Source organism: Marmota monax, unplaced genomic scaffold, assembly GCF_021218885.2.
Source record: "Marmota monax isolate L192 unplaced genomic scaffold, Marmota_monax_Labrador192_F-V1.1 WCK01_AAM20220418_F8-fsc00002, whole genome shotgun sequence".
In the NCBI taxonomy this organism is placed as follows: domain Eukaryota; kingdom Metazoa; phylum Chordata; class Mammalia; order Rodentia; family Sciuridae; genus Marmota; species Marmota monax.
This window is the reverse complement of record NW_026693571.1, coordinates 4,441,153-4,513,241: the sequence shown is the minus strand read 5'-3', so window position 1 is coordinate 4,513,241 and position 72,089 is coordinate 4,441,153. Positions and strand designations below refer to the sequence as shown.

The 72,089-nt window shown below is 35.0% G+C and overlaps 2 pseudogenes; both read left to right on the top strand.

Moving 5' to 3' along the window:
- Nucleotides 1-33,337: 33,337 nt before the first annotated feature.
- LOC124102680 (high mobility group protein B1-like) lies at nucleotides 33,338-33,958 on the top strand (annotated as a pseudogene).
- A 6,417-nt stretch (nucleotides 33,959-40,375) lies between these two features.
- Nucleotides 40,376-69,294, top strand: LOC124102679 (calcium-binding protein 39-like; annotated as a pseudogene).
- The last annotated feature ends 2,795 nt before the right edge of the window (nucleotides 69,295-72,089 follow it).

The window sequence follows — 72,089 nt, the reverse complement described above, 5'->3', positions numbered from 1 at the left end:
AACACCAAATTGTCATAATCATTATAACATTTTTCTTTTTTAAAAATTGAGGTGAAATTCACGAAACTTAAAACTATTATTAAGTTTATAATTTGGTGGTATTTAATACATTCCCAACATTATAAAACTATGATCTCTTTCTACCTTCAGAACATTTTTAGTGCCAAAAAGAAATCTCATTAAGCATTCAGCTCACATTCTCCTCTTGTCTAAGAAATTGGCAAGCACCAGTTCTTTCTGACTTTATAGATTTATCTGTTCTGGATATTTATACAAATAGAATCGAATAATACGAACTTTTTGTGTCTGGCTTATTTTCCTGAGCATATTGTTTTCAAGATACATCCACATTCATCTATACTTGATTTTATAATTAAATAATATTCCATTGTGTGTGTATACATATATATTTCATGTTTTCTTTATCTATTTATCATGAGTTATTTTCATCTTTTGGCTGCTGTGAAAGACTGTGGTATGTTCTTCAAAGAATGTTCTTTAAATAATGTAATGTTTTTAATAGTTACTTTATATCTAATAATCTCTTACCCACTGCACCATTCCCAATATTGATCAAATGTATTTCATGGGAATCTCATAAGGGTACTGCATAAAAAAAGGTTGTTCTAGAATTAGTCAGCAGTAATTATTGTACAATTGTTTACATCCCACCAAAAATTTGTTTCTTAATTTTATTAAAATCACTTAAAATATATTTGTATATGTAACTCAAAGGATAAACTGAAAAAAAGACATGTTTAGAATACTCACTGTACATGATTATATTTAAAAAACAATTGATTTGTCTAGTGTCTTTCATTAATTAGAAAAACTTTAATTTCCTTTTACTTTAATGCTATTCTATGAATTTTGATTTTGTTCTCCTCTAGTAACTTCTGGAAGTTTATCCTCTTCAGAGTATTCCTTGTAATCAGGTAAAATTTTTGAAAATTGTCTCTTTACTTGGAACTGAGAATTCTGAACTATCTCCTAGAAAATCCAAATTTTTGTGTGGAGAAAGAAGAATCAGGGAGTTAGGTAATAATCCAAATCCAATTATAAAAAGTCTATGCTCCTCTCTTCTAAAAATATATGCAGTTACCAAAACTAGTATTTCATTTTTCACTCTGACCTCAATCAAGTGCATCATACTTTATCATTCACTAATTACCATTATTTGTCATCATGGGACATTTCATTGTAGCAGTTATGTCCGAGTCAGTTTCTCTAATAGGGAATTTAGTTGGACATGATCTTACAGCAAAACTAAATTCTACTCTTAAGTGAATTATATTTTTCTGGGATGTTGAAGTAGTTGAAGAAAAAAAAAAAAACTCCCCCTTCTTCCTCTTTGGAAGACAATGCCTGTGCATGTGTTTCTTCACCAATGCTGTGTCATGAGTTTTTCAAGCTCTACCTCACCAGGGGCAAAAGCATTTTATACATGCAGGAGAGATGCTTTATACAGCTAAATGAGTTTTCTGAGATTTCTGACACTGACCATTTTATATAAAACTGGATGCTGACCCTATGTAGGAACATTAATAGCAGTGGTTTCAAAGCAATCATTGCTAGAAAGTTCTTTTTTTAAAGAGAGTAATATTATTTTCTTTTACTGGACTTTGTTACAAAGATCTTTTCCTTTGTTGTTATTATTTTTCCAGGCTTGTGTATATTTGGATTCTGGCCAAAGACTGAAGATGAGTTCTAAGATAGCCTCTGGGAAAATGGTATTTACTTTCCACTTAGTGTCTGCTCTATTGTGACTACTATCACTAAAATATAAAGAATCTATTATTAACTCTCCAGTCAGTGCATTTGAAGGGCAGCATTATTTATGTTACTTAATTCTTCTCATGTCTGAAATAGTCTTATGTTTTCTTTGGTTAACATAAACCAACTCAGTGTTCTGTGGTCTGGGCACAGGCATGGTAGGCATGTTAAGCATGGTGGATGAATGACATCATACACACCTATACAGAGAAACAGAGGGGTCTGGTACATGATGTAGGATTCTAGAAAGGGAAGAATCACTATGGATGAATTCCTTCCACCCTCACATTACAGTTGTGCAGAGAGTTTTCCAAGATCATAAGTATGTCCAATGACAATACTGGCAGAAACATCATGTCTACAAACCCCTAAGAATAGTGTTTCCTGAAACAGTATCTTTGGCATTACATTATATAGAATTATGTAGTGGAAGACAGGGTGAATGATATTAATTTTGATAGTTGTATCCACCAAGAAATAGAGAAACAGTGGTGTCTGTTTTATTATTAAAAATAGTGTGAATTGTAATTCTTAATTTTCTCATAATCAAGGTCCTTTTAATTTATTAAAGAATTGAAGGAAGAAAAGGGAGAAATCTACATTAACTTTTATAAAATTAATGGTGATAGTTTAGCAGAAAACTATCATGTACTTCATTTAAGCATCACTCTATTAACTAATATGTTTTAAAACAAGAGGGATAGAATACACCATCTGGATTTAAAACTGTAGGAGAAAGAGGCTTGGTTGGAAGCTTGTACATTAAATAAAAATATTTATACCAGAAGAACTTGATTTTTGCATGCATGGCTGCAAAAATCAATTAATTTCTTGACTGATGACAAAATCAAGTGTTTGAATTGAAAGCTAACATGTGCCATTTGAAAAAAATGTCTTCAAATGCAACACACATATAAAACTACCTAAAATATAAAACTGAGGGAACTGGGTAAGTTATGAAACAAACATCTATTTTTGAGAATCTTCATGACTTCTTTCTCCGACCTCAGTGCTCTTCCACCCTTGTGCATTTCTTTAGATCTCTTTTTGAGCAATCATTTAATGAGGTGTTACTATGTACCAGGTATTGTAGTAAATAATCCCCATAGATTCTTGCATTTGAAACTCAAAACAACCCTGTGAGGAAAGTTCAAGTAATGGAATGAAACATCCCCCAGCCAGTAGGTAAGCAAAGTCACAGACTGAATGCAGGCCATCCTAAGTCTAAGATGGAATGATCACCAATGATTTCATTAATGTGGTGAAGAGTTAGGAACTTTACCCACCCACAGATAAACAGGATGAAGTATCTTGAGGAAGGATTTCTCCTCTGAGAAGAAGATAATCTTGGAACTTCCAACTGGACTCAACTCCTTAGAGGTAGGGATAGACATTTGTTGGACTTATAAGAGTCCATTAAGTTTACCACCATTTTTAGAAGAATAATCTAGACAGGAGATCAATTCCAAGAAAATTTCAGGAGAGTATCAGAAAAGTGGGTACTGAAAGAATTGTCACACAGTGAAAAGATATAATCACGACCCCCCACCATGTTTTGGTGAGCCACTTGTAAAAAGACTGAGGAATTATTTTAAAATATATATATATAATCTGACTGTAAACATGACAGACTGCAGAATAGCTAGAAACATTGAGGGATTCCTTAATTGCAATCAACCTCAATATGGCGTTTTGGAAGAAATATTAGTTCAGGAAACAAAGAGCAAGACCAATAGAGAATAGTGTGGTTGGTTCCCTCACCAGAGGTGCAATGGTAACATTTCAAGCTCTATAAAGTGCTGTCATTTAAGGACTAAATACCACTGAAGAAGAGTTGTTATGGCAACTGAAAATAACAAGGGAGGGGTAGGGGAGAGGAGGGGTGGGGCCAAGGAAGAAGGGATGAAATAAATCGAACACCTAGTAAGTGCCGGGAACTCTGCAATGGATTTTATATTTACCATCTCCATTTACCTTTTCAGCTCCATTTACCTTACTAAAACTGCACTGCCACTATCTAAAGACTTCCAGTCTGTACTGTAGAACAGGATCCTATTCCACCAGCATCCCTATTTTCCTGAAACAGGCACATTCTCACTGATGGGATTTGTAAGGAGGATATTTACAGAAAGATAGAGGAACATCATCAAACAGTGGTGTGGTGACGTGGCCTTAGGAATAGCTAGGAGCTTCTGCCATGACTAGGCCTAAAGAGGCAAGCAATAGTTATAAGAATGAGAGGGATGTGGAAGAGGAGCAGGGTCTCTTAGTGTAGAGGGCTAATTTGGGTCAGAGGTGGCTGAGGGCATAGAATCTTGAAACTTCTCCTCCTCTTGTATTACAAATCCCCTATCCAGTCCTTTCTATCCACAGCAGAAACTTCTAATTCCACAAACTTTTTTCTGAATCATAAGGTCTAAGTGTCTGCAGACTTTGTGTAACAGCCTGGACCTGCTGCAAAGCTTCTTCTTGCTATGGAACCCTTTCCAAACTGACAGCTTAAACCGGGTATATCTTGGTCTAAATTTCAAAAAGCCCTCCTAAGCACTATGCCTCTTTTCTTTGCAGCACAATAAAAGGTATGGAAAACCTCTCTTACTTTCAAAGCAATAGTCTGACATTTCCAAGGTCACTGAATTCTTAGAGACTTCACTAAGGTGGAAAACTTCTGGAACATCCTGAGGTTTAGGTTTTCATCCTCTGGTAAGCATGCATCTTAATTTCATATCTAAGGTTCTTAGTTCTGGATCACCAGAGGCATTTAGTATAATATTATCAGCATTATGATCAAGTCAGTATATATAACATATAGACTATAAAGAACTTAAACATGAGAATGGCAGGAAAATTGCCTTGTCCACAGACAAAACAGTCAATATACACTTTTGTCTCTGAAGCTTACTTCTGATTATCTTTTTCAGATATTATTAATTGGCCAAATCAACAACTATATACTAACTACTGAGGACTGAAGTGATTTTTTTAAAAAAAATTTGGAATTACAGGTTAAGTATGAGATAATTTTGTAAGACCTAAAAGATCTGAGCACTATCCAAAAAGCTATTTAGAGGGTGTGTTAGTCAGCTTTCCATTACTATAATAGATACCTGAAATAATTAAGTTATAGAGAGAAAAGGTTTATTTGGGCTCACAGTTTTGTAGACTTCTCTCTATGGTCAATTGACCCGTTTGCTTCTGGGTCTGTGATGAGGCAGTATATCATGGTGGGGAGTGCAGGGCAGACAAGGCAGTTCTCAGCATGACTAGAAAGTGAAAGAGGAAGAAAAGCTCTGGGGTCCCATTTTCCCATTTGGAGGCACACCCACTTGGGGCTGAAGATCTCCCACTAGGTCTCTCACTTCTTAAATATTCCCCAGCCTCCCAATAATGTCAAGCTGGGGACTAAGCTTTAACACCTGGACCTTTGGGGGACATTTAAGATCCAAACCATGGAAGATGCATAAGTGATATAAACCATCTTCCCCTGAATTTAAAAAAGCTTTCTGTTGTGGAGCTATTTTTTTCAATTCACCCAGGCATGTATTGTCACTTTCAGATTGTTGTATTTTCAGAGTTGGGGAAAGAGCATTTCTAAAATAGAGAGAAGAGCTGTATGGAGTTATTTTTCAATCAGGAGAGTGTTTAAGCAGCAAATATGATTTGAGGTTCCCAAATATTTTAAGACACAAAAAGCAGTCAGTCTGAGATTTTATATTTCAAATAGAAGCCCCTCACCAGTCAAATGTTATATGCTGCCCACTGAATTTCAAAGAATGCAGAGGAAGTGTTGTTTCAAATAAGTGACTGTCCTGGCAAGAATTCCTATGCTTTTTTGAATTTTCATAGAATAGAAGTGAAAAAACTAAATGAAAATATAAAGGAAGCATTTTAAAACTTAAAAGTTTCTTCCTATATTTAGACTGAATAGAAAAAAAAAAGAATTAAAATCACTCTGGTAAACATCTGGTTGAATTTTGCTAGCTAGCTCTTTATGTTTTAAGCATTCCAGCTTTCCTCATGTGGATGAATAACATTTAAGTGGTATATTTGTTACTGTTCATAACACTGATCTTTAGAAAAAGAACATAGCATTGTTTGAGGAGCCTAGTGATGTGGGAAATTGTTGTTTGTCATTCAGTTAGCTTGCTCATTTTGGTGAACATTGCCTATCCTAGCAGAAATGATGTGGTTTACAGAGTGAATTGTCAGTGACTCAACCATACCCAGGGTTGGACGTGTCTATTGGAAACATAGAGCTCTTGTCTAGCAAGAGACCCCTTCAGGAAGGGAATCTGGGCAAGGCCTGGCAGAACTGTAAGTAAAACACAGTAATACCAGAGTGGGTTCCCACAGGAATTAAAGGCTCACTTATGCCTTCAGGGGAAACAGCAAGTTTTAAGGTCAAATGAATTTTAAGGCTGTTTAATGGAGAAGAATCTTCTTGTTTGATTTTATTATATAAGTATTTTGTTCTAACAGATGTAGGATTGAATAATTCAATTACTATTAGTAGCAGTTTTTGCATATTTTTGTTCCATTTCATAAAATAAATTATGAAGATAACAAAGATCATTTCTGAATTACCACTAGTTTTTTTTGTGTGTGTTTTAGTAAAAAATCAGCTGGAATATTGTTCTTCAATGATAGAGGGTTTTAAAAATCTTTTCATCATGGCAAATTTTAATTGTAAGGGAAAGCAGAGAAAATAAAATAATGAATCCCATTATCCATCATCAAGCTTTTACAATCTTTATCATAGGAAAAATGCTTTTCTATCATAATTTCACAAAATATGAGCTATGAGGTCTCCAAAAGATCAGCCTGATAGAATACCAATATTTTACAGACCATTTATATAGATATTAAGGGTTTTGTAAGTTCTTAACAATTTGGATACATGTGGAAACCAATGCATCTGGGTCCTTGGAGTCTTTACTGAGAGTTTTTTCAAGGGCAGGAACTCTCAGGTTCCAATCAAAGGGGCTGGCCTGAAGCTGAGACATGCAGGTAACAATCTAGTTTTATCTAAATATATTAGATTCATTTCTCCACTGACTTCCTTCACACAGTAAACTGAAATAATATGCTAACTTCTATCTTTCTGTTATAAATTAGAAATCCTTATTTATATATTTCTTTTTTTTCTGTATCTTTTTCCTATTATATTACTCAGTAGATAACAATCTCTTTGGCCTGGCTTATATCTCCAAATTGTCTGATATTATGAAAATTGGATCATTTCTAGTCATGTTCCAGTTTCACAAATGAAAACCATAACATTTTTGTGCAATATCACTCAATAAAACAAAATTACTCAAAATATGGTCAAATATTTCATTGATTTCCTTCTACTTTAGCACGTGTGGATTTTATCAAATCTCAAATCCTATTATAAGCCCTTGACATATATAAAAATGTTGAATTACAGATTTTATTTGGTCAATTGGTAGAAAATATGTTAATAATAAAATAGTTTGTTGTTTTAGAAACTTTAATCAGCTTATAAATAACATTTCATTTAAAACACAGTTTTTTTTTTTTTTTCAGTTTAGGAATAAATCAAACCAGGCAACAGAATTTCTTGAGCATCAAAGTACCTGAAGTAAGACTTAAGCACTTAAAAAAAGTTGTTTTTTTCTTTCTATACTTGAATAACTCAAAAACATGTGAAGTAATAAACAACCATTAATATATGTTTTGACATAGTTCCTCCCAACCCCAAGTAGCTCCCCTACAATAGCTCACTCTCATTGAAGAATAGAGAATGGTTTACAAGATGTTACATTTTATTTGGGGAAGAACTCTTCTTGGATCAGAGAAAATGGTTTCTGTTCATGCAGTTAGCTGTATACTGCTTGTTGGGGTCTGATGGAGAGGTAGGGAAGCCATGGAGACAGACAAGTGGTTGGAGACAGGAAAGTACATGTGTTCCTGCCCGTCCAGCTACCCCACGGCCTGGAGGTCCGGAGGAGTACAGCTGGCCACACCACTCTGTGCCCATGTGGAAAACCACACTGTACCCACCATGCTGGGGTTCCTTATTCACCAAAGCTCCACAGCTCAACATCAGGGTACAAATGAGCTTGAGGCTACCACAGCCACAAAACCGGGATATTGCTGCTTGTGTCAGGGGACAACAATAAGGACCTGGTAAGATGTCACCAAGGTCCCTGGCTACACCAGAGGTTTCTCTACTAGGGGTGCTAACAGTTCTCCTGTTGCTGAGGTAACAAGGAGAAACTTGCATGAGGTTGCCTATCTCTTATTTCTCCTACTAACAGTCAACTTCTTATGATTTCCCTCTCACTAGACATATAATCTAATACCTTCATATTCTCATATCCTACCTCATAAACATCTCAGCCAAGCCCCAGTACCTACTTCTACTATTGACTGTCTAGTAGAAGATAACCAAACTCATCATTTCTGATTACAGTGACAAAACTGTAATTGTAAAAACAGAAGCTAACTGATATATGGTTGCACACTGGGCACATTGAGTGCTATAATATCGATCGCTCACTTAAAAGTGAGATATTCATAACCCATAGGGACACTATAAGATAATAGGGCAGAAGCTGTAATACCTCAGATCTATGCTCCAGAGGAAGACACATAGACATCATGAAAAAACAAGGGAGGAAAGTGCCCCCAAGCAAACCAAGATAGTACAACAATAGAATCCATAGATAGTGCAGTGGGTAAAATATCAGAGAAGTTAAGAATATACATAACTAAAATGATTTGGGAATTAAAGAATGACATAAGTGACCAGATACAGGCAAAAATTGATCACTCCAACAGAAAGATAAGAGAACAAATACAGGTGACCATTAATCGCACCAACAAAGAGATAAGAAAGCAAATACATGTTGCAAGAGATTACTTCAAGAAGAAGATAGAGATGCTGAAAAACAAACAAACAAACAAACAAGCAAAAATCCTTGAAATGAAAGAAACAAAAATCCATTTAAAAAACTCAATAGATGACATCAACAACAGACTTGGAAGACAGGACCTCAGATAATGAAGCAAAATATATAATCTTGAAAATAAAGTTGACATCACAGTGAAGATGGTAAGAAACAATGAACACAATATCCAAGAATTACGGGATACCATCAAAAGATCAAATTTAAGATTTATTGGGATAGAGGAAGGCTCAGAGATTCAAACCAAAGGAATGCACAATGTCTTCAATGAAATAATATCAGAAAATTTCCCAAGAATGAATAATGAATTGGAAAATCAAATGCAAGAGGCCTATAGAACACCAAATGTACAAAACTACAACAGATCTACACCTAGACACATTATAATGAAAATGCCTAGCATACAGAATAAGGATAGTATTTTAAAGGCTAAAGAGAGAAAAATCAGGTTACCTTTAAGGGAAGACCAATTTGGAACTCAGCAGATTTTTCAACCCAGACTCTCAAAACCAGGAGATCCTGGAACAAGCTGTAAAAGATAATGGATGCCAGCGAATAATCTTATATTCAGCAAAATTAATCTTCAATTTTGATGATGAAATAAAAACATTCCATGATAAACAAAAACTAAAAGAATTTACAGCAAGAAAGCCTGCATTTCAGAATATTCTTGGCAAAATGTTCTACGAGGAGGAAATGAAAAGCAACAATGAAAATCTGCAAAGGGAAGAACTACAATAAAGGAAAAGCCAATCAAAGGAGAAACCAAGTCAAGCTAAATACCAAAAATAAACAAAAGTGACTGGCAATACAATTTATGTCTCTATAATAACCCTAAATGTTAATGGCCTAAACTCACCAATCAAAAGACATAGGCTGGTAGATTGGATTAAAAAAAAAAAAAAGACCCAACAATATGTTGGCTTCAAGTGTCTCATCTCATAGGAAAAGATGCCACAGACTGAAAGTGAAAGGTTGGGATAAAACATTCCATTCACATGGTCTACATAAACAAACAGGGGTTTCCATCAAATAAAGTAGACTTCAAGCCAAAGTTAATTGAAAGAGATAAAAATGGACATTTCATACTGCTTAAGGGAAACATACATCAACAAGACACAACAGTTATAAATATATATGCCCCAAACAATGGACCATCTATGTTCATCAAACAAATTCTTGTCAAGTTCAAGAGTCAAATAGTCCACAACACAAGAATTGTGGGTGACTTTAACATGCCTCTTTCACCACTGGATAGATCTTCCAAACAAAAGCTAAAAGACATCATTACCCTAAGTACATGTATGAAGACAGGAATGGTGTGAATGCACTTTGTGTACAATCAGTGACTTGAAAAACATGCTCTATATTGTAATATGAAATGAATTGAATTCTGCCATCATGTATACCAAATTAGAATAAATAAATAATTTAATAAAAAAAAAGAAAGTGCATATGGTGTGGCCAAATAGACTTCACTAGATTCACATTTGTGCCTTTTACTGATCTCAGCATGATAGTAACATTTTACAAAGCAGGCTACACAATTTCCTGTGCACCTAATTTCCTATTCAACAGGCCTTATAATCAAGACACTTGTTCTTTAAAAAATTTCAACTGAGGGCTGGGGTCATGGCTCAGTTGTAGAGCACTGGCCTTGCACTTGTGAGGCACTGGGTTTCATCCTCATTGCCACATAAAAATAAATAAGTAAAATAAAGATATTGTGTCCATCTAAAACTAAAAAAATGTTTTAAAAAAGTTTAACTGATACATAAAGCATAAAAGTTTTACATATTTCTGAGGTACCATATGGGGACATTTATCCTAAGGCCTATTTGGAACTAACTTTCATAAATGTTTATGTTAATATTTTGACTTTTGTTCTAACCCTAGGGGAATTGACCAATCTTCTCATTGTCACACTTAAAAAACACTTGTCTTTGTCTTTGCTTGAATGCATCCACTTTTCTTGCTCAAATTCATATCAAGAGCACATTAAATTTTTTTCCTTTTGACTACTGAATGTTTTCACATCTTAGTAAATATTGGCAGTGAGGACAGAAGGCAAATTATATCACTTTTTCTGTTGATCTTACAGTTTTGTTCCCAAGGCAGGATGCTTATTCATGCAGGTAGAGTACTCCAAAGGAAGGGTGGTTCCTTCTGTGGAAAACTGATAATCTGAGCTTTTCTTGGACTAAACTCTGATGATTAAATGAAGGTAAACATATGTGGTACTTATAGTATGATGATTTTAAGCCCTTTGGGTATGTGCTCTATTCTTTATTTTGGAAGTTAGATTTCTGACTTAACTCTCTGTAGGTGACCAGGTATTTTGAGTTAGAATTTTAAAAACTAAAAATAGAAAAGGTATTCAGAGTACAATAAAAATAAATAACCCATATGCCACTTTTAAACATCGTCCCTTACCTTTGTTTATTTTCCAAGTTACACATATTCACCAGTAATTTCTACATTTGCATTGATCTATTTATGACATTGAGAATTGGGACACTGAAATATTATCATATTAGATTGTATATCATTTAAAAATATCGTGATTATTTTAAAACTCAGCTTCCATGATGTGAAATGAAAGTACTATCCTTTGACTTAAAAGCATTTCTAAATATGTCCTCTTCTTTGAGAACAACTAACAAATTTGGTATCTATATCATTGCTGTTTAGATCTGCCTCTTTCTCTGACATGCTTCCTCTGTATTTCTGTAAATATGTATAAATAAATATACATATGAAATATGTTAAATATAAGAATTACAAATACATAAAAAAGAAAACATGAATTCTATTTTATAGGTTTCAAATCAATGTCAGTTAAGCATTTGAAATGCATCCTAACATGAATGTGAATTCAATGAAATCAATGGTTAAAAGGACCTCACAGCTTAGCAGAGTCAGTTCTGCTTTTCCTTGTCTAATAAGTGAACAGTACTGTTTCTATGGAAACTGCATTTGGAGAAAATAACTATTATTTTAAGCCTTAAACTATCCACAGTGTTATAAAGTCAGTAGCATAATGTACTCAATGGTAGAGAAGTACTTTAACATTTAGAATATATTAACAATTCTGAGCAAATCAAATATTCTATAGTTTAAAACTAAATTTCAAGGGATTTTTTTCTAATAAAATCAGTGTGATACTCAGTGTCCCTTCAGACAAACAGTATATATTACTTTGAAGAAAAGTATTTGAACATATAGGTACAATATTTGATACTATCATGGACAAAAATATACCTTTGACCAACATTGGCTGTATGGTAACACCATAAATGAACCAAAACAAAAGAAAAACGCATCACCACAAAAATTAAAGTAATAACAGATGAAAGAATTTTATTTAGGGTAATTTCTCTCTCTCTATATATATATACACACACACAAAGAGATTATATGTGACATCATTTTTTAAAGCTTTTTAAATTTGTTCTTTTTAGTTATACATGACAGTAGAATATATTTTGACATATCATATACATAGTTGGAATATATCTTCCCATTCTTGTGGTTGTACATGATGTGGAGTTAACACTTGTCGTGTATTCATATATGAACATAGGAAAGCTATGATCGATCCATTTTACTGTCTTTCCCATTCCCATCCCTTCTCCCTTGCACCCATTTCCCCCACCCTCCAATCCAGTGAACCTTCACTCCTCCCTGGACCTCCACCTATTATGAGTCAGCATCCACATATCAAAGAAAACATTCAGCCTTTATTCTTTTGTGATTGGCTTATTACAATTAGCATGATAGTCTCTAGTTCCATCAATTTACTTGCAAATGCCATAATTTCATTCTTTTTATGGCTGAGTAATTTAACTTGTATACATGTACCACATTTTCTTTCATCTATTGAAGGGCACCTAGGCTGGTTCCATAGCTTAGTTATTGTGAATTGAGCTGCTATGAATCATCACTACAGTATGATGATTTTAAGTCCTTTGGGTATATGCTGAGGAGTAGGATAACTGGGTCAAATTATGGTTTCATTCCAAGTTTTCTGAGGAATCTCCATACTGCTTTCTAGAGTGGTTGTACCAATTTGCAGTCCCACCAGCAAGGTATGAATATGCAAATGGTGCTGGTAAAATGGGAAATTCATATGTAAAAAAGTGAAATTAAACTCCTATCTCTCACCCTTCATAAAAACTCAACTCTAAGTCAATCAAGGACTTAGGCACTAGACCAGAAACCTGTACCTATTAGAAGAAAAAGTAGGCCCAGATTTCCATCATGTTGGTTTAGGAACTGATTTCCTCAACAAGACTCTGAAAGCTCAAGAAGTAAAATCAAGAATCAATAAATGTGATTGTATCAAAAAGGCTTCTTCACAGCAAAGGAAACAATCAAGAACATGAAGACACAGTCTACAGAATTGGAGAAAGTCTTTGCCAACTGTACCCCAGATGAAGCATTAATCTTCAGAATTAGAAGGAACTGAAAAAACTTAACATCAGGGCCGGTGTTTTGGCTCAGTGGTAGAGTGCTTGTCTCTCATGTGTGAGGCACTGAGTTCGATCCTTAGCACCACATTAAAAAAATAAATAAAATAAAGGTATTGTGTCCATCCACAACTAGAAAAATTTAACAATAATAAAAAACACCAGAAAAACCCCACAATCAAATAACCCAATCAATAAATGGGGTAAGGAACTGAACAGCCACTTCACAGAAGAAGAAATGTGAATTGTCAACAAGTATGTGAAAAAAAATGTTCAATGTCACTAGCAATTAGAGAAATGTGAATTAAAACTACACTGAGATTTCCTCTCACTCATGTCAGAATGACAATTATCAAGAATAGAAGTTACAATAAATGTTGACAACATTGTTTTTAATGCAATTAAAGTAAATAAACTTAGTCTTTTATTTAGCTAGATATTAACTATGATCTTCTGAAATAATGATATATGTCAAAAATTCTCAGTTTCATCATATTTTATGGCACTCAAGTGAAGTTAGCCAATCCTAAAAAACCAATGTTTTCCTCTGATATAAGGTGACTGACCCATAATGGGATAGGGATGGGGAGCATGGGAGGAATAGATGAACTCTAGATAGGGCAGAGGAGTGGGAGGGAAAGGGAGTGGGCAGGGGGTTAGAAATGATGGTGGAATGTGATGGACATCATTATCCAAAGTACATGTATAAAGACATGAATTGATGTGAACATATTTATATACAAACAGAGATATGAAAAATTGTGCTCTATATGTGTAATTTAAAGAATTGTAATGCATTCCACTGTCATGTATTTAAAAAATATAAAATCAATTAAAAAAAAGAAAAAAAGTAGAATAACTTTATAGTCAGTGCAGGTGCATCTTTACAGTTCTGCCCTAAGCTTTTTATAGATCATATTATTCTCTTATGTAGTACAGTGATTAACAGATATTCCTTGTCTTACAATGGGGGGTCACATCCTGATAAACCCATCATGAATTGACATATTATAAGTCACAAATGCATTTAACACATCTCCCCTGCCAAACATCATAACAACAAAATACATGAAGAGCGTCAATTTTTTTTTTTAATTTTAATATTTATTTTTTAGTTATCAGCGGATACAACATCTTTGTTTGTATGTGGTGCTGAGGATCGAACCCGGGCCGCACGCATGCCAGGCATGGCGTGCTACCGCTTGAGCCACATCCCCAGCCCGAGTGTCAATCCCCCAAGTACAGTTTCTACAGAATGTGCATCACTTTTTCATCATTTCATGGTGAAACACTGAGGAGAGTGGCTCCAGAAGGCAGTCATGGCAGTCTCTTTTTTTGGAAGGTAATACTTGCTCCTTAAGACACTTTTCAGATTTTAAAAAAGTTAAAAGCAGTCGGGATGGCTGACAAGACAAGGAGAGGTTTGTCAGTCAAAAATTGAAGCAGGGGGCCAGGGTTGTGTCTCAGTGGTAGAGCACTTGCCTAGTATGCATGAAGCACAGTGTTCGATCTCTGGCACCACAGGAAAGTAAAAACAAATAAAATAAAGGTATGTGTCCATCTACAACTAAAGAAGAAGGAGAAGGAGAAGGAGAAGGAGAAGAAGAAGAAGCCGCCTTCCTTCCTTGGGTCTTCCAGCAGCTGTGAGTTTTTAAGAAGTCACTTTCATATTATTGGTTCAAAGCCCTTAAGATATGAACCATCAGGCATCCCCTTCATCTTGCTTGTCTACTTTGTACCATCCCTATTCAATTTTCTTCTTTATTAATAATATATTGAAAAGAGGACTATGTAAAATTCCATGAAGTATTATCCCACTTGCAATAAGACTGACATCATGGAGTTAGTGGGATCAATGGAGATTTTCAGTTAAAAGGCTTTACACAAACCTCTATGCTAACCTGAGACCCAGTGTGAAAGCTGATAAGTCACGTGGTGCCACAGTCTTTTGGCTTAAAATACATGCATTCTTGCTGAAATAATTGTTAATGAACCATGAGTTAGCAAGTTGTTATACAAAAAAACAAGTTAACAAAACAAAACAAAAAATATTATATGAATCACTTACCTTCATATAAGTAAATATTGTAAAATATTTATGGGAACTCTAGTTTCTCTTGATTTCTGTGTTACAAACTTTATTTTCTAGATCTGTGCCAAATTATGATTTTAAGTGGGATAGTTAGATCATGTCTGCTGCTAACTTATTTTTGATGCTGACTTCATTTAAATAAAGAGGTATTATATAATATCACCTATAAGATTTAAAAATATATTTGTGTTAGAAAATACTGAAAAGTACAAAAAAAGAAGAGATTAGTTTTTCAGGGTGCCTCAATTCAGAGGCAAGGCATTCATTTTTGAGCTGAGATTATACTATGTGTTTTGCTGCATCCTGCTTTTTCCAGTTAACCTTATAACATGAGGATTTTTCACAAATATTTTAAGTGTGTTTAAAAATTAGATCATATTTAACATACATATGTTATCTTAACTCATCCAGTTAGCAAAAGATTATAAAATATTCAGGTTTATTTTGATTTGTAGAATATACATATCAACACTATAAAAATACATTAGAAAGCAAGAAGACACATGAGGCAGGATCTGCATTTTTGCTCTCTTCTTTAACCTTAACACATAGAGCAAAGACTCAATGCATATCTGTTAAATAAAGAAAGAAGGAATTCATATACTTGAATATTTCTTCTTAACCTGATTGAATAAGATTTCTGCCTCTCACCAAAATGAAGTAAGACATTACAGATTCATAGTAGACTAGTATCTAGTATGACATTTCTAATAGATCAGAAGAGTGCAGAATTTCTGCAAAATGAAAAGTGGCTAGTTACCAATTAATGTTGAGACTCATCAGGGCAAAGAACCCACAACAGAAAGCCAAGGGCAGCAAAGCATGGGACTTTCCCCATCAGGCTTTTAGAATAATTTCAAGATCAGAGACTACCCAGTCTGGAGAAAAGTAACTAAATGAGGTAAAATAGAATAGTCCTTTTCATGATGGCTGATACCTGCTGTTTTAATCAGCTTTTGCATCACTATGAGCAAAATGCCTAACACAAGAACAACTTAGTAGAAGAAAGTTTATTCAGGGTTCATGGTTTCAGAGGTCTCAGTCCATAGATGGCTGACTCCATTGCTCTGGGCTGAAGGTGAGGCAGCATATCATGGACCAAGAGCCCTGTGGAAGAAAGCTGCTTACCTCATGGCAATAAAAAGTAGAGGAGGGAGCCACAGGGAAGATAAACCCTCCTAGGAAACACCCTCAGTGACCTACCTCCTCCAGCCATGCCCCACCTGCCTATTTTACTAACTAGTCAGTTCATTCAAACTAGGATGACTGATTAGGTTCCAGCTCTCATAATCTAATAATTTCAACTCTGAATATTCCTGAATAACAGGAGCTTTGGGGAGATACTTCATATGCAGAACATAACACCTGTGTTAGCACAGGGGTGAGAACAGTGCTCCAAGAGGATAGTTTCGGCAGGAGGATTTACAGTGCGTCTGTAGCACTAGAGAAGCAGTTAAAATTGACTGGGGAATTTTAAAAATAATAAAATTCTAGGGGATGGTGGTGTAGCCTAGTGATGTAACTCTTACCTAGCATGCATGAGGCCCTGAGTTTGATCCTTAGCACTACCAATAATTGATTGATCAAATAAATATAGTTCAGATCTGAAACCCCAAAATTCTTATTTAATGTTTTGGGACAGAGGAAGCACTGGGATTTATACATTTAAGAATCATTGCTCTAGGGCTGGGGATATAGCTCAGTTGGTAGAGTGCTTACATGTATAAGACACTGGGTTCAATCCCAAGCACCACAAAAAAAGAATTATTGCTCTAAATATTTACTGTTTGGTATAAAGAGGATGGTAGAGCCCTTCCACCTCAGAAATGACATATACACTGAAATATTTAAAATGCAATCACTGAAGGGCTCTCATAATCAGAACTGTATTATTTCTAAGTTAGCCCACAGGGATTATGAGTATAAGAAACAAATCCCAGCTACAAGAAGTATTCAAGTGCCTTATTTATTTGTTTTACAAAGATGAACAGAAAAAACAGGAATTGTTAAATTATCAAAGAACAAATCCTCGTGAACAGAATTAATAAAGGAAACAAGACATTAAGTAAACCAAATTCATCTCTCCATAGCAGCATACCAGCATAACAGAGAAGCCAAAACAGTTGCTTTTAAAAAACAATAACCAAAAAATTTTATGAAAGTTATTGTGAACGTTAAAAATAATTATTAGATATATTATATAACTGGAGAATAAACACAGAGAAAGACTGAACTGAGGACAAGGGAGAGCAAGTCAGGGCAAGCCCCTCATCCACCTTCCCACTTGATAAAGGAGAGAAGTCTGGGGAAAGCCCTTAGAAATGTGGAAGACAGATTCAGGAAGTCCAGCACTTATCTGAGAGAGACTCCCAAAAGAAAGCAAAAATAAACTGAAAGAAATTTTTCAAAACCATATGGACAGTAGTATCCCAGATGTGAAGAATGATGAATGTTTTTAAGTGGAAAGTGCCCGCCAGGTGCCAAGTAAGTTTAATGCACATAAAGATATCCTGGTAAAGTTCCAGACATAGCTTTCCCATGTACATATATGAATACACCACAGTGAATCTCCACATCATGTACATCTGCAAGACTGGGATTCTAATTAGAATAAGATATATTCCAGGCTTGTATAAATATATCTAAATAGATTCTACTGTCATGTATAAATAAAAAGAATGAATAATTTTTTTTTAAAATCCCCAGAATTCCAAATATAAAGAGAAAATCCTAAAATTATGGAAAGGAAGATAGGTAGCCTACACAAATTATATTAATATTATACAGAAATCATATAAAGAGGTCTGAAAGTTCTGAAGGGCAATTATTTTAAGCCTGAAACTGTGTATTTTTCTACAAATTAGAATATGACTGCAAAATAAAGATATTTTCATACTAAGGTTGCAAAACCTTGCAGGAAAGGAGGAATTTTGTTATATTAAAAAATAATAGCATATATAAAGAAAATATAAAAGACATTATTTGTTATGCCTTTATCATAATTTCAAATTTTAAAGGAGATCTGAACATATATGTTTTGGACTTTGGCTGCCTCCCCAGATTTATATGTGCTTTTGGCTTTTAAAGAGTTGTTTGCATATATTACCTATTGATAACTCTACTGCTCTTCTATTTTTTATGGGTTATTTTCTATATAAAATTTAATTTTCAGCCATGTGTTTTCAAGAGAAATGAAGTCCATAATCATGACTCAAAACTCAGAAATTTTAGACTCTTTAATCAAAATGCCTGCATTTAACTTAAGTATATCTGTGATTGCTTTCTAGTCAGAGCTCAGCTGGCTACCTATTCCTTGTATTTTTAAGTCACTGCTCTTAAACTGCCTAATTTAAATTATTTGTTCTCAGAAGATGATAATTCTCTCAATACACATTAAGTATTTCTTGTGATTTTGATAAAACTCTTCTACTCACCATGGAATTTCACAGTGTGAAAGACCTAAAGATTATCACTACAAATATTTCTATAAGACTGAACATGCTTAGTGCTATCAGCATTTTGGAGTGAGAAGACTGGGAAGAGTCTCAGTGATGGTTAATGCTGGCTGTCACAAAAACTTTTCTCAGCACTAAACTTTCTTTCACTTAAGTTATCTAAAGAAATACCATATTATGATAAGACTTCTCCCCTCTATTGTTGTTTGAGATGGAAGAAGACTTTTGAATTTTGCAGATAACTAGAATGAAAGGTCAACCGTTGTTTGATTTTTATTCCATTCAGTTGACAATGAAACAAAGCCTTACGTAAACATTGATTTATTAGTTTATTATGGAAATTTTTAATAAAAGATATGAGAGCTCCCTCCTCAATAATAGGTATTTTCTCAGAAGGTCTTTAAGATGTTTAAGTTTCTCTATACACATTAGCTATTATACAAATATAGAATGTTTATAAAAGTTACTGGGTAAAGTACTTTACCTAGAGCTTTACAACATTGTAGCAGAAACAGGGCAAGCTGCCTGTGTCCCCAGTGTGTTCCATTGTCTCTTTTAAACTGAGAGTTTTCTTGTATTACATGTCTGATTAGGAAGATGTCTTGATGGAACTGTTATGCAGGAGCTTCTCCACTATGAAATTTCTAATACTATGTAAATTCCAGTTCATACACAATTACTTCATGAACTACCACCCAGTTCAGATCTCATTTTAAAATCCTCTCTCTTTGTTGCCCTACAACAATCGAAGTATTTCCAAACCCTGTTATTTACTATCTGTCTTCTATAAGAGACCACAAGTTTGTGGAAGCAAATATTTTTGTCTGTCTCTTGTGTCTAGGAAAATGTCTTGCCCAGAGGTATTACTCAGACACTAATTGTTAATGTCATTATTTTCCTTTTTTCAAACCCTATATACACCCAAACATAACATTTTCTATACTTTTTTTTTTTGGTGGTGGTGCTGGGGTTTGAACCCAGGGCCTTGTGCCTACGAGGTAAGCACCCTACCAACTGAGCTATATCCCCAACCCCTAATTTCCTATATATATATATAGGAAATATATATATATAATTTTTTTTTTATTTTTTATTTTTTTTTACCAGGGCTGCTAGGCTGGCCATTCAGCCTTGAGCCTTCGGCCTCCTCCTGTTTCTCCAGCTTACCAAGCACAATACTGTTCCAGGGCCTTTACAGTCACTGTTCCCTTAGTAGGAGCACCCTGACTCAGAGAGCACATTACTTCCTTTCCCACCTTTTTGTGGTCTCTGCTTTGATATTCTCACTCCTATGAGTGAGAATAACTATTTAAACTGGCAGCCCCCTTAGTGGCTCCCATCTGATTCTGAAAAAGGTAGTTTTCTATTTAAAAACCCAGCTTAATTGATGTAGGGATACTTCGGGGATCACAGAGTTCATGTGATCAAAGAAGTTGGGAGGTCAAACTGTATAAGACCCAGGAAACAATTTTGAGAATTCTTTTACTATGAATGAGATGGGGTCTATTGAGAGAGAGAAAAGGGACCAGGGAAATCAGTTTATAAGGGCATTGATTACTCCAAGTGAGAGAGAGAAAGGCAGAGAAAATGGTGCCTGGGAATTATTGTAACAGAGGGAGATATAAATAAAAATTGCCTGAGAAATAGATGTTAGAGAAAGAAAGGAATAGAGGATGACCTTAAGGATAATGATCTGACAAGTTAGGTGGAATTTTCATTAACTAGGTTGAGTAAAATTTCGGATGAATGTTTTTGAATAAGAAGATCAGGTTTTCAACTCAAGATATGAAGTTTGACAAACCCACTTAACATCCCAGTAGAACATGATTTTAAAAAACAAAACAAAACAAAGTAAAAAAGAAACAAGTAGAGGGATCAGGTAGGCAGTTGCCTGTAAAATTCTGGCAATTAAGGGAGAAATAGTCTTTGGATATGAATGTAGAAGTTATTGATACAGTTTGTCCTCCATATCCATGTGTTCTGTATCTTTGAATTCAAATAACCAAGGATTGAAAATATTTTTAAATTATATTGTACTGACCATGTACAAACTTGGTTTTTATCATTAAACAATACGGTATAACAACTACTTACATAGTATTTACTTTGGATTTAGTATTATAATTGATCTAAAGATGATTGAAGTATATAGAAGAATGTGTGTGGTTATGCAAATACTATCATATTTTATGAGTATTGCAGATTTTGGCATCAGTAGAGCACTCTGGAACCACCTGGCAGATTCAGAGGGACAGCTGTAGGTATGTGGTATGTAAATCTATGAAGCTGGGTGAGGTCACTGAGGGCAAATAGAGAAGAGATCAAAGAGTGAGCCCTGGGATACTGTGATATGTGGTGGTTGTGGAGAAGAGAAAAACAGCAAAGGAGATTGAGAAAGAGCAATCAGTGTGAAAGGAAGAGACCAAGAGAGTGAGCTGTCTCAGAAGACAGAAGGGGCATTTCTAGGAAGGAAGGACCAGTACTGTCAGTGCTTCTGATGACTTCAACAAGGTGAGGATTGTGAAATGACTTTTAGAATAGAAACATGCAGGTCATTCTCAACCTTTAACTTTCATCAGTTTGGGTTACAGTGCCAAAATTCTGGGTTCAAAAGAGCACATGAAAGACGGGTATTCCAAGAGAAGCACATGGTATGTGCAAAGAGGACAAATGTGTGAGAAGAGTTTAGGAGACAGATAGTTCCCTTTAAAAGAAGTAATACCAATTCCTGGTCCCACTGAAGACTCCTCTCCTATGAACTGCCTCAGGGTGTGTGTGTCTGTGTGGTATCCTGCAAAAGTTCATGTGTGAGATTATGTAAGAAAGTTCAGAATGAAAAGATTGGGAAGCTAAACCTAATCAGTACATTAATCTACTTTAGGGATTAACTGGGCACTAACTGTGGGAAGGCAGGGTATGGCTGGAGAAGATAGGTGGGGGTGGGGTGGGGGGGGTGATAGGGGTGGGAAAGTGGGGGGAGGGGGGAGGGGGAGGGGGGAGGGGGGTGGAGGGGTGGGGGAGGGGGGAGGGGGGTGGAGGGGTGGGGGAGGGGGGTGGGGGGAGGGGTGGGGGAGGTTGGGGGGGCATTCCTTGGGGATATATGTTTTATCCCTGGTGAGAGAAGCTCTCTCTGCCTCTCAGTTGCTGCTTGGGCTGCTTTCAGTTGCTGTCACAAGCTGCTTTCCTCCTTCATATCCTTTGGTCATGGTGTTCTGCCTCACCTCAGGCCCAGAGCAGCAGAGACCTCTGAAATCATGAGCACCAAATAAACTTTTCCTCCTCTAAAATTGTTCTTTGTCAGGATTTTTGGTCCCAGTGGCAAAAAAGATAATTAAAATTGTGTGTGTGTGTGTGTGTGTGTGTGTGTGTAAATGGACCCTGATATATCCAAACAATACTGTAAAGAAACTCAGGAAGCATTATAATCAGCAATGAATTTAGAAGAGGTCCCTTTAAGGCAATAGGTATTGAATTAAAAGTGAAAAAGACAAATTCAGCTTACCTGAACGTTTAAAATTGTTTCTTTTAGATTTTTACCCAAATGAGTAGAGTTGCTAAAACATACTCATGAGAAATTTGGATAGTGAAACAACAATTACAAGCAAATATTTTAAACATGGAAATAAAAAGAAAAACATACAAGACTCACCTTTATATTTGTATTTTTGTTTTTTTTGGAGAATCTTAAAATGCATAGAAAACATTCACTTTTAAATTGTGAGAAATTGTACTTTATGGCAGAGATGTTTACTTATTTGTGTTTACTTATAAAAGGAAATGTTGGGCTGGGGGTTTAGTGTCGCTCAGTGACAGTGTTTGCCTAGAAGGTGTGAGGCTCTGGGTTAACTCCCTTCTCCACAGAAAAAGGGGGAAAAGTGAGTGTTTCGTTACAAAACAATTTCACATGTGGTCTAGTGAAACTGCTATGAAGCATTCGACCCTTAAAATAATTTTTATTTTTATTTTTTGATCCATAAATCACTAATATAGAACAAATTTTTAATCAGTCCTTGTATATTTGGCATAGCATCCATAGTACTGATGTATGTGTGATTATATATATAAATTCATATATTCACATTCATATATATAAAATGAGTTTATATAATATTAATGAAAGGGATGAGATTATAAACCCAACTTTCCATGACCATAATATGGTAATTGAATATTTGATTAAATATTAGAGAAACTAGACCTGGATCTCTCCACCTTACTTTCATTATCTCAGGAAAATAGTATTTACTGTGCTTTAGAGAATGGCAGTAAGGGTCAAAGTCAAAAAAATAATAGATTTTCTTCCAAAATATCATTAGTATTCAGTAATATCTTATACTATTTTTATTTATTTGTTAGATTAATAAAATATTGACTTTCATTAATAGTCTCAGAATTCTTAATTGTGCCAAGAAAGAACATGTATTTTAGAGGGTGAATTTGTGTGTGTGTGTGTGTGTGTGTGTGTGTATGATTTAAAGAAAACTTAGTGGAACAAGAAAGGATATTTGGATAGAAGCAACTGATCTTTCTTTCAAATGACTAATTATAAATGCATGTTATTTGTGCTTATATGTTGGCTAGAGTTCTTTCTCCATCATATGTGTTCATACTAAAATTCAGTAATTTCTGCCACATTTGGGCCCAGATCTTCACTCCCCCACAAAGTTATAAGGCCTGTTATTTGCTTGTTAGTACATCTCACACATTCCTTCCCTCCCCTGTGGTTGAACCCTACTCACTAGTTGATGATTCATATTGTCTAATAAGAAAGTTAGCTCCTAATCCCACTCTATGTCTTCTTAATGTGTGGATACATTTGAAGATAATCTGTCATTTTTGCCCCTGATGGATGCTGTTTCCTAAGGAAAACAAACAAACAAACAAACAAATCTACCCCTGGGAAGAAATAATAAAATATAGGTTACTTGCTACTGTTAAAAGACAATTCTCTATGGGTTTCTCACATTTTCCACTATCTCATGAGCCTTAGAAAAGAAAGTATTTCTGGAGCAAAGGGCAGGTATATTTACTGTTCACTATAAAAGATACAGATTCCTTGAACTCTTGTTTTCCCTTCTATAATGCAAAGCACTACATATTCAGGTGTCACCTGGCTCTATGCTAATCTCTGGGAAATGGGGTTCAAGGAAATTGTACAAATAAGTAGATACACTGGCTCTTTGCTGTGCCATAAGTAATGATGTCATTTTTCTCTCAAATGCTGGCAAGAAACCTTGTTAGCTTGCAGGTGGGATAAAATATCCCACACCTTGGAGATTTGATGACAGAGATGCAATGTTGATAAAGACATTGCTCTCTGAAAGGGGAAGCCTCATAGGCCAACCTCAGAGATTTAAAAGAAACCTGTAGGAATCAGTATCAAATGTCTTGACCAAGTTCTATGTCATTTGGGAAGTAAGTGTTCCTCTGCATTAGTGGCTGTTGATGAGGAGGAATTGAAGAAGATGATTGAAAGTCAGATGGTACCCTGGTTGTTGGTAACTCTCCACTGGGTGAGACTTCTGTACCAAATTGGCAGTCACTTTTAGTTCTCTCCTATTATAACAACCAGTTCAAAGATTCTTCCTGAATAGGCAGAGAGTTCTGTCACAATGATGGTTAATTTTGTGTGAAAACTTGTCTGGTCCATGGAACGCAGATTTTTGTTATATACTGGTCTAGATGTTGCTGTAAAGGTATTTTAGATATAATGTACAAGTAAACTTTGAGTAAAGTATATTAGAGGGAAATATATTCCTCTATAATGTGGTGGACTGCATCTGATAGGCTTAAGGCAATAAGAGAAAAGACAGGCTCCCTGAAAATGAAGGCGTTCTCCCTTTAGGCTGCTTTCAGATTCAAGTCTGCAGTATGAACTCTTCCTTGGGTCTCAACCTGGATAATCTGTTCCTGCACCCTCTTCAGCCTTCACAATGGTGAGAGCCAATTCCTTAAAATAAATTTCTCCTTTTCTCTCTCTTTCTACATCTATCTATTAATCCTGTTTCTCTGGGGAATCCTGATGAATCTGGTCCTTTTCAGACAAGTTCGCAGATTCACACCTACACTGAATGCCACTGGAGGGAAATCAGTGACTTCTATTGTTAGAAGCCTGGTGAATCATTATAACTTTTGGTGATTCACCTGGGAGATAAGGAGCAGGCCTGTAATGCTTGTCAAGGGAGAGTGATAAGAACTGGGCAGTGTCATGTTACAGACTATTTTGGCAAATTCAAGAGTGAGAGCAGAAGTTCTCAAAGTTTTTCCTGTCTGCATGGTTGCTTTATAAGAGTTTCAGTATTCTGAGTTTTCCATTAGATAACTAAAATCCCTGGGAAATCATACATAAAGCATTGACTAGTATTTGAGATCTTACTGTCCTGGACTGAGTTTATAAATCAGATGATAGTGAAATACTAGAAAATGAAATAATGAACAGAAGGAGCTAGGTAAATTCTTAGGGTTAGATTTGCTGTCCTCCTGTAGCTCTTATGTTAAAATGGGTGAAAATTAGAGATGTTATCATAAGGCCATAGCATTAGTTGATGTCATTTGAGTTCAGGCCAAGTCAGCCAAAGGACACATACTTGTAGCTCCAGCCAGAGGGTAATATGGCTGGGGCTGCTTAGTGAGTGGTTCCTCAAAGCTGAAATAGCCTTGGTAATGAACTCACTGCCTCATCTAGGAGTTTGGGTACAATGAGAACATTGCAAGTTTGATTGATCTGTGAATGGTAGTGGCACTGCTTGAAATTGTATACAGAGAAAGTGAATACAAGTGCACTGGCTTACTTGTACAGAGCCTCTTTCTTCCTCCACATCTCTGATCCCTCGCTTTTGCCTTTAATCTGACCTCATCTACTATAAGGAGAAAGATGATTAGGTGACTCCAAGGTTTTCTTGTCCCTAAAAGAACTCAAAATATGGGAGTGACTCAGATACTATGGGTTTGCTGGAGACAGATAATCAAGTCTATATTCTAACCAGTATCAAGTTCACCTGATGTGATCTGGACAAGTTTTACAGTAGTGATAGGAAGCCAGAGTGACATTGTAAAACTTGTTCTTTGGAGCCAACTTAATGTTCTATTGCTATAGATTCCTACCTGAATGTGTAGTAGAAATAGTATGTCTTATGCTTACATAACCCTGTCCTATAAGTGCCAGAGAGAAGTCTACCAATCAAGAAGAGTCACTGGTAGAGAAATGCTAACACCTTTGGGACTTAGACCGAGTGATCATTTTGAGATACAGGTTTTTGTGACCATTTTGAGGATTATAAACTCTGGCTAAATGAGGTGGCCTTCATTCACAGACACCTTTTGGGGTTTACATTCATCTCCTCTATGATATGGCTGTCAGGTAAACCCTTCTGAAGAGCAGCTATGAGCTCACTATAGAACCATAGGATCTTTTTATTTCTATTTTATTTTTTGTACCAGAAATTGAACCTAGGGTGATTAACCATGGAGGCACAACCCCAGTCCTTTTTATTTTGAAAGAGGGTCTCACCAATTTATTTAGGACCTTGCTAAGTTGCTGCAGCTGACTTTGAAATTGCCATCCTCCTGCCTCAACCTCCCAAGGTGCTGGAATTACAGGCATGCACCGCCCCACCCATTTCACCATAGAATCTTATTGAAATTGAATGGCTGACCTGAGGAGGCCTTGCGACTCTGTGGTCTGATTCTCACTTTGTGATGGATCCCTTGGTCTCTGGCTAACAACTCTTTTGTTAGATGGAAATGGAATTGAACACAGCTCACTTAACTTGAACATCTTCTCATCTTCACATAAATGAGTGATGATTACTCTTTTGAGGGAGATGTTATCTCTTACTCCTGAATTCACAGAGATTGCTCTGAATGCTTGAGTCTCATTCACTGATGGTTAGGGCGACTGCTATTATTGAATGTTTAATGGTTTATCTCAAAAATCAACTTGAAATTTCTGATTTTACCTCTGTCACCTCTCCTGGTTCACTTATTTTTTTAAAAAAAATTTGTTGCTTTTTTTTAGTTATACATGACAGTATAATCCAATTTGATATAATTATACAAATATAGAATCTATATCATTTTAAGTAGGACCCCATTCTTATGATGTGCACAATGGTGGGATTCATTGTGGTGTATTCATATATGAACACAGGAAAATTATATTAGACTGATTCCATTATATTTCCTTTTCAAATCCCCTCTCCCTTCCCTTCATTTCCGTTTGTCTAATCTGCTGAATTTCTATTTTTCTCCTCCCTCTTCTTATTGTGGGTTAGCTTCTACATATCAGTAAAAATATTTAACCTTAAGTTTTGGGGGACTGGCTTATTTCATTTAGCATGATAATCTGCAGATCCATCCATTTTCTGGCAAATATCATAAAGTCACTCTTCTTTATGGATGAGTAATACTCCATTGTGTATATATGCCATATTTTCTTCATCCATTCATCTTCTGAAGGGCACCTAGGTTGGCTCTATATTTTAGCTATTGTGAATTGAGCTGCTATAAACATTGATGTGGCCATGTCACTATAGTACACTGATTTTAAATCCTTTGGATATATACTGAGGACTGAGATAGCTGGGTCAAGTTGTGGTTCCATTCCTAGAGTTTTGAAGATCTCCATATTAGTAAGGAGTTTGGTCACTGAGTGCAGCTGTCCCTTAATAGATGTTCTTTTCTTGCCTTCTTCCTGGGTACAGTAGGTTGAATTTTGTTCCCTGCAAATTCATATCTACCCGGAAACTCAGAATGAGACTGTATTAGGAAAAAAAGATTTTTTGCAGATATTATTCGTTATGGATATTGAGATGAAATTATCCTGAATTTAGGATGGACACTAAATTCAATAACCAGTGTCTTTATAAAAGAAAGGAGAGAGGGATGTAGACATAGACACACGGGAAATAAGGCCATATGAAGATGGAGGCCAAGATTAGGTTTACATTTTCACAAGCCAAGGAATACCAGGTGTCACCAGAAACTGGAAGACACAGAGACATTCTTCCTTAGACTTAAGAGAGGACAAGGCCCTGCCAACACTTTGATTTTGTAAATTTTAGCCTTCAGAATCATGACAGAATAAATTCCTGCTGTCTTAAACCCCCAAGTTTGTGATAATTTGTTATAACACTTTTTGAAAATTAGCACATTGGGTAGTGATCAGGATGAAGGAGAAGAGGGTTCTATTACACAGAATCTAATTTTTGAACTGCAATTTGATCTTCCTGGGTTTGATTTTTTTTCTTAATTGTATCCCCAGGTTGGCTTGGTTGGTATAACTTCCAATACATCTAGGCCGAAATGGGGTCTAGTACATTCAAGGTGATTGCTGGTTCTTCCATCTGGATTCTGATGTTGGATTGGCATGATTCTTTATCCAGAAAATAATGACCACTTGATTGAAGATATCTGCTGGATGACTTCTATAGATAGCCCTGAGGGTCAAATCAGGGAACATAAGTCTATAAATTTTGTAAAAATACTCTTGCCCCTCTTGAACCAGACTTTTCTAATAAAAGGGCTAGGTATAATTAGGGGATGATTCCAAAAGGTAAAGTTATAGCTACTGGAATGGGACATATTGATTTTGTGGCGGCGGAGGGAGAATAATAACTTCGGCACCTGGAAAAGAAATTCCTCAGACCTTGGAATTTGCAGAGTAGGAAAGGAGATTAATGATCTCTTTTCTTACTGTATTGACCCTGAAGCTTTTTTCATGAAGGAGAAACAATTTGGTGTGGCTTTTCCAAATTTCACAATTAAATTTGTGATACTGCTGTAGTCAAAGCCAGATAGCTTTGATTACAATTTGATCATTCCCCTAAATCTTACTCAGAAGCTTATTGGAAGGAGCAAGGGAAGGCCCCAGCTCCTGCACTTTCCACATAAAACATCTACCACTGCCTCTAGATGTTTGCCTCAGCTCCACTCCTACAGCTGTGGCTCAGTCATCTGTGAGGAACACAAGTTCTGCTCAGTGGGTAGTGGAAGGGAAAATGACTAGATGGACTCACTGTCCTCACTGAAGCCCTTCATAAACCAAAGATAGACTCAATTATTCAAACAAAACTGTGAACCCCAAGGTCCATCAGCTGGGATTGAAGCCACACTGGAAACACTATAAACCTGTGCTTCCCAAATGATATAAGGTTTAACAACTGTAAAAAACATATTTTTTCCAGGGTCAGTATATGTGTCTCTAGGACAGAACTTCTTGTGTGAGGACGGACATTCATTTTTATCTCTCCTGAAAACACAGCTATTTGTATGCTCAAGGTTTTTGTGTGAGACCATCTAGTATGTAAGAAAATACATCAGTTGACTGTATCCTCAGATGACTGTGGAGTTTTCTCCAAAATCAGACTATCATTGCTTACTCTGGGGAGCTCCTGGGAGGGATCATTGACTCATTTTCATGTCTTCCTGTTGGCAGTATTTCCTGTGATGTGGGGGAAAAATGGTAAGAAATTTATCCCTGTCTTTAGCCAAAGGCCTGGAAGGTATTAGGTTTAGCCTAACTGGGTTTGGTATAGATGATGAGATTATCCTTATGGGCCAGTGTGGAATCTATAATTCTTAATGCATCCTGCTTTAGCTGGATTAATGCCTCAGACCAAGTCAAAAGATCTATACAGAAAGTTAAGGAGAAACCTACCTCACTTTCTGTTATAGACTCATTGCGTTACCACCAAATCCATGTGTTGATGCCTAACCCTTAACACCTCAGATTGTGACTGTATTAGAAAATATATTCTTTAAAGAAGTGATTAAGTGAAAATGAAACCATAGGGTGAACCATAATTCAATATGGCTACTGTCCTTTAAGAACAAGAAGAGTAGGACATGAATACACACAGAAGAAACCCCATGTGAACACCAACATCTACTAGCTAAGGTGAGGGGCTCTCAGAAGAAGACAACCCCATTGACATCTTCATCTCAGACTTAAGATAAAAGACACTGGTGGTGAGGCTCTAATCCCAAATGGCTGGAGGAAGAAGAAGAGGAAGAAAAAGGAAGAGAAGGGGGAGGAGGAGAATAGGGAGAAAGGGGAAGGAAAGGAAGAAGATCATGACACCAAGGAAGCATAAGCACAGAGGAAAGTCCATGTGAGGATACATCAAGAAGATGGCCATCTCTGAGACAAGGAGCAGTCTCAGGAGAAACTACACCTGCTGGTATCTCTATTTTGAACTTCTAACCTCTAGAACTATAGAAAATAATTTTTCTGTTATTTAAGCCACACCATCAGTGGTACTTTGCTTTTCTTTTAAAAAAAATATATTTTTTTTAGTTACACATGATAGTAGAGTCTATTTTGACATATTTATACAAATACAGAATACATCTTACTCTAATTAGGATCCAATCTTGTGGATGTACACGATGTTGAGATTCACTGTGGTGCATTCATACGTGTACATGGGAAAGTTATGTCAGATTCATTCACGTTCTTTCCTATACTTTGTTATGTCAGCTTTAGACTATTTTTTTCTATTTTTCTATTTTAAATGTACTTTAAAAAATAAACCCTAAAAGTTTATGGCATTTATCAAGCTGTTTCCATCCAAGACCTTAGAGGCCTGGTTGAGATCAATACTGTTGGTTGCTCTAATTCTGTAATAACAGCATGAATTTAATGTCTTATGGGAAAAAATGAAAAGTTTAGGCTGGAGCCTTTGTTGGTCAGATTAATCAGAAGGGTGAAATGATGTACTCATGAAAAAAATTCACCAGAAGTCAGGATAATACAGAAGTGAGCAGACGCTAGTTTTGGGACACAATAGGGTCACTTCATGTTTCTTAACATCTGTGAGCAGAAGCACTGACTGACCATTGTTCTGGACTATCCTCACAAAGTTGTTGTAAGAATAGCCTTGAAGTACAGACAAAATGTCTCTCTATATAGCAAAAGGTAGGCATGCTTACTGCTCAAAATAAAAGATAGGGGGTCCCTTAGCTCAGGTTTCTCTCCTGCATTGTAATCCACCCTGTGTGCAGGTGGTATTCAGTATCTGTGTAACCATCTTGACATGGAGCTTCAGGAACTGAGACAAAATGTGTAGATGCTCCTGCTGCTCATCGTGCCTTGAGTTGTCAAGTCTTTGTCACTGACACAGGAGGCTCATGCATTATGCCAACATCTATGTAACTGCAGCAGGCCAACTGTACATGCGGGGTGAAATATCACACTCTCCATACATGTAAAAATTGGAAAAATATTCTCTTTATTATTGTAAAGAAAAACATAGGAAGTAACTAAAGTGTATTTGAAATAATCCATTGGCCAATGGGGAGTTGCAATGGCCCCCTAATATCTGGAAAGTTTGCAAAAGGCAATTCTATCTTCCATTTTCTGCACATTTCTAGTCAATTGAAATGGATGCCTCCTGGACTACTGAATATCCAGATTCAATCTCTGAATGTTCCTTTTATTAACTGGGGGGATTGTTCAGTGGGTACATAAACATATCAAATCTTGTAAATTGTACACTTTAAAATATGCAGTTTTTGTAAGTTCATTATACCTCAATAAAAGTATAAAAGAAATAAAAACAAGAACTGTTGTGCTGTTTGAGGCTTTCTCATTGGGCCATATGTCACAAAACCTAATCATCTATGTCTACACCTTCAATTAAAAAAAAAAGAGATGTAAAAGCAATTTTGTATGAACACATATTCTTCATTTTTATTTAATTTTCTGACTAAAAGGTGGGATAAATATAACTTATAAAAGAACACAACAAAAATTCAGAAGGTGAATCAGGTTAGGCAGGACACCAGAGGTGGCAATGCTTTTTTTTTTCTTCTTCAATTTGTGGAGCACGACAAACATCACAACGGACACATAGAGAGAAATCCCTAAATACACTGCTAATATTTTGGCTTTTGATACTCATTACCTTTTCAAAAATAACTGAAACTTCATAAGAACTTTTTCTATATCCATCCCATTTTAACCATTCTTCTTCATTCCTTTCCATTGATTGAGATTTTCGTCTGTTGTCATCTTTCTTTTGCACTCAAGTTCTACCAATAAGCTTTTGTAAATCCAGAAAAATCTATTTCATTTTCTTTTCTTTTTTTAATATTTATTTTTTTTTTTTAGTTCTCGGCGGACACAACATCTTTGTTTGTACGTGGTGCTGAGGGTGGAACCTGGGCCGCACGCATGCCAGGCCAGCGCGCTACCGCTTGAGCCACATCCCCAAGCCCCTATTTCATTTTTTTTTTGGAAAAGTATTTTCTTTGAGTATTATGGTTTAGATACGAGGTATTCCCCCAAAGCTCATGTGTGAGACAATGTAAGAAAGCTTAGAGGCGAAATGATTGAGTTATGAGAATCTTAACATAATCAGTGCATTGATCTCCTGCGAGGGATGAACTGGGTGCTCACTGGAGGTAGGTAGGGTGTGGATGGAGGAGGTGGGTCATTGGGAGCATGCCTTTGGACTACATATTTTGCCCTTGTTGAGCAGAATGCTCTTTCCCTCTCCTTTTAGGTGTGATGTCCTGAGCTGCTTCCCTCCACTGTATGTTCTACCTTTTCCACCATGACTTTCTACCTCGCTGTGAACCCTGAGGAATGGAGCCAACTGTCTATGGACAGTTGAAATCATGGACTTCTGAAACCATGAGTCCTAAAGTAAACTTCTTCTCCTATAATTATTCTTCTCGGGGCTTTTGGTCACAGCAATGAAAAATCTGACTAAAACACCGAGGATCAAATTTGGTGGAGATATATTTTCTTTCAGTATTATAAAGATATTGCTCTACTATTTTCTGGCTTGTTCTATTCTGGTATAAAAATCTTCAATCATTTGTTTCTCTATCAGAAGTGACGTGATGTTTTTTCCTCTAGCTGAATTTAAGATTTTGCTTTGTATCTGTTTTTAAAGCTGATTTTGATGTGCCTTAGTATAGTTTTCTTTGTTTTTGTGCTTGAGATTTATTGGCATTTTCAAGATCTATGGATCTATTGTTTCTATTTAATTTCCTAAATTTTAGGCCAACCATATTTTTTGTTCTATCACCCACTTCCTTGGGGACTCAAGTTACACATAAATTAGGCCATTTGAAGTTATCCAACACTTTTTTTCCTGTTTTTCATTTTTGATAGTTGCTATTGGTATGTCTTAAAGTTTCCTATTCATTTCTTCTGTACAGTCTCATATTCTGTCAATGCAGTGATATTTAAAAAATGTTTCCCTCTCTCTCCTCAGATGCTATCTTTTCTGTACAGTTTGATTTGGCTCTGCATTTACTATTGCTTTACTTAACATGCTTTTGCTACACTCTTTTTTTTGCTTTGAAAAATTTACAATAACTGTTTTTGGAAATTGTGTATTTTGTTTTCTTAACATAATAATTATACTTAATAATAGGATACAGTGTGGTATTTCAACACATGTATTGAGCAAATCAGAGTAATTAGCCATTGTATCTCCTTTTCATTTCTTTATTTGAAGTTTTCAAACTCTTCTCTTTTAGTTCATCATAAAATAGTTAATAGGTCATTGCAGTACATTGAGCTCCACAGAGATAGCGCCAGGGCAAGTGAGAGTCGGATGGGCACTGGGTGACTCTGTACCTCACTGAGGAAAAAAACTAAACATGGGCAAAGGAGATCCTAAGAAACCGGGAGGCAAAATGTTATCACTACATTCTTTGTGCAAACTTGCCGGGAGGAGCACAAGAAGAAGCACCCATATGCTTCAGTCAACTTCTCAGAGTTTTCTAAGTGCTCAGAGAGGTGGAAGACCATGTCTACTAAAGAGAAAGGAAAATTTGAAGATATGGCGAAAGTGGACAAGTCCTGGTATGAAAGAGAAATGAAAACCTATATCCCTCTAGAGGGGAAACCAAAAAGAAGCTCAAGGATCCCAATGCAGCAAGAGGCCTTTGTCGACCTTCTTCTTGTTCTATTCTGAATATCACCCCCAAATCAAGGGAGAACATTCTGGTCTATCGACTGGTGATGTTGCAAAGAGACTGGGAGAGATGTGCAGCAACACTGCTGCAAGCAGCCTTATGAAAAGCAAGCTGCTGAGCTGAAGGAAAAATCCGAAAAAGATAATGCTGCCTACGGAGCTGAAGGAAAACCTATTGCTGCAAGTAAAGGGAGTTGTCAAGGCTAAAAAAAGAAAGAAAAAAAAGGAAGAGGAGGAAGATGAAGATGAAGAAAATGGCATGATGAATAAGTTGGATCTAGCACAGTTTTTTTCTTGTCTATAAAACATTTAACCCCCCTGTGTACAACTCACACTTTTTTTTTTTAGTTCTAGATGGACAGCATGCCTTTATTTTATTTGTTTATTTTTATGCAGTGCTGAGGATCGAACCCAGTGCATCACATGTGCTAGGCAAGTGCTCTGCCACTAAGCTATAGCCTCGGATATAAAACAAAGAAAAAAAAATTGAAATGTAAGGCTGTGTAAGATTTGTTTTTTAACCATACAGTTTCTTCCTTTCTTTCTTTTCTGTTCTTTTCTTTTCTTTGTATAGTCAACCCACTACCAAATGTGTCTTTAGATAGCCCTGTCCTGGCGATATTTTCAATAGCCACTTACTTTGTCTGGTGCAGTATGGGGTTGTAAATTGCCATGGAAATTTAAAGCAGGTTCTCGTTGGTGCACAGCACAGATTAGTTATATTTGGGGATGGTAGTTTTTCATCTTCCATTGTCTCAGATGCAACTTATAACAAATAATTGTTTTGTTAACTGAATACCACTCTGTAATTGATAAAAACAAAGTTGCAGTTGTTTTGTTGACATTCTGAATGCTTCTAGGTAAATATAATTTTTTATTAGTTAAAAAATATTTAATAGGTTATTGTGAGCTGTAGTCATTTCACTGTGTTTTAGAACACTAGAACTCATTTTTTTTTTTTTTGCCTAACTATGTCTTGGTACCCATTATCCAACTTTACTCTATCCCATGCCCTCTACACTTCCTAGACTCTAATAGTCACTATTTCTCTTTCTTCTACTTTGAGACTATTTCAGCTTTCACATATGAGAAAGGATTGCTTGCCTTTAAAAATGTATTTGCCTTTCTTTTTCTTATTTTTCTTAACATAATATTTTCTAGTTCTATTGATTTTGCTGCAAATGATAGAATTGAATTCTTCTTTATGGCTGAATTATATTCCATTGTGAACAATTTTTTTTTAATCAATCATTTGTCTGTGGGCAACTAGATTGATTCTATATCTTAGCAAATGTGAATAGAGTTGCAATAAACACGGGAGTGTAGGGATGTCTTTGACACACTAATGTCACTTCTTTTGGATGTATACTCAGAAGTGGGATAGATAAATCATATAGTAATTCTATTTTCAGCTTTTTGAGGAATCTTTATATTGTTATTTTTAATGGAAGCAGTTTGATTTATTTTTATTCTATCCTCTTGTTCTTCTCCATCTTCTCCTTCTCCTTCTCTTTCTGTCCTTTTTTTCAGATGGGACAAGGAGCAACCTTTTGTCTACAGGTGATTTTGCTAGACAATTTAGGTGCTCTACCTTGTGAACTATGAAGGTTTTCCAATGTGACTGGTGAGAATATAAGTCATTCCTTCACCTGTATGAATGCAGGGGTTGGTTGGGTTATGGCTCTTTCCTGGACCTTGCTGATTCCCTCATTTGTGCTCATCAAAGTCCTTGGAGCTCTCTGTTGCAGACCTCACCTTTGTACTCTTACCTTGAAAATACTGGAGTGGACTTTCTGGACTCCCAGGTTGGTCTCTTCCTTCCAGGGATACCTTTGGGATCTACCTGAATTCCTCCTGCCTGGCCTGCCATATTGAAACTCTCTGCAATGAATAGCTGGGATGATTCTAGGGTTCTATAATAATTGATCAAATCCTTCTTTCTTTCTCTTTCTCTCTCTCACTGTCCTGTACTTCCTGAGAGTCCTTGTTTCTGGTATTCCCCCCCCCCCAGATTTTTAGTTCTTTCTGAAGGGAGGCCAAATCTGGTCCCTGTTAATCTATCTTGGCTAGAAAAAGCAACAAAGCAATTTAAAATCTCACATTTTCTGTTCTTCGAAAGCTGCTTTCTGGCTTCCTTGCCACTAGAATTTCTTCTTATGACTCCCACCTCAGCGCAGCCAGTTTTGTTCTTCTCTCTTTTTTATTAAAGTCCCTTCCCTTCATTCTGGCTCCTTTTCTCGAAATCCTTGACTTTAACTGGTCCTCAGAATTGCAGCCATACTCCCACCAATAAGTAGAGTCTAAGCAAAGTTGTTTTCCTAAGAATTAATTTTGGCAAAATGTTAAAAAAAAAATTCCACTTTGTAAATTCCTAACCAACCAACCATCTTCCCTGCCTCTCTCCTTTTTTCCTCCTCCCCTTTTCCCTTTCTTCCTTAGGTTTATGTTAGATTTTTTTATTCCTTGATTTTTTAAAGTGAGAAAGGAGGAAGTAGAGATGCATTTAAACAGATGGAGAAGCCCAAGAATGAAGTAACAGTGATAAATTGCTTCTGCATGTTCCTATTTAAATCCAACCTCTGAATACAGCAAATCCCATCCCCATCTTGTGCACAAAGAACTTTGTCCCTACAATTATCTCTTCTCTGTTCTCCATGAGAAGACAGAGTAGGCATTCTCTCAACTTAAAAAAAGACCCTCCCTTTCCCATGTGGTTTCAAGTTACTGACCCTTTTTATTGTTTCTTTTTACATAAAAGAGTCCTCAGAACTCACTCCCCCACTTCTTCCATTGTCTCACAAAAACAAAGCAAAACCAGCACATTCACATTAAAAAAAAGAAAGAAAGAAAGAAAGAGAGAGAGAAAGAAAGAAAGAAAAGGAAAGGAAACCACGAAAGATTGAAGGCAGCACTTTTTTTTTCTGCCATATTCCTCTTTGTTATGGGTCCTGTCCCCCCAAATCACGTCAAAATCCTAAATCCCAGTACCTCAGAATTATAACTGAGTTTGGCGATCACTGTAATCTTCAAAAATGTAATTAGATTAAAGGAGGGTCTTTAAAGAAGTAATTAATTTAGGATGGGCTCTAGTCTGACTGGTGTCCTTATAAAAAGAGGAGATTAGAACACAGACCATGAACAGAGGAAACATTATAGGAGGGGACTAGCTACAAACAAAGAAGAAAAGCCCTAAGAAGAAATTCATCCTGCTGACACTTTGATCTCAGAAGTACCACCCACAGAATTATGAGAAAATAAATTTCTGCTGTTGAAGCCAACCAATCTGTGACACTATGTTATGGCAGCTCTAGCAAACCCATACATTCTCTCTCCTACTGTTACAACTATGTTGCCTTCTCTGAACACACTGAAATATTCCTGCTCATATACTTACCCATTTGTGGAATTGTTAAAAAAAATCTCATATTCTATGTCAACTCAACAAAGTTGCAAAAGTTAGCATGGTTAATCTTAAATTTGAGACAAATTCTTTCACACCATATTCAATAAGAATACGTAATTAATGGCACAGATATCACTCATTGAGAATTTATAAACATTTTTTCTTTTTTATGGTTGCTAATTTTAAAACTTCATATAACCTTTTAAAACAATAAATATTATTTAGGAGAGTTGAAGTTACCTTGCTCAGAGATGACAGGCAGGAGACATAATCTTATTACATGTTAATATGTATGGGGCACTTGACACAGGTTCCCACACTTAGTGCTTGTAAAAACAAGAGAAAATAAAATATGAACATGTATATTTTATAGATAAAGAAATTGATGCTAATTGGATTAACTGCATTACACAGGGTCACAGAGCTGGAAGAGAAAAACTTAATTTTTCTACAATGAAACAATAAACAAGTATCACTTTTATTTGGGATCTCATGTTAGAAAAATAATTGTAAAGGTGTCATAAGTGGCACTATTAATACTTAGAGGTGGATTGTCTTTAAATGCAAGCGTATATTCTGTCACACACCAATCAATAAACACAAACAATTAATGCAAAAAGTGTTGGGTGTGCTGGAGCACCCCAACTAGCATTCCATGCACACTAATTAAACACTACAAACAAATCATATAATCCTAGGGTAATTAAACACTACAAGCAAATCACACAATCCTAGGGCAACTATGAGCCCCAAAGTACCTCTGATACCATGTAACTTCTTTTAGCCAAAGAGAAGATGTTGTAGATGTCCAGTGTTACTCTCCAGCCCACAGTTGGAAGTTAAGGAATGGTGGAGTTGATCTGGGGATGGACATCAAGGCAGCCAGTCTCACTCTTGTCCTCAGAATGAAACTCTTTGATGTGGCAGGACAAGTGATTTAAATATAGTTCCAAGTTGCTGGTGTTCCTTAGTGATTGGCTACACCTATTGAGAGTCAGTGTCCACTGGTTATGTCCAGTGAGATGATGTAATTGCAACAGGGCATGTTCTTTGCACATGTCCATGGAACTGTGCTCCTTATCAATTGCAACCAGTCATTGCTAAGCATGCCTATGGCCAGTACCCCTTATACCTCCTTATCAGTTGCAACCAGACATGACTAAGCATGCCTATGGCTGCTGTTCCTTACGCCTAGCAACTTCAAGAGTCCCTGCATGTCTATGATAGTGGCTCCTTATAACAGGGAATAAAGTTTTAGTTAGAAGGGAGAAATATATTTTTTTGAAATTTATTGCATAATATGGTGGTGACTGATGCGTTATATATTTCAAATTTGCTGATAAAAAAGCATGCTTAATAAACTATCCCTTGTGCCAGGCATGGTGGTGCATGCCTGTAATTCCAGTGGCTCAGGAGGCTGAGGCAGGAGGATCTCAAGTTCAAGCCAGCCTCAGCAAAAGCAAGGCACTAAGCAACTCACTGAGACCCTGTCTCTAAATAAAATACAATATAGGCCTGGGGATGTGGCTCAGTGGTCCAGTACCCCTGAGTTTAATCCCAGATACCCTTACCTCCCCACACACCAAAAAAAAAAGATCTTTTGCTTATGAATTCTTATGCTGCTTTGTTATTTTCAGAAATACTGGTGAATATCAAATCCATGTATAAGAATTATAGTAAACCAGCTGTTTATTTTTATTCACTACTGCTAAGTTACTGTTCAACGTTTCTGCAAAGATTTGAAGGGAATGATAATTTTTCAAGATTCTCTTGTAAAACATACTGAACAAAGAACAGAAACCTTAGTTAATGACATAATTGAAAGGGAGTTTTAAAATGTAAAATAACATTTTAGGATTGATATGAGAAGCCATTAGAACAAATGCAGAGTCTCATAACTCCCTTACTAAATAATTTCTTTGAACTAAACGCTTTTGGAGAAATGTTCTGCAATGTCCCTCAGAGATAATCCAATTTTTTCATACTTGACTTCAGAGAGCTGCAGTTTGCTGCTAATAGTCATGGTATCTTACTGCTTTCAAGCATCTGATTTTGCTCTCTTCCCTGAAACCTTCTCTCATGGCTCTTCCCTAGCATTTGTCTATTTTCCCAGAGCTCACAGCAAGTTCACAGTCCTCTGAGGTCATCTTTCATCATTAAGCCGTTCCTGCAAGGATTTCTTTTTTATATATTTTTTTTATAAATGAGTGAATAAAAAAGGAAAAGAAAAACAATTCTTGAGAAAAAACACATTTCCTTTTCTGCACATATCTAAAGTACATTAAATATTGTTCAATTTTGTCATAAACCACTTTACACGGCAATAGGTAATGTTATTCATATAATCCATGAGCGTGTACTTATTTTTTGTATCTTCTATCTTTCTTTAGGTGAATACCCCTAGTTTTTTTTTTTTTTTGTCTGTCTCCAGGGTTCTGTGTTCATTTTCACCTTTCATTAGCAGGTAATTTCAAAATGCAATTAGAAGGAAATCCATTGAGAATAAAAGTTGATAAGTGACTTCTTTATGTTTAATTCTTACTAGAATTAAATTAAGAGCATGGGATGATGCTTTTAAGCAATATACTTAAGACAGAGGATAAAGAGAGAATTTCTGGATAAGTTACTGGCTATTTTGGCATTAATTAATTACAGCCTGTGAATAGATCATCAAAAAAATTATGCCTCTGCACTTGTGTTTTACATGGTTTTAGGAATAAAAATTAATCCCGTTGAAACACAAGTTTTTGATCTCTGGGTTTTTATGAATAAAAATACATATTATGTGTCAGGCTCTCTCAGTTAAAGAAGTGCCAGATTATTTTAATGTCTGTTTAAATGTCAGCATTGAGTAGAGTACATGAAACATGGCTCTTTAGACGAACTTCCCTGTACACCAAAGAATTCAGGATAGATTGATTACAAAATGCAGGAAGATTCCTCAAAGTACTCAAAAAACTACGAATTAGAATCACTTAGGCCACTTCAAAATGCCTGTGGGATATCCCAGGGTATAAAGGTCTGGCAGCCTCTAATCACCAACATTTCAATTTCATAAGGACAAATTATCCTGGTGAGAAATGAAGTAGAAAATTTAAAAGGCACGGAGATCTTTATGAGCATGTAAAAGAGCATCCCAGGGAAGCTGCTGATGGCCTTATTAATAATAAAAGGAAGACTTAAAACCAGACAGGTTCTGACTCTTAAAGCTGATCAGATCTTATGGGAAGAAGGTGGACAGTCCATTAACCAAAATGTTATCCTCCATAATTTTATGTTGAAAAGTTTACCATATTTATGACATGATATTGTGAAAGAATGGAGGAGTCCAAGAGAAGTCCTAGTCATTTGGCAGTAGCAGGTAGGATAACTGCTCTAGCAGTGACAACAGAGTTAGAGATTGGGTCACCAGGTATCACCACCAATTCCAATATAAATTCAACACGATTCACCATTATGGAGCAAGTACCAGAAATTGGCAAGAGTAGTTAAGAGTACCAGATTTGCTTATAGTCAAACCTTAACTCTGCTAATTTATAGCTATGTGATCTTGGACAAATTAATCATATCATCTGCTTCAGTTTTTTATATCTGTAAAGTGAAGTCACAAGATCATCTACTTTTATATTTTGTTGTGAGCAGTACCAGAGTGCACAGACACAAAGTACTTAAAATAGTTTGGAAGAAAGTAATTAATTATTAATTTTTTATCCTTGACTATTAATTGAAATATACAGATCCAAAATATGATTCTTATTGCAAGCAATTTTTTTCTTTCTTTTTTTTTTTTTGGAGCACATTTCTGAGTTGAGTGGAAACAATTAGTCAACACACGTTTCACAAAGATTTCTCATACATTTCAACCTCAGTATGAGAAGAGGGAGGGTGGAACGGACATTGACATCATCCAGGAAGCTTAATTTTCCCTGGAGATATTGACAGGATCTCTTGTTGGTTGTATTACCAAAGCTATGGAGTAGCACACTGAATCAGGAGACAAAAGATTTCAGTTCTAGTTCTAACTCTGCCAGTGACTACCTACTTAGCTTGGAATAAATTATGGTACTTAATTTTACTAAGTGATCATTGTGGCCATAAAAATCTATATAGCCTCTCATTCTATGACATTGATCCAATATTTTCAAAAATATGATTTTTCAATGCTGACACTGAACAAGTCTTTGAAATTCTTTAAATAACAATTTTATAATAAATATATCTTAATTCTATTTAATCAAACTGTGACAACTCAGCTATTAAATCTTTACCCTTAAAATCCCTCCATCATCATTTACTTTCAAGTAGAGGTGATAATTTTGCACTAATTCATTCATTTAATGCTTTAGTTTTACAACTCCCCCCACTTTCTCTCTCTTTTGTGCTCATTTAACACTGAATGTACTCTAACGGTCCAGAACTAAAGTGCCATATATATTATTTTATTAAATATCTTCAGTTTTTACAACAATGCCTGATCCTTACAAGGGTATAAGAAGTAAACAAGTCACAGAAGTTAACATGAAAACAAGAAAGAGAAAACCATCATATGCATTTTAAATAAATAAACTTGAATTATGAATATGAAGGGAACTTTGAGTTTCTGTAAGAAAAAAAGAAGGTAACATTTTTACAGAAACAAAAGCATACAAATTCTTACAGAAACAAAAGCAGTTACAAATTCTAATCACATTGCTATCCCTATGATTTTAAAGCTGTAAAGCAAGAGCTCATTAAATGTTACTTGCAAGAGCTGATTAAAAATTGACACAGGCCATAGGCATTGGATGGTTGGCACTCACACTACTCTTAATTTCACTTCTTTCTGAAGAATGTACAAGGAGGAAACCTCATTGAAGGAAATCTAGGCCGAGCAAACATATGGCAGTGGGATTTCTTTTAGATGAGGTAATTTTGAACTGAGATTTCTCAGAGAAGAGGTTTTTTTTTCCTTCCCTGAAGACTTTTATAATAGTATCCTTAAAAATCTGGTCATGACAAACTGGAGAAAATGATCCTCTAAAACCTGAGAATATGCTCAATTCTATTCTCTGAAATTAATTCTGGGAAGATATCCATATCATTTTGAAATAGCAAACAGATTTGTCTGGTGGAATTTTGCCAGCAGAGAAGTAATGTAGACATGTTATGCTTTATTGTGGAAACATGAAACATCCCTCTCTGCTAATGATTCATGAACAGGAAGATGAGGCACCCTTTTACCTCCCATTCTTAAGATGAAATATCACACTGTTTATATCACTGCCCACGTGTTCACAGCAGTTAAAACATCTTGTCACTGTATATTGTTAGGTACAGTTGTTAGAATCCTATTTTGAACAAAATAAAACAAAAATGCCATTACATTGCCTAGCACTAAGTAATTTAGCTACTACATCAAATTAGCCCAAATCTCCCATTAATAGTGCCTTGGTAATATTGAACAGGTTAAATCTTATTAAACAAACAAGACTTGGTTACAATGACCTAATTCTCTGTTCATTTAATAGCCAGACATTGTTATTACAATGGATAACATTAGTAGTTACAATGATCATATAATGGGAGATAGTCTTATTGTTGAAAAAAAAGATAGCCTTACTGTTCAATTTCTATTATAAAGTAAAGCACTTTGCTTCTATGATCTCATTTAATCTTTAATATAGTCCCGTAATGTATACATCATACTATCTTACACATAAGGAAAATGAAGTATAAAGAAGTTAAGCAATGTACCCAAAATCACACAGCTAACAATTAGCAGGGTTATGCTTCAAACTCAGGTCAACTGTAAATAGGTTAAAGATATTAAGGCTTGTTGAAGAAAATGGCACATACACTATGTTTTGAAAACTAGTCATGATTTGATGGGCAGAATGCATCTCTGATATACGGGGAAAGCACAGTGACCAAAGAGGTACACCAGGAGTGAAGACTTGGGGAAAACAAATGTGTGTGGGTACCCTGGAGAGATACATTGAAAACAATACAGAGAAAAATCCTATATCACTCAAAACATAAAAATGTTTACATGCAAGAAAAAATAAATTAATATCAAGCTGTCAAGTCGATCCTTGGAAAAATATCTCTAGAATTTTGAGGATCAGATATTTTTACCTGAAGAAGATGACCAAACTACATTCATGTATGAAAGAAATTGAAAGAAATTCTCAGGAATAGATAGAATAACACTCCTTTTGTCCCCTGGAAACAAAGAAAAAGAAAAGACTTCAAAATCATGCCAGTTGAGAAATAAATCAAAATAAAGGACTCAAGATGAGGAAGGAATAAAAGAAAAGGAAATGGACAAAGAAACCAGTGAAACTTTATGTCTAAAAGTGATGAGTACTATTACAAAATCATTCAGATGTCCAATAGTTCAAAAAGTAAAGATACAAAATACAAAGCAATAACAAATTATTGAGTTAAATTCTTGGATTATTCCAACAACAACAACAACAACAACAAAAAGAAAGTACGAGGAGACAATTGAACGTAGAATAAAGATTTTCTTTAATAAAAATAGGAGGATAAGTAGTTATTACTTCTTCATTGATAAAGTTAGAGAACTATATGTCTATTTTTAAATAAAAGATGCACAAGTAATTATTAGTAGAGTTAAAAACAAGATATAGAACATCTGGATTGTTAGAGAAAAAGCAAGATCTACAGAATCATGTTTAATATATGATGATAAAAACAAAAGTTAAAGAATATGCCAAGGAAATTAAGAAAATGACAAATAAGCAAAATTTATATTTTATAAAAAATGGAACTGAATTCAATCTATTAAAAAACTCAGTTTACAAATCTATGGTGATCTATTTATGAGACATAAATAGATAAATTTTAAAGCAAAAGACAGTTAAAGTAAATATTGCAAGTATTTTTCAGGATTTCAAAGCACAAAGAATCCAAAAGCATCAGTATTAGATAACAGATGATATAAAGATTCAAGGGAAAAAATTATCAATACAAAAAATTAAGAGAGAAGGATATATTAATATGGAGATTCTTCATCTGTCTTTTTCAGATCAAATAGACAAAAAAGATATGAATAATTTGAATAACCCTACAAATAAATTAAGGTTAAATTATTTTCCCCTAAGGTCCTTCTTAACTACCAGTTGCCAATTATTTTGCAATATTTTCCCACAACACATGCTCTAAAGCTTCTTTTCTGGACTTCTAGACAACTTTTAACTTTATAATTCAGAATTTTATCTGGGCTTCGGTGCTTGTCCAGGACTTCTACATGGATCACTTAAAGCTATTTTAAATATTTGTAAGGTTATAAGGTTTACTAGTAATAATTATTATAAGATAGGATAGAGAAAATATAAAAAAAATCAAATGTATTTTCAAGTTACAAGAGTGCATGGTTGTCATTTGTAGTGGAACAAGATATAATGAAAAGCATGTGGTATTGGACATAAAGTAATTCATGTCTATAAAACTTCTGGTTTGTGTTCTGGATGATGAGTGGATTATATAAACAGTATTTTTTATAGCAAAAGAAATATCATCATATTCCTTTAAAAAATCTAATATTTCATCTATTTTCAGTTCCCATTCCAATTGGGGATGGAATTAAAAGATATATAGTCTACCAGTCCTCTCCCAATCTCTTTGGTTGTTGAATATTGTTTTACTGTAAAATTATCAACATACGCCAGACCATAGGTATATATGAATTAGGTTAAAGTATTCAATTAAGAAAACTAGAATGAGGATAGGCTTGCTAGTGCTAAGTGAATGGGGTGAAGAGTGGTTAAACAGGAGGCAAAGCACCAGATCTGTTCACAAGAGTCAAAGTATAGCACTGACCCTGGATCCTAAGAGAGGAGACGCTATAATCTAGTATCAGAACCAAATCTTGGTGGTGGGGGTGTGGCTCCGCTGGTAGAGCACTTGCCTCCCACATGGAAGACACTGGATTCGATGCTCAGCTCCACATAAAAGTAAATAAACAAAATAAAACACTGAGTCCATGTACAAATAAAAAATATTTTTTTTTAAAAAAGAACTAAATCTTTTGATTTGTGATTTGTGTATAACCATGGAATAAATCATATATAATTCTTAATTAGACTGTAGGCCAACCCAGAATTAAAATATTTGTTTTTAAGTGAGGAGATGAACAGAAAGAACCCTCCCTAACTTTATAAAGCAACAAGAGTGAAGATAATCTCTGTTAAGAAATAGTCTTAATGAAACTTTTTGCTAAGGTTGTAATTTTTCTGCCTCAATTTAAAAACAAAGATGAAGAAAGGGGTTCCAAGACTAATTTCTATTTAAGAACTGGTCAGATTACAATGTCTGTGGAGGAACCACATTCTCTTCTTGAATTGAATACCTGGTTGCTTGTGGACTCTTGCATTAAAGTAAGTGTAATTATTATTTTTAGGCTATGAAACCTCAATTCATCCATCTTGTCTGACATTGAGTGGTCACATTAAGAACATTCTAGAAAGATGTATTCTCTAAGGCTTTCAATAGAAACAGAAAAAGAAGTCACAATAAACTTTCAAAGTCTGAGTTTAATATTTCTCACACTGTAAAAAGAAAACTGATTTTAGAGTAATTTTAGGAACTGCTAAAGTGAGTAGTTTATTTGCTATGAACTAGCATAGAAAAAGTATGTCTTATGTAGTTTACAGTCATCCCCTTGCAAAATGTCAAGTTTATAGCATTTAAGTGCTATAATTTTCTTCACTTGCAAAAGGTTTAATTATTCCCATAAAAGAAATGCAGGGGAGTTGAAAGAAAAAAAAATGTTCTCCAGTCTGAAAAATTCTATTTTCTTGCTAGACCAGATAAATTTATATGATACCATAGATACCAAATAGTATGCATATGGAATACATACTGTGTGATAATAAAGAAATGACAGAAAATGTGTGACTATACTAGACATAAGGTTCAATTTAGTTTCATATCAAATATTTGGCTCTATATGAGAGTATGTGAAATAGGAATTATCAATACTGAGTTAGCGTTTCATCACTGTGACAAGAGTCTGAGAGGAGGAAAATTTTATTTGGGCTCATGGCTTCAGAGGTTTCAGTTAATGGTTGACTGGCTCCATTGCTTTGGGCCTGAAGTGAGTCAGGGCATCATGGCAGGAGGGCAGAGTGAAGGAAAGATGTCAGCTCATGGCAGACAGGAAACAGCATGAGAAAAAGATCAGAAACACCCTTCTAGGCTACACCCTCAGTGATCTACTTCCTCCAACTAGGCCCTGCTTCCTAAAGTTTCCACTATGTCCCACTAATATCAACAGATTATTAATCCATTGATGAAGTCAGGACCTGCATGATCCAGTCACTTCTCAAAAGCCCCACCTCTGAACATTGCTGCCTCAAGGACTGTGCCTTCAACATGTGAGCCTTCTGGGGACGATCTGTTAGGTAGTAGTTAGCAATAAGCAGTGAAATTCAACCATTAACATGGCAGGGTCATGGGTTTTCTTTAAATTACTTTTAAGGCTAATGAATAATCAAGTAACATATAGAACAACAACAGGTGTCCTAACCCTGAGAATAGATAGTGTAGACTAAGGGAGCCAATTAAGAAATGCATCAAAAAGGAAAGATCAATGGCTCCTACAGTCAGGATTTATGGCCATAGGTTTCTCAATGTATTTCAGAAGGGAAATTTCATCCATAGTGTAGTTGCACTAAGATGAAGTCTGTTTGATCATTGACCCCCCTCCCCCCATTAACATGGAATTGACTTGTAGATAAAGCTCCCCTGAATGGGGTGGTTGACCTTATCTAGGGTCAAAAACTCTCCCTCTCAGTGTGAAGTAGAGTTAAACAGAAGACTGCAGAAGGTGGAACCCAGTTCTCAGGGCAAACATAAAACTGAAATGAATTTAGAAGTAGCATTGTTTTATTTGTTCCTTTCTTCTCGGAGATGACTCACTCTCTTGAGAATGTTATTTGTTTGAGCCTGACTTTTACTTTACTTTAACTCATAATCATATTCTCCTGCTTGACTTTAAATTTTCTTCAGAAAACAAGAACTCAACAGGGTGTGGTGGTGCATGCCTGTAATCCCAGCAGCTAGGGAGGCTGAAGCAGGAGGATCACAAGTTCAAAGCCAGCCTCAGCAAAAGCAAGGCACTAAACAACTCAGTGAGACCCTGTCTCTAAATAAAATACAAAATAGGCTGGGGATGTAGCTCAGTGGTTGAGTGCCCCTGAATTCAATCCTCAGTAAAAAAAAAAAAAGCCAGAAAGAAAACTAGAAGGATTTAGAGCTTTATTTAGAGCTTTAGAGCTTCAGCTTCTCACTCTCCTGTGACAAATCCAGATCCAAACCATAACAAATGCAATGTTTTATTTTAAAATATTTCTCTCTACAAATATGATTTTTACTTTACAGAATCAGCTGAAAGGAAAACAAAATAAGTGGATTTGTAATTGATAAGATGCAGATTAAATGATGTATTTATCTTGGCATGAATATTTCACTACTTACATACAATGAAAGGCAATTGTCAGTATTTCTACTCATTATATTGACATTCTCTAACCACTATTTTTCATTTTACCATAAAATGAAAGAGAGCTTTGCCCATACAGGTTTCTTGTGACCTTTTCAAAACAATTAGTTATTTCTTGCATTCATTCCTTTGTTAGATTTAAACAACCTCAAACATAACCAACCAACACACGCTTCCCTTATAGTTTTAAAAGGCATTTACATTGGCAAAACATTCTATTACTGTCTACTCCATTTAATATGGCCCTCAGTGACTAATGATGTGACTATTTTCTAATATGTACATTTACCAGCATCAATGATATCCCAGATGAGAAATTTGTGGTAAAATAACATGAATTGACTTGGGAAGAATTTCCATCAATCTTCATCATGTTTTTGTGTACATGTATGTACACTTTCATTTTAACATTGATGACTTATTTCAATAGTGTGAAATAAAAATGCTTTTTTCACTCTGGTTAAACAATGTACCAATATTGTGTATTCCTGGAAGTAACATTATATGTTTGTGCATACCTCTGTTTAATGTACTTGGGGAATATAGTAGGAAAAATGCTTTCCTTTTATTGCTAACTTTTCAAGTTTACTATATAGGAAATTTACTATATAGGAAGCTAAATTTTTTATTTTTTTCTTTAAAAATGACTGCTGAGATGAGAGAGAAATATCTTTAAGAATTTTCCTTATCTGAAAAATGTTTAGGGTATTTAATTCTAATTTTTTAAAAAGTCTATCATAAAAATGATACAATTTTATTCTTAATGTAGACATCCATATATTTCGGAAGTAGTAAACATGGCATATGTAACCTAAAGAAAGGACTAAAAAATGTACATTATTTTTTTTTCTGTTTCTTTAATCATTTTCTTCACAAAAGGAACTAGAGTTCAGAGTCAGGATTTAATTCAGAGAGAAGATACAGAAGATTTTCAGTGGTGAAGTAATTTGAGAACACTCCCATAATGCTACAGAATAAACATAAAACATGAATGTATTATTTAATCTTGTGAAATATTTGGTATTTATGTCTTCTTTATTGCTACCTCCTCCCTTACTCTGCAAAGCAAAACCAAACAACATGAAATGATTAATCACTACAAAAATACTGTAAGCTGAAATGAAATTGGAAGAAAGGGACAAAGTAATTTAAGTACTATATTTGAACAAATTTGGGAACACAATCAAAATTTTAAAAATTAGTCAAAAAATATAAATTTATCTATCAGTAGTTTATTCACAGGGGATGTCATTTGGGGATAATTCAAGTGAGTCCTTTCCCCTTTTACGCAGATGGGGAAAAAGAGGGGTGTACACAGGAAATTGTAGTTGACTTTGCATTAACTTCAAATTACTAATATGATTCTTTCAAATTACTAATATGATTCTTTCTTACACCTTAGGAAACTAAATGCTTCATTAAAACTTATTTTATGAAGTACTTTATTTACGTATATTTTTAGGAACATGTTTTCTCAGATTGTTACCTGGCCTTTAAGTTGTGATAGAAACTTGTGCTTTGTAGGAATGCTGAAGGTCTTATTTGTGTCATATCCAAACGGTATGACTTGGTAAAGGTCATGAAGTTTGAAATCAGAAGCTCTTTGTGGACTCTTAATTTTTTTTGCCAGCAAAATGTGAGGGTTCCTTGTTTTTCTTTCTCCCTGTCTCTGTTTTGAATTCTTTGCCACTTCTTCTGCCCTGCATGGGACAAACTGCAGATAATACCTTTGCCCTTTTCTCTAACCCTCATTTATTCTTCCCAATGGAGTGAAGACTGGCTATTACAATTGGACAAATCCTTTTAAAGCAAGTAGGAAATAAGTAAATTATTAGGGGTTACATATGACCCAATTTTTCAGTTTTTAGGGTGTATTGGCCTTCAGAAGAGCATTCTGTCTTGACTTCATGCAATATGTTAAGCTCACCAAGGCAGGATCTATCAGCCCCTTAGAAATAGGTCTCCAGCTTCTTCAAGTGGATATGTTCAATGGGAAGGAGTAAGATGTTTATGTCCAATTGCCTTCTCCAGTCCAAGTTCACCAGAAACAATACTCAGTCCCTACCAAACATCTTTGATCAATCAGACACTCCAACTCTGACCTCATAAGTTATAGATATCTTTAAAGTTAATTAAAAATTTTGACACAAAATATCGGTATTATTTATGGGCTACAGTGTGCTGTTTGGATACATATATACATTGTGTAATGATCAAACCACAGCAATTTGCAGCATCTCAGATGTTTACCAGATAACCGCATCTTGTTTAATGCCTAGGTCATTGATCCATTTTGAGTTGAGTTTTGTGACACACTGATTTAATTCCCTTTGGATATGTACCCAGTGTTGAGATTGTCGGAACATATAGTAGTTCTATTTTTAATTTTTGAGAAAACTCCATATTTTTTTCCATAGATGGTATACTAATTTATATTGTCAACAACACTCTATAAAGATTTCCTTTTTTGCTACATCCTTATTAACACGTTATCCTTTGTTTTTTTGATAATAGCCATTCTAACTGTAGTGAGGTGATATTTTATGGTGGTTTTGGTTTATATGTTTCTAATAATTAATTATGCCGAGCATTTTTCATGCAACTATTAATCACTTATAGATCATCTTTAGAGAAGTACTCTTAAGGTCTTTTGCTCATTTTAAAGTGGATTACTATTCTTATTGCAATTGTTTAAGTTCCTTACATATTCTGAATATTATTCCTTTGTCAGATGTATAGTTTTAAAATATTTTCTCCCAAGAATCTGTAGATTCTTTTTATTCTTTCAATTAGTTCCTTTGCTGAGTAGAAGCTCTTTACTTAAATATGTTTGGTTTTTTTTGCCCACTCAAATGTTACGGAGCATTTTTGAATGTTTTCTTCCAGTAGGTTCAGTTTCAGATCTTACATTTATGTTTTTATTCCATTTTGAGTTGATTTTTTGTATATGGTGAGAGAGATCTAGCTAAATTCTTCCACATGTGGATGTTCAGTTTTCCCAGAATCATTTATTTAAGAGCTTTCCTTCCTCTATTATGTGTTGTTGGCAACTTTATTGAAGATACGTTTGTTGTAGATACATGGATTCTGACCTTCTTTTCTCTTCCATTTGTATATGTGTCTGTTTTTATGTCAGTATCATGTTGTTTGGGTTACTATACCTTTATAATACCTCCTAAAATCAGGAAATGTGATGCCTCAAACTATGTTCTTTCTGCTCAATATCGTTTTAGCTTTTGGGATGTTCTATGGTTGTGTGCAAACTTTAGGATTTTTTTTTCATTTCTGCAAAGAATGCCATTGATATTTTGATAGAAATTTCATTGAGTCTGTATATGGCTTTGGGCTCTGTAGATATTTTAACAATATTAATTTTTTCCAATCCATTAACACAGGACATTTTTCCATTTTGGGGGATCCTCAATAATTTGTTTCATTAATGTTTTATAGTTTTTGATGTAGTATCTTTCATCTCCTTGGGTAAATTTACTTTCAGATGTTTTATTTATTTTTGTAGCTATTACAAATGGATTATTTTTTACAAATATAAGGGATCATCTGATACTAACAAATAATTATACATGAACAAACTTGGCAAGTTAGAATAAATGAATAAATTCTTGGACTCATTCAACATACAGACATAGAAAAATGAAGACATAGAAAATCTGAACAGACTAGTAATGAGTAAGAAGATTGAATCAGTAAAAAAAAAAAGTTCCTATTCTAGAAAATCCCAGAATCTGATAGCTTCATTGATGAATTCTGCCAAACATTTAAAGAAGAAATATTGTTAATTCTTTTCAGACTATTCAAGAAAATTAAAGAGGAGAGAATACTTCCAATCTTGTTCTATGAGGCCAGCATTGGTATATGTGGAACATACATCTTATTCTATGAGGCCTCATATCAATACCAGATAAAGACACAACAACAACAATAAAAGGAAGAAAGAAAGGAAGGGATAAATCTACAGGCCAATATTCCTGATAAACATAAATGCAAAAATTCTCAAAAAATACCAGTAAACATAATTTAACAGCGTGTTAAAAAGATCATTCTTTATGGTCAAGGAGGATTCATCCTAGAGATGAAAGAATGGTTAAAGATGCAAAAATTAATATCTGTGATACATCACAATAACAGAAAAGACAAAACCCAGTGATCATTTCAATAGATGCAGATAAACCATTCAGCAAAAGTCAACATCGCTTTATGATAAAAGCTCTCAACAAATTGAACATAGAAGGTACATGTACATCAACATAATATAATAAGCACCATATATGACAAATCCACAGATAACATCTTTTTGAAGGAGAAAAATTTGAAAGCGTTTCCTCTATGATCTGGAAATAGAAGGATGCTAACTTTCACCACTTCTATATAATATAGAACTGGATTTCCAGTCAGAGTATTAGGACAAAAAAAGAGATAAAAAGCATCCGAACTGGAAAGAAGGAAGTCAAATTGTCCCTGTTTGCAGATGATATGATCTTAATATAGAAAACCCTAAAATCCTACCCCAAATCTAGAACTAATAAATGAATTCAGAAAGATGAAGAATGTAAAATCACCATACAAAAATTAGTAGTTTTTCAATATACCAATAGTGAAACACAAGCTATAAACTTTAAAAAGTGAGATTGTGAGTTATTAAGATTAATCATTACATTAATCATTTTTATTATGTTCTAGGAATTATGGTAGATTTTTTTTTATTCTTATCCCTTGTTAACAATCTCTGGGATTAGGAATTAGTATACCTATTTTAAAGATAAGAAAACCAAATTATTAGAGTTCAGTTAATTTGAAAATAATACTAGTAAGAAATATAGATTGAACTCATTTCTGCCTGTTTCTAAAGCCTGTTCTAGCCAATGTATTAAATGATACATGATAATATTAAAAAAATCCTTTGGATTTATAAGATTTTATATTAAAGAGTATTCATGAATGAGGTAGATATATCTTTAGTCCAGGCCTCTTTTCTGAATTCTGAACATCCAATGTTTTATATTTATAATCCATGTTAATTTATGTAGCTACATCTCATTAATATTGAAGATTCTTTTAATATGCATCAAAAAGATCATTTCATGCTCACATAACTTCTGCAAATAGCAGTATATTCTTTGCAATGGGAAAAGATGTACAGATTTTGTATTCAAATTTAATTTAAAATAGTTGGAAATTCATGCCTAATTAAAAAATAAAATAATAGAAATTTTTTAAATTACCATTACTGTAACATCAAATCCATTATTTTAATATATATCCTTTTAGTAGAACATGCATTTGATAAATAAAGTATAATAATAGTATCTTAAGACATATTTTCCCCTATAATTTATTTTTTGATTAAATAAAATTTGATGTTTTCTTACATCAGAAAATGTTACATTATTCTAATATTTTCACACCATTTTATTGTAACATTTAGTTAATCCTTTAGTGTAGACATTTAGTTTGTTTTAGAATTATAAACAGTGCAGAATATACATTTTGCTTCCTTCTCTCATCATTTTTGTTGGTTTAATTTTAGGAAAAAGAATTACTAAGTTAAAAGCTTGAATACTTTTAAATTTTTAAAAAAGTATGACATGTTATCATTTGTTTAAAAATGTTATTTAAAAAAATTATTTAAACAACTTCTTCTTTCCCCACTAGACCCACAATGCGTAAAGTTACCCATTTCTTTAAACCCTTTGCTAGATTGGTAGACAGAAAATATTATCTTATTTATGCATTATTTTATCAAATAATTTTAATGTTATGTATAATTACTTTTTCTTTTTATTAATTATATAAATTTTCTTATTGTATTCATTAATTCATATAGATTTACAATGGCTTATTTATGAAATAGTCTTAGGAGTCTGTGACTAATATTTCAGTTTGTCTTTTATTTTTTATTTGTGGTCATTTTTGAGGTGTCAATGTTTCAAATTTAATATTGTTAAATCCATTGCATTTAAAAAAAACCTTCTAAATTTATCACTTTGTTTAAAAAATTCTTTTCCACTTCAAATTTATATAAATGGGCACCTACCTATAATTTTTATATTTTAATGATTTCTTCAATTCTTATTCTAGTTTTGTTAAAATATATGAACACCCAAGACTGGAAAATTTATAATTAAAAATAATTGCTTCATAACTCTGGAGGCTAGAAATTCCAAAACTAAGGGGCTGGCATTTGATGAAGGATTTCTTACTGAAGCATCTCATAGGAAGACGGCAGGGCAAGATGGCAGAAGATGGAAGTGCAAGGGAGAGTGAGAGAGCAAACTTGCAGCCCCAGCCCCTTATTATAGTTGGCATTAGTCCATTAATGAAGGCAGATCCCTCAAGATCTAAGTACTTCCTGTAGACCCTGTTTCCTACCATTGTGGCATTGATTGTGCAAACCATTGCATTCCTTTTATACCACACATGTTTTACTGAAAACAAGAAATGGACTAATTATAAGTCTCTGTCCTTTAGATTCTGAATCAACTGCACATTTTAATTATATGTCATGATGACTACTTTGAAGACTAACTTCATATGGTTTATACCCTCCTAAATTACCAGAAATGTTGCTAGATAAACAAGGCAGTTTTACCCACTTCCCAGATGTTTTAGCCAGCTTTATTGTCGCTGTGACCAAGAGACCTGACAAAACAATGTAAAGGAGGAAAACTTTATTTTGGATCACAGTTTTAGAGGTCTCATTCCATAAATGGCTGACTCCATATCTCTGGGCAGAACATTACGACTGAAGAGTGTGGCAAAGGAAAGCAGCTCAGGACATGGCACCAGAAAGCTGAGAGGTAGTTCTGCTGACCAGGGACAAAATATAAACCCCAAAGGCATGTTCCTATTGTCCTACCACCTCTAGCCATACCCTACCTGCCTATAGCTATTTGCATCCAGTTATTTCATATCAGTGGATTAATTTACTAATTAGGTTACAACTGTCACAGTCTAATCATTTCACCTCTGAGCGTTCTTGTATTGTCTCAAACATAAGCTTTTGAGGGGCACCATATATCCAAACCATAACACCACAAAAAAAATTTTAACTGAGTTATTGAAGTAAACTTAATAAAAAGATACAAATATTAGTTTTATTGTGCTGTATTATTAACACTAAATATCTCATGAAGTCCTTATTCTTAGGTTGTTTGTACATCTTTATGAAATTCACACTGAGAACTTTGGAGCAGAGGTAAAGTGGGAATTGGATGATGCACTAGTTCATAACCACCCTGCTATGAACTCCCCTCAAGGTCATGTTCATTTTAATTCTTTCACATTCATTGTCTTGCCTCCTAATTGCAATGCAAACCTAAAAAATAAAATTGCTTTAAGTTTTTATGGCCACTATTATCTTCCATGATTTTCTATTCCTACCATCCTGGGTTCCTTCTTTGTACCTTTTTTGCCTTGGTAGGATCGATTTTACAATTGTGTAAAGAAGAATTCATAATCTCCTTTCATCTTTTGAAAGTATATCAGCCATGGTCCAGTTAGGAAACAGAAATGACTATATGTATTTAAGCAGAGAGAATTCAATAAGATGAATTCTTAATAAGGCATAAAGCTAGTAGCTAAGCTATTGAAATGGTAAAAAAGAGAACTACTTTATAAGTGCTCATGAAAGTAGCAACTGTAAGACACAGCTACTACCCTTAGGGAAGAGACAGGAATCATTAAAACTTAGAAACATAAAGGGACACTACATGGGGCTTAAGAACGAGACTTTGGAAGCAGCAGAAGCACCAGCCACTGCTGTTTGTGCCTCTGAGGGGCAGTGCCTGATGAAGTTGGTCCTATAAGTGCTGAAAAAAATTGAAACCTGGAATCAATATTTTCCATGGGAAGGAGCTTCCCTTGTTCAGGTGAAACAAATGCCTTCCTAGGGTGATACTCATGGAAGCAAGAGGAAGCCAGGGAGCAAATGGTAAGGTACAAGACTCTTTTCCCTTCTCCTGGCTTCCAGTTTGCTAGCTCCTCCTATTAGCAGTCTAAGGTAGATCCTTCTGTCAAAGCAGAAATAATGTTGCAGCTCGAGCTTCAGTATCAGAATGCAGTGGGGAAAAAAGTCAGGGCTGGAAATTGTCTTAGGCTACTTGAGTTGCTATGGCAAAATTCCCTAGAATGGGCAATTCATTAGCAACAGAAACTTAATGCTCACGGTTCTGGAGTCTGGGAAGTTGAAGTTCAGACACCAGCAGATTTGGTGTCTGGTGAGGGTGGGTTTTTCATAGGTGGTCACTTCTATGTGTTGGCACATGATGGAAGGGAGATTAAAAAAAATCTCTGTCAGGCCTCTTTCATAAAAGCACTAATTTCATTCATGAGGCTCAAGCCCTCTTGACCTAGTCATTTCCCATAGGTCCCGCCTTTTAATCCCAACACACTGGATATTAGATTTCAACATAGGAATTTTGCAGCTACTAAATTATTTACACCACAACAGAGTTCCCAGGCAAATATCCCTTCTGCCAGTCCATATTTCTTTATTAACTTTTTCATTCTTTTAAAGTCCTTATAACTGATTTCTAACACTCCTATCCATGCAGAAATACCACTTCCATTCTGTTTTGCAGGAACCATGATTACAGTGATTTGCTGGTTAATTTTATTTACGTTCTAATGATATTTTGCTAATGTATTTGATAACCGTCTGTCTAATAATACAAGAAAGTCAACTTTACCCCCATTATGGGATTAAAATTGGGCTAACATAGGGTTGATTGGTTTCCAATTTCCAAAATTCTTTGGATTACCAGGAAAACACCATTGATGTTATCACAGAATAAAGTTTTGAGTAATGATTTTGGGCAGAAAGTATATGCAACTATCAAGAAACTCCTAGTATTAGTTTACTGAACAATTTTTTTTTCTGTATGGATAAAAACATGGATCATGTAAAGTATGTGCAAAATTTTCCCACTATGTTGGGATGTCAATTTATTCTACCTATGAAATTCTAGCTAGAGATAAAGAACCAGGGAGCAAATTAAATAATTTAGCCAGGAAAACATAATGTGTAAGTAGAAGCAGAGACCTTCAAAGAAAAAATGAATCCAAGCCTTGTACAAAGAACATAACCAAAGCCCATGAACTGTAATAAAATTATAAAATGTAACAAAGCCATAGCAATTATCATATCAATTTATCCATAAACTTTTCAAATCTTTTCACATACATTATTCTAGCAAAATACCCAGATGTAATAATTAAAGGAAATTTCCAAGTCTGTTGGCAAAAACTTGAAATATTTTGGCCCACTGAAAACCTGACTGCATTAGCAGAAGCTGTGCAAGTGGACCATTCTGTACTTACAAGGCAAGACCTATTGGCATTGCTTCAGTTTTTAAGTGACTGCAAGGGAAATTTCTGACTGGTTTTTATTGACTATGAATTATATTCCTGTTTAAAATAATTTTTGTAAAATATACTTGAAGTACATATAGATAATATAAGTATATATAATATATATAATATGTAAGTATATATATATATATATATATATATATATATATATATATATATATATAAGCTTATCATTCATTATTCAACTTAAAAATTGGGATCAATACCTTTGCTTAACATAGGGATAAAATCAGACCCTTTCACAATTAAGAAAATGTTTAGAAGGAGAAAGATAAAGGGGAGGGGCAGTGGGAGGAAAAAAGGGGGATCATTAACTGAGATAGATTTTCATGCATGTATGAGTTTGTTGGGATGACTCCAACTACCATGTATAATTATAAAACTCTAATAAAAAAGAAGATGTTTCATTTTATGAAAAATAGAAAGTGTAAAGATTATATGTAAACATTTTGTTGTTTAGAAAATAAGCAACACCATACGATTTAATATTTTAAAATTAGTGTTTCTAAAAAGCATTCAACTGTTGATTTATTGACATATAATCGGTGACTTGAGAGTCTGTAACTGAATCATGTATAGATACTTAGTTGTTTAGTATTTATGTAAGGTAATGGACAGAAAATTAATTTTTGTGAAAACTATTTTATATAGAGGAAAACTTCAAAAGTATTTCTTGGCCTTCTATAGCTCTTTAAAATTTGGGGACTGGGGGGTTTAATTCAGTGGCAGAGCACATGTTCAGTAAGAAGAAAGCCCTGGATTTAACCCCCAGCACCAGGGAAAGTAGGAAGACTCCTTCATAGGAAAAACAATATTTAATTTATTTATTTATTAGAGGAGAAATCTGAGAAAGAAAATGAAAACGTGCATTTATTTTCATTTTATTATCTTAACCATTAATAGTATTAAATGCCCACTGGAAGACATAACTCTAAAGAGTATCCTCTTTAGTTGGCGATTCTATATACTAATTTAATGACTTGGGTATCATTCAGGGTATAACTAAGAAAAGTGCTAGGAATTTTAAACAGAAGGAATTTAATGTAGATAAGGTTTAGGAAGGTGATGAAAGAAGAAGCCCTTGGGATGCTGTGAAAATTTAGAACTTAACAATTGTCAGAAACTACCAATCCTAGACTGGAGGAAACCAAGAGAAGAGGGAGTTTTATCAAATCCCAGAGTGCAGTGTCAACTGTGGTGAGATGCAGTCATCACAGGCCAATCAGGAGGGAGTTGGAGAATTGAAAATGCCACCCAAGGCCCAGAGAAGGGAAGATGCTGACTGCCTATTCCTTTCTCCCACTTTGCAATGTCCCACAAGTGCCTTCCTGTGTCAGAGCCAACCAGAAGCCAAGAGACGCGGAATCTGGGATTAAATAGGTCTCAGTACTTCTCTCCGGACAGCCCCCTTCTCCTGTAATACAGAGATAAGCAAGGCAAAATCACAGGGATAGGCAATTAATGCAAATGGATCCAGGAAAAAAGTCATGATGATTAAGTAAACCATATCACTTATGTGCCAAAGGCAAATGTTTCATGCATTCCTCACATTTATTTATTAGTACCTGAACACTCAGAATATGAGAATAGAGTATCTAAGAAATCTAACTTTTCCCTATAGATTACTTAAATTTAAAAAGGAGTAAATATTGATTTTACAAAATATGGAGAGGAAAAAATCATAAATTTCTTCTTTAAATTTTTATAATGCTCTCTACACTTTTTACTGACAATGTGATTTATTTCTCTTTGGTTGAAAAGAGAACAATCTTCTGAATGTAAGGACAAGGAAGACCTCAGCCTAAACATAGACATATTTCTGCTGTTCTATTAAAAAAGAAGCTGTAAGGGAAGGTCGCGGTTCCAGTAAGGAAACCCAGCAGGGTGATTCAGTTTCTCTTTGATCTGGCTGGTATTCTAACTGGAAAGTAGGGCAGATAGAATCACATTTTTTTACTTGACAGAGAGGCATGCACAGCAAAAATGTTGGAAAGTAACTTAGAAATGAGTGCTACAGCTTCATTAAAAAGAGGAACATGACTATAGAGAGGGAGCTCCTCTTTTAAGCTCTGGCTTCTTGTTGAGGCTTCCAGGCTTACTGAACTGGGGAAGAGAAACTTTCTCAACCAGCCTCCAATCAAAGCTTTACATGTGAGAATAGTGTTGTAATAACATCCAGGTGGTCAGTGGATGGTTCCAAAGCATCCTCTGTTCTGTTTATGGCCAACATCTGGTCTGGATAAATCTCTCTAGAATGAGTCAAATGAGTCAACAAAGAAAAAAAAAAAGCCCCAACAAACTGAGGTCTATAGAAATACAGTTTAACATTAAAAGGAATATAATACAGAAGTCAAGGTGTGAAAAAAATATGAACTTGAAAAGGTTTTTATAACATAAAAATTGAACTTTTCAAAATTTTCTACATTGAGCTAGTAAAAAATTCAAGAACTCATGAGTGTAAGGAAAACAGTGAGGGACTATTTATTTAATATTAAAGATAGAAATTAAAAGGAAGCTTTGGGAAATAAGAAAATAATGTCATTTTTAGTAAGAAATCAGGATTTTAATAGCAGAATTGAAATTTGCACAAGACAAAAAAATAGAATAAATATCACAGAAAATTAAATAGTAATAAGACAAAATTAATTCCTTGACCTGATAGGACAATTATAAGAGATATTATTATGGATAGAGAGGACTTAACTTAGTGATGTAATATAAGAAAGCTTTTTGTATTTCTAAATGATAAAAAAGAAAGGAAAAATCAACAACCAAAATATAATAAAATATAAAGGACAACTAGATGTGATTTTTAAAAAAAATTCCCCTATTTATCAGGGAAATTAATAATAATAAAGTAAACCTTAGGCATTGTGCTAGTGTTCCATCAATCTGATGAAATGCCTGAGAAAAATCAACATTCAAGAAGAAGGAATTTTTTTGGCTTGTGGTGTCAGAGGATTTAGTCCCTGGTTTGGTCACATTGCTTTAGGCCTGTTTTCAGGACAGTATATTCTGGCAAGAGGGTTTGGCAGAAGAGGCTACCCACCTCAAGAGGGTCATGAAAAGGAGCAAAGAGGGAAAGACAGGAAGCAGGCCAGGGTCCCAATATCCCCTTCAAGGCCATGTCCTCAGTGACCTAACTTCCTCTAACTGGGCCTCACCTCTTAAAGTTCCGCCATCCAATAGTGCTAGGGACTGGAGACAAATTTTTTAACACATGGGCCTTTGGTGAACATTTCAGATCCAAACTAAAACAGGCATATTATACATTTTATTTTTATTATTTATTTTAAGGATATTAAAAAATTAGCCAAGCACTCAAGACATTTAGGTACAAGAGTTTAGACTTAGTATGTCTTTGTATCACCAGTGTCTTTCATGGACCTACCATCTTATCTCCATTATATAGATGGAAACACTGAGATTCAAAACATTTAAATGACTTTCTCATGCCACATACACTGCACAAATGTTAGTTTGGTAAAACTGGCGGGAAGGATCTATAATGTCAAACAAGTTGAGGAAGGATTCTTGCCACGAGAATAATGTGTGTATTATTAGACCCACAAAATAGGAGCTGAGATACTGTCCAGAAGTGTGTGAAGGAAAGTGACCATGAAAGGAACACAAAGGTAGATGTCTGGGTTCAATAAGAGTGCCAGACTGCTCCAACCAAAGAAGGTTACTTTGAGAATCAGTGGAAGGGAAGGCAAAGTCCTGGAAATTATTCATCAGCAATTAATGGCAAAATAAACATGAAGAAATAAAAGCCATAGTTGGTAAAACTGTACATTACGTAGTACACGATGATTTAAAAAAGAAAGCAATAATTCCATGCTCTTGTCCTCCTAATGACCAATCCTTTTACCATGAGCAATACTTTTTGGCATTTTTATTTCACTTATTTAATCATGTGACCTTTTACCCCCAATCAGGTGCTCCTAGACTTATAATACGGTTACAGCACAATAAACCCATTATAAGTTGAAAATATACTAATTAAAACATGCATTAATTACATCTAGCCTATCAAGCATCATAGTTCTGCAACACAGTGTGCTCAGAGTCCCAGTTGTTTACCTTTATGATCTTGTAACTGGGAGCTGCCTCTCACTACCTCTGCTCAAGTATGTGGAGAGAGTATCATATCACATGCTGCTAGCTGAGGAAAATATCAAAATTCAAAGCCTGGAGTATGGCTTCTGCTGAATATGCATAATCTTTGTGTCGCCGTAAAGTTGATAAATTCCAAGTCAAACAATTTTAAGTCAAAAACTATCTACATATTCACATGATTATAATAAAAACTACTACTCTTTTTGATATCTATTTTAGTTAACTTATAGTAGGTAGTTAGATATTTTGAGATCATTAAACTAATATATGTTGTGTTTCCTCTTTTTTCTTTCATAGCAATTTGATCACCATAAGTCAAAAGAGAGAAGTCCAGTGGAATGTGGAGAATATGATGGAGAGTGATCTTTGCCTGGAAAGAAGTAGGATAAATGAAAGCCGTTTTCAGCTACTGGATTGTGGGCAGAAAAGAGAAAGAAAAGCTTCAGAAACATCCATTTCACAATGTTCCCTAGCTTCTCATGAGTTGGGTGAAAGTTACAGTATTTTGTGGTTAAGGGAAAGCCCTAAACAGGTGAAATCTACAGGAATACATTCTGGCACAAGCAGGGCAGGGTGACTCTGGAGGCAAAGTGTGGTTAGGAGAGAAAGGGTGGAATGGGTGACTTCAGTGGCTCCCTAGACCCCTGTGTGAAAGTTCCTTATTGTCTGGTGGGAACAGAGAAGTAGCTAAAGTGAAAACCAGATGGATTGCCGTGGGGGTCACAGTGGGGTGGCTTGGTGTGTGCAGTCATGTGAACTGAGCAAAAGTCAGAGGAAGACTTTGATGAGACCTGGAAAGATGGGCTTAGATGGAGCCAATGTGGGCTTACATCAGAAAGAAGAGTTCACCCAGGTCTGCCAGAGCCCAGAGAATAAAATACAATTCTTCAACACAGCCATTAGCTAAGGAAACCAGGAGGACCACCAGGCAAATAAGAATCAACCCTAAGGATCCCAGAGGACCTGAGGATGGGTAGAGGAACCGATATGAATTCCTCTACTGAGGTTCTTTTATGTTATTAGGGTTGGAGGGGAGAAAAGTGTTATGAGGTAGAGGAAATCATTGTTTTCTTCTTATTTTTGTACCAGGGATTGAACCCAGGGGTGCTTGACCACTGAGCCACATCCCAAGACCTTTTTATACTTTATTTAGAGATAGGGTCCTCTAAGTTGCTTAGGGCCTTGCTAAGTTGCTGAGGCTGGATTTGAACTTGCGATCCTCAGCCTCTCAAGCTGCTGGGATACAGGCCTGTGCCATTAAGCCTGGCCAGAGGAAATCTTAAAGAAACTGTGTTATGTGGGATAAATTGAGATATTGGAAAGAAACAGAACTGGAAACAATGGATTTAATAGGAATTTTGTTAGAAAGGTTAGATCAATTTTAGAAACAAATAATTACATTATCTCTGTATTGCTGAATGGCAGAATCTTTACCTGCAGGTTTATTAATGATGCATATGAATATAGATTTCTAGGATAGATTAATTTTTCCACATTTTCTTAGGCATTGATTCATTACGTCTTACCTATACTGTATTAGATGAAAAGTGAGATGCCATTGTGATTCTTATTGCTCTGGATATAACCTGTTCTCTCCCTGTTTCTGGATGATTTTATTGTTGATGTTCTTAAGTTCCAAATAGATTTATTCAATTTTGGGTCTATTTCATTTGTCCTTCTTTTTCTTGGTAGTTCTTTTTAATCTGAATGCTTGTTTTGTTTCAGCTAGGAGAAATTTGCTTAATTTTAAAATATTTCATTTTCTCAATTTCTTGGTTTTTCTTCTGTTGTTGAAGCACCCAGATTCTCCAAAAATGGAGACTATCTAAGTACTGTCACCAATAGGATTTGTGTCACCCAGAAGAGTACAATGGAATTCAATAGAATGAGTGCAATATGAATAAATTTCAGAAATATGTTGAGTGACAGAAGGCAAGTATGAAAGAGCACCTGCAGAATAATTCTAACTATATGAGGTTTAACAAACAAACACAATGTCCTATGTTGTTATAAGCTAAAATATATATTATCTTCTTGGAGCAATGACGACTAGAAGGAATGGAGAGGTTTCTGGGTGGCCTATTTTTCTGTTTCCATATGTGGGTGCTAATTACTTGGGTGTGTTCAGTGTGTAAAGATTATAAGTGTGTGATTTATATTTTATTTGAATTAAGAGTTTAAGAGCATAATAGCATACTGGTAAAATAATATTTGTGGTGTATTTGACACAAAATATCAATTCCTTAACAAAGAGAGCTCTTAAAATGAAAAAAAAAGAAAAATACCCCTTAAAATGCATAAAGAACAAGATGATTTTTTAAAAATCATAAGAGAATATATATTCAAGTGACTAATAAACATTTAATAGGAAAAAACTCACTGGCCAACAAATGAAAAGTAAAACAGACATATATGTTAAGTTGGTAAGAGTGATTTGGGAAATGCCATGCATTTTGTGAAGTTTGGGGGAAGATGAGCACTTTGAAATGATGCAGAGGGGATGGATGCTGTAGAGACATTCAGGTGGATGTATTGACTCTGACAATGAAAATCACAAAAAAGGGGATTCTGTGGGAACTACTATTAAACTTTAGGGGTTCATTCTTTTTAAAAAAATATTTCTTAATTGTTGTATTATAGTCATACATAAAAATGGACTTTATTGGGACATATTCATACATGCACATAATATAATTTGGTTCATTCCACTCCTCTTGTTCATCCTCTTTCTCATTCCTCTTCCCCCATCCCCTTTCTCTACACCACTGTTCTATTTCTATTTTCATGAGTCTTCCTTCCTTCCTTTCCTCCTTTCTCTCACCCCTGCCTCTCTCTCTTCTTACTATAATTATCTGTAGTTTCACATATGACAGAGACCATTCAACCCTTGATTTCTAGGTCTGGCTTATTTCACTCAGCATGATGTTTCCAGTTCCATCCATTTACTAGAAAAGGACAAAATTTTATTCTTTATGTCTGCATAAAACTCCATTGTGTATATATACCACATTTTCTTTATCCATCTGTCCATTAAGGGATACCTAGGCTGGTTCCATAACTTGACTATTGTGAATGACTATTGTGAATGAAGTTGGTGCCTGCACTAATTTGTTTGAGTGTTGACCAGGTGTTCATATAAACACTGGTATGTGTGTATCACTACAGATGCTGACTTTAGCTCTTTGGATAAACACCAAGGAGTGGGATATCAGAGTCACATGGGGTTCCATTCCTTGTCTTTTGAGGAATTTCCATTCTGCTTTCTAAAGTGGTTGTACAAGTTTTCAGGCCTACAACAATGTATTAGTATACCCTTCCCCCCATATCCTCTCTATAATTTATTATTATTCGTATTCTTTCTTGGGGGGCATACTGGGGATTGAACCCAGGTGTGCTTTACCATTTAGTTACATCCAAACCCTTTTATATTTTTTTTTTGTGTTGAGACAAGTTCTACCTAAGTTACTAAGAATCTCACTGTGTGGCCTCAAGCTCAATCCTCCTGACTCAGTCTCTGATGTTGCTGGAATTTACAGGCATGTGCCACCACACCTGGCTCATTATTTGTATTCTTGATGGTTGCCATTCTAATTGAAGTGAGATAAAAACTTAGTATAATTTTTATTTGCATTTTCATAATTCCTAAGTATGCTGAACTATTTCTTAAACATTTGTTGGTCATTTGTATTTCTTCTTTTGAGAAATGTCTGTTTAGTTTTTTTGTTCACTTATCAACTGGGCTTTTGGGTTTGTTTTTTTTTTTCCTGTTAAATTTTTCAGTTCTTGTTTTTAGTTTTGTTTTGTTTTTACAGTGTTGGAGATCAAACAGAGAGCCTCATACTTATTAGGCAAGCACCCTACCACTGAGCTACAACTCCAATCCTTGAGGTTTTTTTTAAAAAAATATATTCTGGATATTAATCTCCTATTGGAAAACTGACAAAATTTTTCTCCCATTCTGTACGTTCTCTCTTCATGCTCTTAAATGTTTCATTTCTTGTGCCAAAGCTTTTTAATTTGAAGTTATCCCACTTATTGATTTCCAGTTTCGTGTCTTGTGCTTTAGTAGTCTTATTAATGAAGTTGGTGCCTGCACCAATTTGTTTGAGTGTTGACCTTGTTTTCTTCTAGCAGTTGCAAAGTTTCTGGTTAATTCCTAGTTCTTTAGCCCACTTTGAGTTGATTTTTATGCAGAGTAAGAGAGATCTAGTTTCACTCTTCTACATATGAATATATAGTTTTCCTAACATCATTTGTTAAAAATGCATTTTTTCTCCAATGTATGCTTTTGACACTTTGTCAAGGATCAGATGACTTTAACTGTGTGGGTTTGTCACTGTGCCTTCTTGTCTATTCCATTGGTCTTTATGTCTGTTTTGATACCAATAGCATATTATTGATCTTAGAGCCTGCTACTTTGCTTAATTTGTTTATCAGCTTCAGAAGACTTTTGGTGGAGTTTTTTGGATCTTCTAGATATAGGAGCATGTTATTAGCAGAGATAATTTGACTTCATCTTTTCCTATTTGTATTTCTTTAATTTCCTTCTCTTGCATAATTGCTCTGGCTAGATTTTCAGGAACTATATTGAATAGGAGTGTTGAGAGTGGACATCCTTGTTTTCTTCATGAGTAGTATTTATTTTTTGCAAGTAGGTGCACTGGCATTTAGGGCATAAATATTTACTATAACTATATCTTCTTGTTGTATAATCCCCTTACCAGTGTGAAGTAACCTTCCTTGTCTATTTGATTAATTTTGTCTTGAAGTTTGCTTTGTCAGATATGAGTAGCTATTCTTCTTTGCTTTTAGTCTGCAATTACATGGAATATCTTTTTGTCAGCCTTTCACCTTTAGCCTATGCATGTATTTCCCTGTAAAGTGAGTCTCTTGTAAAAAACATATGGTTGGATCTTCTTTCTTAGTCCACACTACCAGTCTATGTCTTTTAATTGGAGAATTGAGACCATTTACATTCAAAATTGTTATAGAGAGGGCTGGGGATGTGGCTCAAGTGGTAGCGCGCTTGCCTGGCATGTGTGCGGCCCGGGTTGGATCCTCAGAACCACATACAAACAAAGATGTTGTGTCCACCAAAAACTAAAAAGAATAAATATTAAAAAAATTCTCTCTCTCTCTCTTTAAAAAAATTGTTATAGAGAGATTATTTTTATTTCTTATCATTTTGATTTATTTCTAATGTTTTATTTGGACTTAGTTCTCCTGTATGAAGCTACTCTTCTAATGAGATTCATTTGTTTGCTGGTTTTCAAGTTGGTTTTGTATTTCCTCTGCATGAAGTATTTCTGTAGTGCTGGTTTAGTGGTCATGAATTTTTTAGTTTATGTTTATCATGGAAGGGTTTTATTTCTTCTTCAATTATGAAAGATAGCCTTATTGTATAATGTATTCTTGGCTGGCCATTGGTATCTTTCAGAGCTTAGTAAACATTATTGCAAGCTCTCCTAGCTTTTAAAGCCTGGGGTGAGAGATCAATCATGATGCATATTGGTTTACCTCTAAATGTGACTTACTATGTTTTTCTTAAAGCTTTTTCAATTCTATCCTTGTTCTGTATATTAGGCATTTTAATTATAATGTATCTTTTTTTTTAATCTTGTCTATTTGGAGTTTTGAAACCTCCCTTATTTTGCTATCCATCTCATCCCCAAGGTCTGGGAATTTTATTACTTCATTAAAAAGTATATGCATACCCTTAGTTTGTATCTCACTTCCTTTCTCAATGTTTATATTTTAGCCTTTTTGTATTATTCCACATTTCCTGAACATTTTGGTCTTGCTTTCTTATCATGTTTACTTTATTTCTGGCTGTTTTCAAGATTATATACCTTGTCTTTTGGGCCTAAAAATTAGTGATAGAAAATATCACTAATATCACTTATCTATTAGTGATATTTTCTATTATAGTTTTAATTTTTTTATATATATATATTTTAGTTGTAGTTGGATACACTATCTTTATTTAATTTATTTATTTTTATAAATAAATAAAATAAAGGTATCATTTTATACATTTATAAAAATAAATAAATAAAATAAAGGATGGAACCCAGCACCTGGAACTTGCTAGGGGAGCGCTCTAACCGTTCAGCCACAACCTCAGTCCTTATAATTTTAATTTGATTTATTGATTATTTTATTTCTAGGATATTTATTTGGTTGTTTTTCAGAATATCTATTCTCACTCGTGTCTTGCGCAGGCGATGAAATGGTGTTCCCCTTAATGCAATGGACTGGTTGAGAAATAAAAGCTAAGAAAAACGGAATGATGAAAAAAAACACAGACTATAGAAAATAGTGTCAAAAGTGGGGGTGGGACGGGAAAGCCAATCAGACAATAGAGCTTCTATACTCTGGCAAAATGGAGCCCGTGCTTGCTTTATTTATATTGGGGTACATCAAAGGCAGGGATAAGGTTCTAAGGGCAGTGTCTTGCTTCCTGGTGTCTTGCAGTCAGCAGGTTGATTGCCATCTTGGCAGGTCCCTCCCATCTCACTTGCTGTGTGGGGTCTCTGGCAGAATTTGAAGGGGAAGTTCACCTGCATCAGGTAATCAGCTCCTGTAGGAGTGCCACGAGAGGTTCCCAATGCCAGATTTATCCCCTCATTAGGCTACTATGTGCAACATAGTCCACACACAGCCCATGGCTGACTTGTGACTATCCATCGCTTTATTTTAATGATTTTCACCAACTGCGTTTTGTCTCACTTCATTTCTTAAATCTTCTTTTAGTTTCTTGAACATTTAATCATCAACTTTCTGAATTATTTGTCTGAAATTTTACCCACTTCACTGTTTAAGAATTCAGTTGTTGGGGAAGGGGCATAGATTTTTGGAGGTATTTTGTTTCCCTGTTTTCTCCTGTTTTCTGTAGTTATGTGTTGAGATTTGCCAATCTGATAAAGTGGATATTTTCCCCACTGTTAGCTGGAGTACTCTTTAGTAGACTTCTTTCACTTTACTATGTGTTCCAAGCAAGGAGAGTATATGGGTGTCAAAGGATCCAGTTATTGTGTTTTGGTATTTTGATCAATTACTTTGATCAATTACCTCTTTAAAGGGAACTGGTGATCACCTATAACTGCAAATACTGAAGTCCAAATCATATACTACTAAGTCTTCAAACTGAGTAAAACATTTTCTACAACTGTAATACATCTGTAGTGGAACAGGGGAATAGTACTTCAATGCGCCAAAGAATGCTACAATATACATTATGAAAATCAAAGAGAAAGAAGAGGCTGGATAAAATAAGAAAGAAAGGAGAAAATAATAGGGAGTTGGAAGGAAGAGAGATAGATAATGAAAAAGTGAGTAGACAAAAACCAGAAGATGGAAATATAGAACAAGGTAAGACAAAAGGATGTAATATAAATCAAATTAATGTGCTATGCTAAAAAAGATAGAAATGGCAAACAATCCCCCATTAGGAAGTAAAAAGCAAAATAATCCAAGTAAACAAAACGAAAAAAGACAATAACATAGAGAACAAAACAGAATGGAGTTACCTGTGGTCTAGAGACCATTGGAGTGGTGGTGGTGCAGCTGTTTCCTTCACATTCCATATTGGAAGAGGAGAATATTATATGTCGGGGAAAAAAGTCTTTCTTTAGTAAATCACACAAAAATACAGCGGAAATTGTGAAAATTCTGAAAAACAATATTACCATTTTGGAAAAGCCAGACAAAAGACTGAAAAGGCTTTAGAAGAAGTGTCAAAATCTTGAAAGCAATGAAAGAAATTCTGTGTGGTACAAATAACAAGGAATCCCAAGAGAAGCAGTGGCTCAGCTGGCACAAGAACTCTACAACAGGGGGCTGCTGGTGATGATAGCTGATACTATAGATGATAGACTTGGAGGGAAAAAAATGTGACCTAAATATTGAACAACATCCTGAGAAGATAGATAGGCACTCAGAATCCTACTGTGGGGTATATTAGTGCACTTCCTCATATTGTGTTTACGTTCCTCAAGGGATATGAAGCCCCATGGATTGCCTTACATTGTGGGATTATGCTGAGAGAATGTATTCAACATGAAACACTTGCCAAAACCATCCTATTTTGTCTAACCAATTCAGAGATTTCTTCAAGTATGTGGATTTATCAACATTTGATATTGCTTCAGATGCCTTTGATATTTTTAAGGTACTTGGGGATTTCCTGAATTATCTAGGTCATTTAAATTCAGTTGGCCTCTAAAGAAACATTTTTTTTTTGAGGTAGGGGGAATGGAACCCAGGAATTCTCTACCACTGAGCTACATTCCCAGCTCTCCTCCTCCTCCTCCTCTTTCTCCTCCTCCTCCTTCTCTTCTTTTTCTACTTCTCCTCCTCCCTTCTTTCTTCTTTCTTTTTTCTTTCTTTCCTTCTTCTTCTCCTTCCCCTCCTCCTCCTCCTCCTCCTTTTTCTCCTCCTCCTCCCCCTTCTCCTTCTCCTTCTTATTCTTCTATTTTGAGACAGGGTCTTGCTAAATGACTGAGGCTGGGCCCACTCTTGTGATCCTCTAGCCTCAGCCTCCTGAGTAGCTGGGATGACAGGGGTGGGCCACCATGCCCACCTGAGTCAATTTAACTTTAAAAAACAAAAAGTTATATTCTTTAGACCTGATTGTAGCCAACCATATATAATGTGGATCACAAGAGGCATCAATAATAAAATGTAGTCTATAAGACCAGTCTGCGCATTATGGAAAAACCAAAGTACTTGTTACAAGCTCATGTGGAATGTACTCTAACACATATAATTAAGTGACAAAAGGAAAATGTATCACTCTGTAAAGCATGTTGTCATATATATTAGAAGCAGATTAAAGGATCTAAGCTTCCTCTTGAGGTGAATATGTACAAAATAACTCTGGAAAGGTATGTAGGAGAGAGCAACAGAAGCTACCTTCAGGGAGAGGAAGTGGGTGGTGAAAAGAAATGGAAAATTACATCTTGGAATAAGAAGGACATTTTATTATTCTATTAGTGTAATTTTTGAATTTCTACAGGGTAAATTATATTAGCATTTTGAAAATACAATTGGTCACATGTATATATTTGTATTTTGATAGCATAATTATAATCATCTATAATTTTATCATCTATTATCTATTTTGTCATTATGTGGGAAATATATTTCATCTAACTTAATTCTTAACTTAAAAAACATAATTATTTTACAAAACACATTACATTTACCATTTTAACCATATTTTATTGTAAATTTTAGTAAGGGTACAGTGTATTCATATTGTTGAGCATCCAATCTCCAGAATATTTTCATCTTACAAAATGAAAACTCTGTCTCTTCACCTGTTAAACAACTCCCCATTTCCCCCACTCCCCAACCCCTAGAAACTATTTCACTGTTTGTTTCTGGTGTGTTTTACCTTCAAAAATATGTCCAGAAAGAATGTCAGAAAAAAGTGTAGCTAGTTTGTGAAAAAAAAAAAACACCCATAACTTAACATATTTAAAGTAGAAACTTTAAGTCTTCTACTTTATAAACCCATTTTTAATGCTTACAATCTTGTCATTAATATATTTTGGTATCAGTGGATGTGGCAAGTTCCTTCTGCTATAGTGGAAAATCTTTATCCTTTGAGAGCAGATAAGAAACAAGCTATTCAGGTTAGCTATAAGGCAAGTATTAGTGAACTTAACTAAAACTGTTTTTGGTTTTGCAATAACAATAATTAGGATTATAAAAATAAACTTTAAGATGACAAAGAAAAGAACAAAGCAGCCCATATATAAATAAAAAATACAAAGAATAAATCTAAAATAAAGCCAAAATTAAAAAAAAAAACCTAAGGAACTAAACAAACCAGTAAAAGAAAAACTGAACCAAAAAAGCAGAACCCACCTACACACACCCACAAAATAAAAACATGTATACTCATACACACATACATATTTAAAAAATAACCTGCAAAATAAAAAATAAGTCTGAAGCAGGAATAGAGGCAAAAGATGGAAAAGCAATGTGTGAGAAAAAAGAGGTTGAGAGTAAAAGACAGGGTTGAAGAGAAACAGAATGTAAAGGTCTGATTAGCACAAAATTTTTCATGAATTTAAAATATTTTTAAAAATCCAGGGGTAAAGGCACTGATTTGGAACCCCAGCAATTCAGAGGATCTTTCTGGCTAGCTAGGAGGATCCTGTCCCAACACTAAAAGCAGAAGGGGCTAAGGATGTGGTTCAGTAGTTGAGTACTTGTGGGTTCAATCTGCAGCTTCACAACAATCAAAATGAAACAAACACAATCAATTATCATGATTATCATAAAGCAAATACGGAGGAAAAAAATAGGGAGTTGGGAAAGAGGGTAGATAGAAGAGTTAATAGCAAGGAGAGAGACTCGAAGGGCAATGAATAAATGAGAAGAACATAGCATAAATATCTCCAATTAACACATAATAACATTACTGATAAAAATGCAAAAAGATGGTTTAGGGGATGCAATTTTCAATAGAATGGGGAAAGCTGTCAAATCAATACATACAGTTATACCAGTGAAATAGAAAAGTCTTAACATTAAAAGGTCAAAAATTAATCTTTGCTGACATTTCTAAGAAGGAGGGAGTTCTTAGTGAGATTTCCTGTTTTGGATTAATATGATATTGGGCTTTGTAGTAGATATTAAAGCATCCACAGTATAACCTCAGAGCAACACTGGGTTTGGCAGCAAACTGCACTGGGCCACTCCACAGTATGTCTATTATTAGAATTTTCTAGATCAGACTTTTGTTTCAAAGGCTTCCCTACACTCAAGTCCATCTACTTCATTCTGGCCTCCCCCTGTCTTCCTCGAAAGTGAGTTAATTGGCTGAAGAGTTTTTATGGTGTTCTAAAAGTTCTGAGGATGGTTTGATGGAACCTCCCAAGTGTCTTCAACTTTGTTGCCTGCTATTTTCTGTTGAAAAGCATCTTTTTGTTCTAACTGAAAGAGCTCATCTCAGGGGCTAACTTCAAATAAATCCCTCCTCCTTTCTTGAGGGCAATTCTGCTA